The sequence below is a fragment of the Euleptes europaea genome, chromosome 1 (genome assembly GCF_029931775.1).
Source record: "Euleptes europaea isolate rEulEur1 chromosome 1, rEulEur1.hap1, whole genome shotgun sequence".
Lineage (NCBI taxonomy): Eukaryota > Metazoa > Chordata > Lepidosauria > Squamata > Sphaerodactylidae > Euleptes > Euleptes europaea.
Genome location: NC_079312.1, coordinates 28,153,677 through 28,223,794, shown reverse-complemented (window position 1 = coordinate 28,223,794; position 70,118 = coordinate 28,153,677). Strand labels below are relative to the sequence as shown.

General features: G+C 47.0%; 4 protein-coding genes and 1 non-coding gene across 5 annotated transcripts; all 5 read right to left on the bottom strand.

The window, feature by feature from the left end:
- Positions 1–8,204: 8,204 nt before the first annotated feature.
- On the bottom strand, positions 8,205–15,189 carry LOC130474601 (zinc finger protein 436-like). Its single transcript, XM_056846296.1, has 3 exons — positions 15,069–15,189; positions 14,691–14,850; positions 8,205–9,445 (listed from the first exon to the last, which is right to left on the bottom strand). The coding sequence occupies exons 1-3, from the start codon at positions 15,187–15,189 to the stop codon at positions 8,371–8,373; spliced, it is 1,356 nt and encodes a 451-aa protein (XP_056702274.1). The 3' UTR covers positions 8,205–8,370.
- A 4,126-nt stretch (positions 15,190–19,315) lies between these two features.
- Positions 19,316–21,571, bottom strand: LOC130474584 (zinc finger protein 239-like). Its single transcript, XM_056846273.1, has 5 exons — positions 21,490–21,571; positions 20,940–21,153; positions 20,465–20,855; positions 20,041–20,380; positions 19,316–19,359 (listed from the first exon to the last, which is right to left on the bottom strand). Exons 1-5 carry the CDS (start codon positions 21,569–21,571, stop codon positions 19,316–19,318), a joined length of 1,071 nt encoding a protein of 356 aa, XP_056702251.1.
- A 6,090-nt stretch (positions 21,572–27,661) lies between these two features.
- Positions 27,662–28,613, bottom strand: LOC130474576 (zinc finger protein 239-like). Its single transcript, XM_056846259.1, has one exon. The coding sequence runs from the start codon at positions 28,611–28,613 to the stop codon at positions 27,687–27,689; it is 927 nt and encodes a 308-aa protein (XP_056702237.1). The 3' UTR covers positions 27,662–27,686.
- Positions 28,614–47,633: 19,020 nt separating this feature from the next.
- On the bottom strand, positions 47,634–54,984 carry LOC130474560 (zinc finger protein OZF-like). Its single transcript, XM_056846234.1, has 4 exons — positions 54,961–54,984; positions 52,626–52,740; positions 50,874–50,978; positions 47,634–49,063 (listed from the first exon to the last, which is right to left on the bottom strand). The coding sequence occupies exons 1-4, from the start codon at positions 54,982–54,984 to the stop codon at positions 47,634–47,636; spliced, it is 1,674 nt and encodes a 557-aa protein (XP_056702212.1).
- Positions 54,985–67,599: 12,615 nt separating this feature from the next.
- On the bottom strand, positions 67,600–67,674 carry TRNAG-GCC (transfer RNA glycine (anticodon GCC)). The gene has a single exon. It is a non-coding gene; the product is annotated as a tRNA-Gly (tRNA).
- Between the last annotated feature and the right edge of the window lie 2,444 nt (positions 67,675–70,118).

The window sequence follows — 70,118 nt, the reverse complement described above, 5'->3', positions numbered from 1 at the left end:
GCAGGGAGTGTGTAGTGATGCCGGATGGTACGTGCAGGCCACTGGCCAGGTATGCTTCTCTGATACAGCTGCGAATGGTCGAAAGTATCGCTTGGCATGACATGTGTATGCCTTTGTTGGGAGCTGATATTGAGCTAAATGGAACTCGGTTTTTTTTTTTTTAATTGTAACTGTTCTTGAAATATATATGTACAATGCCCGACATAGATCTAAGGTATGCCAGTTACGTACTTGGGATTGGTTGGATTGGGGCAGAAGGAAGGGAGATGATTCTCCTGAGCATGGTGGTAATGTGAGTTCACTTTGGAAGTGAAGGAGGGGTCGGATCGAAGGACCACCTTGTCTATGTGGAATATGCATAGATCCTTGTGTATGGAAAGTGCTCCCAACTCCGGCATGCGGCTGGCCAAGGTAACCACCGTTAGGAACAACGTCTTCAGTCTGAGGAGACGTCATTCTGAGGAAACGTAAGGAAACTTCCCTCATTGGCTCGAATGGTTTCTAGGTGAGAGCTAAAGGAATCACGTTAAGCCGCCGAGTTGGAAAATGATGCACCAACATGGGGAGTGGATTGCGCCACTCCCTGATAAGGTTTTAACCTCCAGATGAGAAGACAGCGGAATCTCGTCAAGCTTTGGAAAATATTGAGGCAATAGCTGAGATTGCTTCCGGAGAGTGGATGCTCTGAGATTTTGATGTACTTTGCCCTGGAAGAATACCAACAGTTGTGGCAAGGAAGATGATCTGGGGTTGGCGGACTTTCGTCCATACCACCTGGAGAAGGTCTCCCAAGTATACTCATATATCCTTTTAGTGGAAGGTTGTCTGGTTTGTAAAATGGTTGAGACTACATCTTGTGACAGGCCCGGATCTAGAAGCCTAGCCTTCTCAACCTTCACGCGTTCCACTGGGGCTATCCTCGGACATTAGACTCTGAGGCCAGGGGAACAATAGAGCGTCCACTTGCTCCGTGTTCGGGTGGAAGAACTGGGAGAAGAATCTGTGAACTTGTCGATTCTGTGCAGAGGTGAACAGGACCACATTGGGATACCAAATCGGTTGGTTATTAAGAGGAAGATATGAGGGTCTAATGACCACTCCCCTTCCTGGATGGACTGGCGGCTGAGCCAATCCGCTTCTAGGTTGTGTATGCCTCTGACGTGTTCCGCTCTCAAGGAAAGTAGATGTTTCTCCACCCAGATCATGATGATGGAGGCTTCCTGATGCAAGCGTGAGGACATGGATCCGCCCTGTTTGTTGATATGGGCCTTGGAGGCCGGATTGTCAGTCCGTATGAGGACACGATTGTTCTTCAGGATGTGATGGAACTCCAGCAGAGCTACCTCACTCTGAGAGATTGATGTGGAGTTGGTTTCTGAGAGGCCCGAACGCCCTGAGCAGAAGACTGGATGGGAGGTCTCATGTAGGTAAGTCTGGCCCGCTGTCAGATTGGTCTGGTCTATCCACTGTCTTAGGCTGGATCTGGCTGTTGGCAGCAGGCAGATGTGCAAAATGAGCAGCTTGAAGGGTCGTAGAGCTACCTGAAGGGGCCTGGTGTGGAACCAGGACCAGGACACTAAGCCGATGCAGGATGTTATTAATCCTAGAAGTCTTGTGAGAGCCATGAGTTGATGTTGTGTAGCTTTGGCTGTGGACTTGGGCAGTAAGGCTATCTTGAGTGCCTTGGCCTCGAGTAGAACGACCTTGGAGTCTATGAAGGCCCCCAGGTGAAGGATGCGCTGGGCTGGAATCAGGTAACTTTTGGCTCTGTTGATTAGGTAACCAAGACCTTGTAAGGTCTGAACAATTCGGTTGGTGTGTCTGGTGGCTAGCTGCTTGGAAGTTGCACATACGAGGAGGTCATTGAGGTATGGATGCAGCTGGATCCCTTCCTTCCTCAATAGGGCGACAGCAGTCACTAGGACCTTTGAGGCAGATGTAAGACCAAAGGGCAAGGCTATGAATTGCATGTAGGGGTTCAGGTAATTGAACCTGAGAAGGCGCCGAAGGGCAGTGCATGTAGGCTTCAGTTTTAGATCTATGGAAGTCATGTAGGTGCCAGGTCGCAGGGCTTCGACAATGGTTCTCAGTGTCTCCATAAGGAAACGTCTTGTCCGGATGAAGCGAATGACAAATTTGAGATCTAAAATCGCCCTCCAGACCCCGTTCTTTTCCTATTTGAAGGAATGCAGAACGGCCTCCATAGTTCTGCTGTGTTTGTCTTTGGTTCGATATTGTGGGAACTCCACACTTCGATCTGGTAATTTCCCTTAAAACTCTATTGCATATCCCTGTAGGATTAATTGCAGAAACCCAGGCATTTGCCTGGGCTCTGCCCCACTGTGGGAGGGGCATTTGCAGTCTTCCCCCCACTGCTGTGACGTTGGCGTCACTGTTTGTACCTTCTTGGGAATTTGTCCGATTTGTCCCCTCTGAAGGTTGGGACGGGGGGGGGGGCGGTTGAATCTATCGAACCTTCGAAAGGAGCCTCTCTGGGAGAGCCGGGAGGAACGCCTTTGATCCTGTCTAAACCTAGACAGCATATGGGAGGAATAAAAAGGACTGTTGGTATTGATTTGGCCTATAGTCCTTCCTATGGTTATTTAACGTGTATCTGTTCTTGTCCTTGGTGTCGAACAGCATCTTATCTAATCTCTCTCCAAGAGTTTTTCCTCCCTTAAAAGATGAGCCAGCAAAATTGGCTTTAGATCTATAGTGAACGTGTGAGTTCATAGCCATAAGGCCCTTCTAAGAGCTGTGTTAGAAGCCACAGCTCTGGGGTCAAGACTAGGGCATCTAGGGATGCGTCTGCCATGAAGGAAGACACCTGTAGAACTCTAGGCCTTCAGCTGCCCTTTTATAGGCTGTCAGCAGACGCTTAATAAGCTTTTTTGGTTTAAGCATTACTGACCTGGGTGGCCCAGGCCAGCCCGACCCCGTCAGAACCCACAAGCCAAGCAGGGCCAGCCCTGGCCAGGATCCGGATGGGAGACCACCAAGGAACACCAGGGTCGCCGCGCAGAGGAAGGCACCGGCAAACCACCCCTGCCAGTGTCTCGCCATCAAAAGCCCCAAAGGGGTCACCATAAGTCGGCTGCGACCTGAAGGCACTTCACACACACACATTAGTGGCTTTGGTTATGGATGCTATGGTTGCTTTAGCGTGAATTGCCAAGGCTGAGACCTCGAGCGCCTTTCTACACAGGAAGCCCATTTTTCTGTCCACATATCTTTAATAAATCCTCCCCCATCTTCAGTAAAAAAATTCAGAAAACTGCAGGGCTGTAACTGGGGCATCTACAACAGGTAATACTAGCATACCCATGGCCCCAGGATCCATCTAATACAGTTTCTTGGCATCGCCAGAGAACTGTTAGTTGTGGAACTATTAGCTGTGGAGTGGTTTTTCCCACTCGGACCTTATTAGGTTCTGAAAGGGCAATGGAACCTTAATAATGTGTGAGACACCTTGAGGGAAATAATCCTTGGATCCTCTGCGCCTGGCTTTTGGTTTGGGGCTCGTCAGAAGCCTCTGGCTTGCTTAATAGATCCAGGGCAAATAAGGCTTAGGCTAGCAGGGATTGAAAAACCATCAGGGCTAAGAAGCCTAGGCTGTTGCTCTTGAAATACAGTGAGCTCTTTGTCAGAGACAAGAACTCCTTTTCTACCTCCTCGGTCGCGGATCCCCGGCCGAGAGAAGAACAGTCGTCACCAATGGTCAATTCATGCCTATTGGGGACTGATTTTAAGGGCAGCCTTAGTTTACCATTGTTTGTTAGTGATAGAATGGCTGCAGCATGGCTCCTCTTGCTTGGGATCTGAGCCTGCATAGGCCTGAGAAGAGACTAGGCCCTGGACTCTCCCTTGAGAATGAACTGTGGCGCCCCCTGGGTTTGGGATAGATAAATTCAAGGCCTACAGCCTTTCAAAATGTTTTTCCCACTATGAAAATCACCTTTTTCTCAGATAAACCCTTTTCTCAGTTAATTCCCCTGGGGCCCCACTCCCATCCGGCAGGGACCTTGGAAGGTCGAGGCGGCACTCAGCTTAGTATATCTTCTTGAATGTTTCCCGCTCTTTTTCGCGGTCGCTCGTCGCCGCTTTTGCTGCCGTGCGGGAGGCGAAGAAGCTTCCTTGGCGTCCCTCTCTGAAAGTCTGCCGGAGCGGCTAACAGTGGGAGCCAGCTTGTTATGGCCGCTAGGCGCTGCATCGTGATCTGAGTCGGAGAGAAGTTCTACTTCCTCCGCTACTGCAGTCGCGGCATCCATTTTGGGCGTGTCTTTTTTCCCTTTCACAAGCCCGATGCAAACCGGCTATGCCGCTGCGGAACGGACTGGGAAGGCAAGACACACAAAGGGAGCCAATACAGAACAGTTAGGAATGGAGGAGGGGAACAATGGAGTAAAACAAGAGGATAGAAGAACTCCCCTAGCCAATCTCCTAAGATCTAAGTTCCAGCTATGGCTGGAGCGTCCTCTCTCCAGCAAGGCAGGAGAATAACTGGAAGTGTGGGCGTTCCTCGCCCCGAGACAGGAAGTAGTTTAAAATTAAGTCCTGCCTCTCCAAGCAACGGGACGAGAAACACCCAAAGCTCAAGATGACCTTCCTTCAGAGCGGGAAATAATGTTAGGCTAACTGGCCTGTAATTCCTCCCGTTCTGATGAGATTGGCTGTATTATGCCACCTTCCCTACCAAGTGATGACTAGTCAGAGACAAATCTAAAGATGGTTTAAGAATTTAATTTAAGAAAGATGTAGACAAGCTGGAACATGTCCCGAGGAGGGCAACAAAGATGGTGCGGGGTCTGGAGACCAAGACAAGACCTATGAGGAAAGGTAGAAGGAGCTGGGTATGCTTAGCCTGGAGAGGAGAAGACTGAGAGGGGCCATGATAACCATCTTCAAGTACTTGAGGGGCTGTCATATTGAGGATGGTACCGAGTTGTTTTCTGTTGCCCAAGGTTGGACCAGAACCAACGGGTTGAAATTAAATCAAAAGAGTTTCCGTCTAGACATTAGGAAGAATTTTCTAACAGTTAGAGCGGTTCCTCAATGGAACAGGCTTCCTCGGGAGGTGGTAAGCTCTCTCACTGGAGGTTTTAAGAAGAGGTTAGATGGCCGTCTGTCAGCAATGCTGATTCTATGACCTTAAGCAGATGATGAGAGGGAGGGCATCTTGGCCATCTGCTGGGCATGGAGTAGGGATCACTGTGGGTGTGGGGGAGGTAGTTGTGCATTTCCTGCGTTAGACTAGTTAAGCTACTTAATAAAATTAATTTCCCTTCACCATTTGTGTGTCCACATTGGCTCCATATCCCTTAGAAGAATAATTGCCTCTTAGCAATACAGGCAGCTGAGGCAATAGATTTGGAGGGTCACAAGCAAAGATATTTCAAGGTATGAAAACAAGAGGTAGAAAGGCAAGGCTGCAGAGAGCTTGAAAAGGAAAAGACTTCCGTGATGGATATTTGCAAAATGTCACTCTGCTTACACTCTTTCATTTTCTGGCTGGATTCAGTTCCCTCAAATCTTTGTTCATTAGATTTTTATCCTGCCCTTCTTCCAAGGAATTCATGGGAACATATATGGTTCTCCCCTCCTCCATTTTATCCTCACAACAATCCTGAGAGGTAGGTTAGGCTGAAAGAGAGTGAGTGGCCCAAGGTCATCAAGTGATTTTTTACACTGAACAGGGATTTGGATCTAGCCTAGGCCTAGTTTAACACTCTAATTACTATATCACACTGATGATAAGCTCCAAAGTCCCCTTATCATCATTTTAATCATCCTTTGTACCCTTTTCCAGGTTGTCAATATCATCCATTATTACAATCAAAATTGGCATTATCCGTTTGAAATATCAGATTCCCCCCCTCCTTGCACTTTTAAGAAAACCCTGTGTACTGTAGAACATTTTGTATAAAGACATCCAAAGAATGAAACAAGATTAAACCCACAATGTCTATTTCCCCCGAAAGCATTGTATTTATTTTAATTGCAGCCCAAAGCACAGGTACCCAACAAGCACAGGGCTCTGTGCATACTTTGCATACTTTGGAAAACAGCACCTTTGGGGAAATCTTCAAAACAAAGGGAGAGGGGGAAACAAAACACTCTGTTTCCTTATGCGGACAGTGACATTTACCAGATGTCCTCTGCAGGAAAGAAAATGCAACAGGCATGTCCGCTAGATCAAGAGCATTTTGGTGCAAACCAGAGATGGGTAAGTGTTGCAATATTTTCCCATGCGTATCACTTCGGGGGGAGGGGGTTGCTTGGGCATTGTGCTCCTTTTCTGCAGTTCCTCGGGGACATCTTTCAAGATAGTCTCTCAGCTCGGATAGTCTGATGCTGAGCCCAGTTCTGGATCCGCAGCCCCTCTCCTTTTCTCCTAGCGAACACTCCCCCTCCCACCGTCCCCTTCCCACCTCAGATCTATTACATCTTTGGGGGTAGGAGTCAATAACAACCCTTTGAATATTTTTATTCTACTTTAGAGCATTCAAAGCAGTTCACACACATTTTCTTTTTGTTATACTTAGAACAACCCTGTAAAATAGATTTAATATTCATATCCCCAGACTGCAAAGTCGGTGGCTGAATCTGAGAGGCTATGGTAGTTTACAGCAGACATGAGATCTAAATCAGAAACGTGCTTATTCCTGCAGGGAGAAATCCTAAACAGGTCTCCTCAGAAGAAAGTGCCATATTATTCATTGGGACTTACTCCCAGGAAAGTGTCCCTACGATTGCAACCTTAGTCTCCTACTCATTATCCTACATTAATGTCTAATGCTTAAATTTAGAAGATTGCAGAGGTTAGGGTTGCTAACTGGCCAGGAGAGAAATTTTCTGTCCTTTTGATAGAGGCTTCATGTGCGGAAATGGGCAGCTGAAGCTTTTCATAGGAGGGATGTAAATAATATCACTTGTTATTGCAGAAAACACTGATATTAAAGGGACAGCTGGAGGGACCAGTTTAAAAGTTGGCAACGCTTGTACAGGTAAACAACAAAATGTACATGAAACCATCATGGAGCCCACTCATGCATCACGAAAATGACTAGAAAATCATCCCACACCCAAGATCCCCATCTCCCCAAATGAAAATAATAGCAATGAGTATGAGCATTTATATAATACTTTGAGTGTTCAAAGCACTTCACATACATTGTTCTGTTGCAAACCTTACAACAACCCTGTAAGGTAGGTAAGTGTTATTATTTCCCCCCCCAATATTGCAGATAAAGGGTGGAGGCTGAGAGGGTGTGTGGCTTGCCTAAGGCTACCTAATGAGTCCAAAGCAGAGGTGACATTTGAACCAGGGACTTGAAACCACACCACCTCGCTGCACACAATTTTCAGAAGTTCCCACTGAAAAGGAAAACAAAAACAAAAGGGATACATTTGAAATTTCCAACCTCTGATGTTATTACTGCAAGACCATCATGCATGCTAGGGATCAGACAGACCAAAGATCTTAAAAGGCCTTTAATGGGAACCTTTTTTGTTTCTTAGGGTACCATGAGACACTATTAACAGATTGAGTGCTGGTGCTGAGGAATTTAAGAATACCCTCAGGTCAGAGACACCATGCCTTATGACCAGAGACAGAACCTACCCCTGCACACTCATGGACAGGCTCCACAGCAGTCAAAGCCCTGGCACCTACCATCAAAAAAACAGGCAAATCAGTATATCAGTTACTGCCCATTTTGTAGTACAGCAAATCCTGACATGAGCATATTTATCAAGATTCAGGTTTTTTTAAAAAACCGTGCAGGTTCGCACCAGCTGTAAAGAATAGCAGTACAGACACAGAGCAGTTTTAATAGGGGATGTGTATAAGTTTGTTCCTCCCCCTCCCACGACAGAGAAGAGGATGTTAGCATCACAGCAGAGGTTGTTCTAAGTTATGTTAAGTCAAGGTCTCATTGTCTTTTCTCCTCCACTGCTACTTTCTAGGGGTTGGGAACAACCAATCAGAAACCACACAGCTTCGTCAAAGGCCATCAAGGGAATCTCAACATCTATAGCTTATAGGAAAATTCAGGAGGAGACATCTCTGAAGACAATGTATTAATACTGGTAACAACGCCCCCCCCAAAAAACCAAATAATCCAAGGGGAGATTCTAGGATCCAGTTACAAAATGGAAAGTAGGGAATCCAGAGAATAGAAATTAACCAGAGCTAAATGATATTTTAAAACTGTACGGCAACATCTCCAGTCTCAGTCAAGGTGTGAGATGGTGGGACTCTTTGGAGGAGGAGGGAATGGCTTACTATTTGAGGAAACTGGTTTCAGTTCTAATAGCAGTTGGAATTTTGGAGATGAGCTTCCAGTCCCGACACAAAATTATTCTTTGGAGTTACCCCATGTGGGTTTTCTGATGCCTAGTCAAATGTGAATTCCGATTGAACCTCTTCCCACATTCAACGCATGCATAGGGCTTCTCTCCTGTGTGGATTCTCTGGTGCTTCTTAAGACAGGAACTCTGGCTGAAGCATTTCCCACACTCAGAGCATTTGTAGGGCTTCTCTCCTGTATGGATTCTCTGATGCTGGATCAAGTCAGAGATCCCGCGGTAGTTCTTCCCACACTCTGAACACAAGTAAGGTTTTTCTCCAGTGTGGATTCTCTTATGTACAACAAGGTGGGAGCTCTGAGTAAAGCATTCCCCACATTCTCGGCAAATATAAGGTTTCTCTGCTGTGTGGATTCTCAAGTGTCTGATAAGATGAGAGCTGACAAGAAAGCCTTTCAAACAGACAGGACAGCCAAAGGGCTTCTCCCCTGTGTGGATTCTTTGATGAGCAACAAGGTTGGAGCTCACACTGAAGCTTTTCCCACAGTCAGGGCACTTGTAAGGTTTCTCTCCAGTGTGTATTCTTTGATGTGCGATAAGGGTTGAGCTCTGGGAAAAGCTCTTCCCACACTCAGGACAGGTATAAGGTTTCTCTCCTGCATGGATTCTTTGGTGTTTAACAAGGGCTGAGCTGTCACTGAAGCGTTTCAAACACTCCCGGCATACGTAAGGTTTCTCCCCAGTGTGGGTTCTTCGGTGTCTGATAAGAGGCGAGCACCGTTTGAAAATCTTTCCACAATCAGGGCACTTGTAGATCCTTCCGACCTTTGGGGCTTTATTCTGAACTGCGGTTTTGCTGGATTCCACAGCGGTTCCCGCACGTGACACCGCCCTGCACCGTCTCTTCTTTGGGATGTAATCTTGCTGGCTGTTTGGAGCCAGTTCACTGTCAGAGGGCTCCATGTCCCCCCCAATCTGGAAAACATTTATTTCATATTCTTCTGGCGGGGACTCTTCGGCTTGTTCAGGACCTTCCTCTGGGTGAATCGTCACCACTTGCACCAAATTCTCCACTTCTTCCTCCTGGGAGATCTGCTCCTCTTTTATCAGGTTCTCTTCCTCTGTCATCATCTCTAACCTGTGGGAACAGAGAGGCATTCATAATGTGAGCCATTCTGTGCAACAGAAAAAAGTAGTGGGAAAATTGGGTGTGCAACTGGAAACAAGGCTGGCATAGGGAAGACTGGAGAATTGGGCTAAAACTAATAAAATGCACTTCAACAAAGCTAAATGTAAAGTTCTGCATTTAGATAGGAAAAATCAAATGCATAATTATAGGCTGGGGGAGACTTGTCTGAGCAGTAGTGTGTGCAAAAAAGGATCTTGGGGTCTTAGTAGACCAAACACTGAACATGAATCAGCAGAGTGATGCGGTAGCTAAAAAGGCAAATGCGATCTTGGGCTGCATCAACAGAAGTATAGTGTCCCCATCGTGCAAAGTGATGGTATTGCTTTACTCTGCTCTGGTTAGACCTCACCTAGTTTTGGGCACCGCAATTTAAGAAGGATGTAGACAAGCTGGAACTTGTCCAGAGGAGGGCAACAAAGATGGTGAGGGGTCTGGAGACCAAATCCTATGAGGAAAGGTTGAAGGAGGTGGGTATGTTTAGCCTGAAGAGGAGAAGACTGAGAGGGGATATGATAACCATCTTCAAGTACTTGAAGGGCTGTCATATAGAGGATGGTGCTGAGTTGTTTTCTGTTTCCCCAGAAGGTCGGACCAAAACCAAAGGGTTGAAATTCTGAGTTTCCATCTAGACATTAGGAAGAAGTTTCTAACAGTTAGAGCGGTTCCTCAGTGGAACAGGCTTCCTCAGGAGGTGGCAAGCTCTCCTTCCCTGGAGGTTTTTAAGAAGAGGTTAGATGGCCATCTGTCAGCAATGCTGATTCTATGACCTTAAGCAGATGATGAGAGGGAGGGCATCTTGGCCATCTCCTGGGCATGGAGTAGGGGTCACTGGTGTGTGTGTGTGTGGGGGGGGGGAGTAGAGGTGAATTTCCTGCATTGTGCAGGGGGTGGACTAGATGACCCTGGTGATCCCTTCCAACTCTATGATTCTATGATGACAGCAAAAAAGATGAGAGGGAATTGGAGATAAACAGGGAAACATTCCACTTGCATCTGCTTTGGTTGCCTCCCCATGGAGCTCTCATTGCTGCTGCAAAGGCAGAGGCATTTACAGTGTCAAAAGAGCATCCATGTGGTACGCAAATATGCTTTGACTGCAATCTTTCCCAAAATATTGTATCAAAGCAGGTTTGGGAAAGACTGCACCAAAATTCTGGAATGTGGATGCTAAACAAAGCAAAGGAAAGCCATGCACCAGTTTGAATGCCAAACCACAGCAAAACCTCAGCATGGAAGCAACCTTGGTCTCACTGGGGAAGAGGGATTGTGACAAAGACCTAATAGAAAAAGGGGGTTTGTTTTGAGGAACAATTTGCAAGAAGTAGGAAATAGTCAAGTTAATCAAGGAGATGTCTTCTGTCAGCAAGGTCTGTAGCTCCAGGTATTCTATATGGTTTACCTTCTCCCAGGCAAGGCTACGGTATCCAAAATAGAATTTGACCCCTTTTGAATACGTAGCATTTCATGTACATTAAAAGGTAAAGGTCCGCTGTGCAAGCACCGGGTCATTCCTGACCCATGGGGTGACGTCACATCCCAACATTTCCTAGGCAGACTTTGTTTACGGGGTGGTTTGCCAGTGCCTTCTCCCAGTGGTCTTCCCTTTCCCCCAGCAAGCCGGGCACTCATTTGACCGACCTCGGAAGGATGGAAGGCTGAGTCGACCTTGAGCCGGCTACCTGAAACCAACTTCCGTCGGGATCGAACTCAGGTCGTGAGCAGAGCTTTTGACTGCAGTACTGCAGCTTTACCACTCTGCGCCACGGGGCTCATGTACATTACAAATGCAGTAATCTATACTACAGCCCTGTAAAGCAGGTAAATAGGATTGTTTGCAGATTGCAGGTGGAAGAGACGGATAAAAGTTTGCTCAAGAGCAGACAGCCAAGGAAAGCTGTAAACAAGGGTCTTCTCAGATCAGTTCACACTCTTAGCCAGTACTGTGAACTATCTTTGGCAGATGCAAACAAACAGATGGGTTACAGAAACAAAAAAAAAAGTGCTAAGTATGCCTTTTAGTATTCAGCGAATGGGGTTTCTTAGCCCTTCTCAGAAAACCAATACTAGACGGCTGCTGCCTCTCCTTAAATTAATTCAACAGAGCTGGGATCAGCAGACAGCAACTGCAGGGGAAAGCATATAATCCCACCCCCCCGCCCTTTAGCTCTGGCCTGTACAAAGTCTGAAGTTTTCTACTACATATCCTTGTAACTGGAGAAAGCAGGGATTTAACTTGAGGCTCTCTGTATACAGTTCATGTGCTCTACCATGGAGCCTTCTCTTCTCTTGCCACCTTCTGATTCTTAAAGGGGCAGTGCCCCAATCCTGACTTCGGGGAACACAAACCCAGCTTCTTCCAAACAAATCCAAGAAACCACATAGATATGCTCTATGACTTGCATGTCCATCTGTTGTTTTTTAAAAATTCATTTTGTAGGTGCTCACAGCAGCATACATGGCTAATCCCCCCAATTTTATCCTCACAACAACCACCCTGTGAGGTAGGTTGGGCAGAGCAAGGGTGATTAGCCGAAGGTCACCCAGTCAGCTTTGTGGAAGACCAGTTTGCCGCTCTAAGTACTGTACCATGCGGACAACAACCTAGCATGAGTACACTTCACCACACTACAGTAATGATAATACTGCACTTTAGAGTGTTCAAAGCATAGCATCTCAGTAATCATACAGAGGAAGGTGCCGAGTTGTTTTCTGTTGCCCCAGAAGGTCGGACCAGAACCAATGGCTTGAAATTAAATTAAAGTTTCCGTCTAGATGTTAGGAAGAATTTTCTAACAGTTAGAGCGGTTCCTCAGTGGAACAGGTTTTCTTGGGAGGTGGTAAGCGCTCCTTCCCTGGAGGTTTTTAAGAAGAGGCAGATGGCCATCTGTCAGCAATGCTGATTCTATGACCTTAGGCAAATGATGGGAGGGAGGGCATCTTGGCCATCTGTTGGGCATGGAGTAGGGGGTCACTGGGAGTGTGTGGGGGAGGTAGTTGTGAATTTACTGCATTGTGCAGACATTGCTCTTGCTCCTCTACTTAAACACAAACACACACATATTGCAAAGTGTAGAGGCAGTAAATTTCCTAAAGCCACCTAGTAAACTCATATGTGAGGCAGCGTTTGAATGAGGAGCATCCTAGTTTACAGCTAGCTAGCTACCTAGATTTCACTTTGACCTGGATGGCCCAGGCTAGCCTGATCTCGTCAGATCTCAGAAGCTAAGCAGGGTCGGCCCTGGTTAGTATTTGGATGGGAGACCACCAAGGAAGTCCAGGGTTGCTGTGCAGAGGAAGGCACTGGCAAACCACCTCTGTTAGTCTCTTGCCATGAAAACCCCAAAAGGGGTCGCCATAAGTCGGCTGCGACTTGACGGCACTTTACACACACACACCCCGCTAGATTTCGCATGCAGCGACTCAGGTTATCAGTAGACAGAGGTTGCTAATACAAATCAGAATGGCTCATTTGTATTATTATTATGAAATGGTGGAATGCTTTCCCAATGGATAAATGTCATACTTTCCTAAACAAAAAAGCTGACCGGTGGAACCTTAAAGACTAACAAAATTTATTCCTGAATAAGCAGTTGTGAGTTAGAGCTCACTTCATCAGATGAATTTATGCCATGCTTATGCCAGAGCAAATATTAGTTTTTAAGGTGTCACTGGACAATTTTCCTACTACAGACTAACACAGCTACCCATCTGGAATATCTTTCGAAAGAATCCCCTTTAATAGATAAAATACCAAATTTCTCACAACATCCAAGAATATCTTCCAAGATACCAGCCTTCCTGCCCACAGACAGGAATCCTGCCAAATGCAAACACTTTTAAGGTAAAGTTGAACATTCCCACTCTGCTTAATTCTCAAATTAAAACCACCTTTTTAAAATCGAAAAAAACAGTGTACACTAAGCCCCAGAAGATCAGACCAGAACCAATGGGTTGAAATTAAGTTTCCATCTAGACATTAGGAAGAATTTTCTAACTGTTAGAGCGGTTCCTCGGTGGAACAGGCTTCCTCGGGAGGTGGTGAGCTCTCCTTCCCTGGAGGTTTTTAAGAAGCAGCAGATGGCCATTTGTCAGCAATGCTGATTCGATGACCTTAGGCAGATGATGAGAGGGAGGGCACCTTGGCCATCTGGGCATGAAATAGGGGTCACTGGGTGTTTGTGGGGGTGGGGAGGAGGTAGTTGTGAATTTCCTGCATTGTGCAAGAGGTTGGACTAGATGACCCTGGCAGTCCCTTCCAACTCTATGATTCTAACTTTGATTTGTACGTTGTTTCAGAGAACATAGAGTTTGGAAAATCAGTCCTACGATTTTTGGGAGATGTAGTTGGATGACTCGATGAAAGAAATAGCTATGGTTATAGGATATTAAAATGCAATTTCTAGGAGGTAGGGATCATCCACATTTTTTTTTACCTATTGGACCCCCGTCCCCTAATTGTGGTTTCACTGCTTCCTTTTCTTGCATGTCAGCCAAATTAAAGCCATCCCCAGGTTTTTGCTTAGGGTTACCAGGTCCTTCTCTGCAACCGGAGGGAGGTTTTGGGGGTGGGGCCTACGGAGGGCAGGGTTTGGGGAGGGCCTTCAATGCCGTAGAGTCCAATGGCCCAAGTGGCCATTTTCTCCTGGCGAACTGATCTCTATCGGCTGGAGACCAGTTGTAACAGCAGGAGATCTCCAGCTACTGCCTGCAATTTGAATTTTTAAAAATTATGAATTTTTAAAAATTATCTGTATGAATAGGAAGGACTGAAGAAGAATTGTTAAATCGCCAAGAATTTGAAACGGCCGTATCCTCCATGACTATTGGCATCCATTGGACTACATGAGAGTAGTCTGCGGAAGAAGAATTTGTACCCTGCTTTGGGGACATTTAAAAATATGAATGTCTATGAATGACTTTTTGTAGGTCTTTTTGCGCACATAATGTCTCATATTTCACAAAATATTCTTGTTAGTCTTTAAGGTGCTACTGGACTCTGGCCCTTTTTGAATAATGTCTCATATTGTATGTAATTGCACGTAGCTATTTATAAATCTATTTTGCACTTTAAGTAGTGTTTCGCTCCTGTACTAATTTCCAAATCTGTTGATAAGTGTACAGGGGTGTCTATTTTTTCCTCCACGGCCTGGAGGTTGGCAACCCTATTTCCGCCCCCCCGCCCCCAAGGTATTACCTGGAGCGTCCGGATGGTCCCGAGCCAATCGCAGCGGCGCTCCGAGCCGATCCCGGGCTGCGGCAGTTTCCACTCGGGTCGCGCTCCGAGCGCCAGCTAGGATCCAGCCTACAGTTGCTCGGATCGGCGCCAGCAGCTGCTCCGGGCCCAGATCGGCGGCCTGGAGGGGAGACGACGACGGCGTCGCGGGACCGCAGCTTCTTCGAGGATGCCTTCCCAATGCAAAAGCCACCAAGCATAAATATCTATATATCTATTTAAATTAAAGCAGACAAACGACGAGCCTCGTGCACGGGGCCCCCTCCCTCCCTCCTCCTTTTGTTCTGTGCCTTTTCTCCGCCCCGGATCTGCTCTTCCGGCCCAGCCACGCACACCCACCCGTCCGGGTAGGCCCAACCCCTTCCTGTCCCGCCGCCGTTTGCAAGCCGGGCTGCAGCGGCTTGCAAAGCCTCCGCTGGCCGTCGGGGGAGGCGGAGCCCCCAAGAGCAGCACGGCGCATCCGCAGCCCTGGGGCGGGATCGCCTCTGGGGAGGGGCTCGCTCGCCTTCCTCCTGCGGCTTCAAACTCAACGATATGCCTCCATGCAGAGTTTTGAGAATTCCCTTCCTTTCCTTTCATCCCTTAGAAGCTCCTTGATCCCTTGATCTCGAGCAGCCTATATCTAGTGCTGGAGGGATATAAGGACTGAAACCAATCTTGCCACTGACAATGTAGCCTCGGGGTCCCTGTCGCTTAGTAAAAAAAAGGCATTGTGTCAGTCGCAGAGGCGTTGGGTTTGTATATTGTGTGTGTGTAAAGTGCCATCAAGTCGCAGCCGACTTATAGCAACCCCTTATGGGGTTTTCAAGGCAAGAGACTAACAGAGGTGGTTTGCCAGGGCCTTCCTCTGCACGGCAACCCTGGACTTCCTTGGTGGTCTCCCATCCAAATACTAAACAGGGCTGACCCTGCTTAGCTTCTGAGATCTGACGAGATCAGGCTAGCCTGGGCCATCCAGGTCAGGGTTTGTATATTAAAAGGGGGGAAATCTAGTGCGATCGAAGTTCCTCGTAAAAGCAGCATTCCCAAAAGGGCAGGGGCTAATGAGTCAATAGAGCCGGAAGAGCAAGGGCAGATCCTATCTGAGTGTGGTATATTCAGAATTCTGCCCTGCATTACCATAGAAGGGTTAGCATTCAATCTAGCCAAGTAAAAAGCTCTACAGAGACAAGGAGTTGTCAGATAATATGTATAGGCGTTTTGGGAATTCGGATGGGGGGAAGTGTGCATCTCGAGAGCGGCAGATCCAAGGCAAAGCTCCCGTGCACAAATGGCCAAAAATAAGCCCCCCCCCCCCCATGCAAAGCTTTGAGAATTCGGATGGGGGAAATGTGCATCTAGAGAGCAGCAAATCCAAGGCAAACCTCCCCCCCCCCCCAATGCATAAATGACAGTCTTCCGTGGAGGACAGTTTTTACATGTAAATTCATTGTAGCCCAGTTTCCAAATTACAGTGGACACAGGCACGTTACATGTGTGTACTAGTACAATGTGTACTAGTAAAAATAGATACTAGTCATGATGCATACCTATTCTCTCCACAGTGGGTAGCCGTGTTAGTCTGTCTGCAGTAGTAGAAAAGAGCAAGAGTCCAGTAGCACCTTAAAGACTAACAAAAATATTTTCTGGCAGGGTATGAGCGGCTCACAAAAGCTCATACCCTGCCAGAAAATATTTTTGTTAGTCTTTAAGGTGCTACTGGACTCTTACTCTTTTCTACTATTCTCTCCAGGATCAGAGGAACATGCCTATTACATTAGGTGCTTTGGAACACAGGCAGGATGCTGCTGCTGCAGTCGTCTTGTTTGGGGGCTTCCTAGAGGCACCTAGGTCTATAAAATTATGCATGGTATGGAGAGAGTGGACAGAGAGAATCTTTTCTCCCTCTTTCATAATACTAGAACATAGGGTTATCTGCTAAAGCGCGAGAGATTCAAAACAGATAAAAGGAAGTATTTCATCACACAACGCATAGTTAAATTGTGGAACTCCCTGCCCCAGGATGTGGTGATGGCTGCCAACTTGGAAGGCTTTAAGAGGGGAGTGGACATGTTCATGGAGGAGAGGGCTATACATGGTTGCTAGTTAAAATGGGTACTAGTCATGATGCATACCTATTCTCTCCAGGATCAGAGAGCATGCCTGTTATACTAGGTGCTGTGGGACACAGGCAGGACAATGCTGCTGCAGTCGTCTTGTTTGTGGGCTTCCTAGAGGCACCTGGTTGGCCACTGTGTGAACAGACTGCTGGACTTGATGGACCTTGGTCTGATCCAGCATGGCCTTTCTTACGCTCTTATGTACGCTTGATTGTTCTTTGGGTGTGCATCAAGTAATTCAACACGTGTGTTAGCACCCTCTGGTACAGCTGGCTGTGTGATACAAACCCCACATTTAAACATGGAGTGGTTCCTGGTTACATTAGTAAAATGAATGCGTTTTGGCTCTTTCTTATGTGAGCGAATTTTAACTTGGTATAAGTGGTGCCGCCCTGACCTGGATGGCCCAGGCTAGCCTGATCTCGTCAGATCTCAGAAGCTAAGCAGGGTCAGCCCTGGTTAGTATTTGGATGGGAGACCACCAAGGAATACCAGGGTTGCTGTGCAGAGGAAGGCACTGGCAAACCACCTCTGATAGTCTCTTGCAATGAAAACCTCAAAAAGGGGTCGCCATAAGTCGGCTGTGACTTGACGGCACTTCACACACACATAAGTGGTGCCATCTTTATTTTCTGCTATGTTCTTCTCTGCCTAACAAATGAACCTTTGTACCCTGACAGGTTTTCCTGCTGGATTTGCTATTCTAAAAAGACTAATTGTCTACGAAAACAAGGGGTCCAGTCTCGAGTGCTGATAAGATGGTACAGAGCAGAATTTTGAGTTACCCTCCCTGTAGCTACAAGAAGCTAGATACAATTTCTAAGCTGCATGAATGTGTCAATACTTGCCTAAGTCTAACTGGATGGAATAATTTTCTTTTACAGTTATTCCCTAGTAACGCTGTGATGTCATAAAAACTATAAAGGTTTTATGCATAATGAGCTCAGCAGAACTTCCTTACCTTAGACTAGGTGAACTTCTCAGCTTGAGCTTTTAATAAAGGATTGCTTTAATGGCTCTGTTTTGTTTGGAATATGGGAAACCCTCGCAGGAACCTGCATAAATTCTCTATCACTTATAAACAGGTACAGGCAGGATGCACACGTAATGTGGTGGAAATCAGGGGAATCAATGGTACTTTAGTTTATTTGAACTATTCCTATCCTGTTCCTGAAGCATTCCCCGCCCCCTCGAAGCCTTTGGCTGGAGATGCTGGGATGGTCTACATGCAGGATCTGTGCTCCAGGGCTGAGCCACAGGCTGTTCCTCTCCCCCAACCCCACCCCCACCAATTTACCAAACTACTTGTCTCCCATAGTGCTCTTTTGCTTTTAAGTTCTCTGTATGAAGACAATAGACGTGCTAATTTTGGGAAATGATTTGGGTGCCTCTCTCAATTCTTGGTTGCTCATCTGGTCTACCTACAATGTGTGAAGTTCTGGTTTCTTCAGTGAACACCAAAATGCCTGCACGTTGTCAGCATTTATTAAGTGTTGGGTGTGGCAGGAAAAACAACAGGACATAAACTTGAAGAGGCCTGTCTGGATCCAGCAACATCCTTCAAATCAAAACCAATTCCCAGGTTCAAATCCCCGGCACCTCCAGTTAAAGGGACTAGGCAACTAGGTGATGTGAACAGACCTCTACCTGAGACCCTGGAGAGCTGCTGCCGGTCTGAGTAGGCAATACTGACTTTGATGGACTAAGGGTCTGATTCAGTATAAGGCAGCTTCATGTGTTCAAATTGTTCTACCAGGTCTCCAGCCATAACCACTCATACATGATGCAGTTTTTTCTAAAGAGGAACAGGTCCCTAGGTAGGTTGTCATTTGTTTTATTGACCACAGCATATGTGAACAGTGCAGAAGTAAAGCCTGGCCTCCCAAGTAGTTCCTCTTGAACAGGGGTCGCCAACATGGTCCCCATGGGCACCATGATGCCCACCAAGATCTTTCCAGATGCCTGCCAAGTTTTTTTAGAAAGTGGGAGGGCCAGGTGGAACGTTTGCACAGCAAGGCTTCTGATTGCCCATTGGAGATCTGATTGGCTGTGCAGATTTTTTTGAAAAATGTTGCTTTGGCAGCAGCTGCCACCACAGCACTGTGTGGCTAAAGGTAAGCTGCCGCAGCCATGTGGTGGCTGGCTCCGACTCCTGCAGCAGCTGTTTTGGAACAGCCAGGTCTATGTTTCTACATTCTATGTTTCTACCTGGATAGACATGAGAAGGGCTTGCCTTCTGTCCTTGCAAAGGTCTTGCTGATCCCCATGGGTTTTCCCCAGATGTGCTGAATTAACCTACATCATCCTGATTCTAGAGTGCCGCAAGCACAAAGCAAGGAACGAAGAGTATCCTAAGTAAAAATTGCGACAGAGATACTTGCATGTATGGAATAAGTTTAATTTATGGAAAGAACAATCCAGACGGCTCAAGAAATTCATCAGATTGTACTAGAAGATACTGGCTGAAGGTTATGAAGTATCCTGTGATTAGATCACATTGAAAACAAATTCTTGAAGGATGCCCTTGTCCCCTGCAATGAGATGATGATCATCAAAGGCTCTGCGTGTGTCAGACTCTAGGACTCCGTTGCCTCTCAAGAATCATCAACTTTGCTCCAGACGTTTGCAGAGTTAAAAGAGAATTTATTTGAAAGGGAGAGTGCAGTAATCTAAGAAACACAACGTTACAATGGCGCAAAATCATTTGGAGGGCATTCTTATAGAGTACACAAGCTAGAAATGTTTACAAGTAAAAGCTTTGAAATGCAAAACATTAGAGGTTCCTCAACGCCAAGAGAGAGAATTCACACCTTGAGATCAGAGCAGGATTACAATCGGGAAGTCACTTTGAAATGGGGATTTATCGAGCCTCTGGCTATTGCCCCTTCCCTCCTTTCTCTTTCTCACGGGAAGGAGAGGTGAAAAGAAAGTCACCTCGCTATCCAGGGTTCGATTGCATGCCCTCGCTGACACTGTGCCCCTACCTACCAGGTGGCTACGAGACAGAGACTCTTGCTTGGTTGTGTCCAATGGTTTCTTCCCCATGCAGATTTCACAGCACTGTAGCAATTATGGTGACAGTTTAGTCCCAAATGAATTATTTGTTTTGTTAATAGCACTGCTGGGCTCCGAGTGAAGGTTTTCACATCCCGTTTTGATATATGCTTGAGATTTCTCTTCTGTGCTACTCAAAAGGGCAGATAGTTTCTCACCTGCATGAACCTGCTGATTGCAAAGGGGGTCTGATTTAATGCTAAGGCTTTGTCCAGAGTCGTTGCATTTATAGAGATTTTCACCTGTGTGGATTCTCTGATGTGTGGTAAAGTTTGATCTCTGGGAGAATCCTTTCCCACAGGTGGAGCATTTGTAGGCTTTCTCCCCTGTATGGATTTTTTGGTGCCTGTTCAGATTTGACGTGTAACAGAAACTTTTACCACACTCACTGCACGAGTAAGGTTTTTCCCCTGTATGGATTCTTTGGTGTGCAATCAGCTGCGAACTTCTGCTGAAGTTTTTCTTGCACTCGTTGCATGAAAAGGGCTTTTCCCCCACGTGACTTCTTTGATGAGCCAGGAGCTCTGAGCTTTTACTGAAACTTTTTGTGCATTGACTGCATGGGTACGGCTTCTCCTCCATGTGGGTTCTCTGGTGAGCAATGAGCTCTGAGCTCCTCCTAAAGCTTTTCCCACATTCCACACATGCGTAAGGCTTCTCAGTCACATGGACTCGTTTATGACTGCTAAGGTGTGAGCTCTGACTGAAGCTTTCCCCACAGTCGGGGCATGTATAGGGTTTCTCTCCTGTGTGAATTCTCTGATGTCTGAGCAGAACAGAGGCCCAGCCAAAGCTCTTCTCACACACCAGGCAGACATATGGCTTTTCTGACGTGTGTACCCGCTGATGGCTTTGTAGGCCTGACTTAATACTGAAACTTTCTCCACATTCTGGGCATTTGAATGGTTTTTCTCCAGTGTGGGTTCTCTGATGAGTAACCATGTGTGATTTCTGGGTAAAGCCTCTCCCGCAACTGGGACATTCGTAGGATCGCTCGCCAGTGTGGATTCTCTGATGTCTGCTGAGGTCTGAGATGCTAGAGAAGCTTTTTGTGCACTCATCACAGACGTAGGGTTTTTCTCCAGTGTGAATTCTCCGATGTCTGCTGAGTTCAGAAGTTGAATAGAAGCTCCTGCCACAATTGGTGCACAAACACGGTTTGTCTCCTGTGTGAATTCTCTGATGTGAAATTAGCTGAGAACTGCTACAAAAGCCTTTGCCACACTCTGCACACCCATAGGGTTTCTCACCTGTGTGGATTCTCTGGTGTACTGCAAGGTGTGAGCTCTTATTGAAACTTTCCCCACACTCGGCACACGGATAGGGCCTTCCTACTGCACATCTTACCTGGCGACTGATGAGGCAGGAGCTTTGAGTTAAACGTTTCCCATAGTCAAGATGCACATGCTCTTGTTTTCTTTTGCATACTGTTTGCTGCATTAATGATGCATTCAGTTCAACGATCCTTTCTTGACCAGAAGAGGGTTTACATAATGTATCATCTGAGGAATTCTCCTGGTGTGGCACTGCACCACTTTGATTCCCCTGGCTGTTTCCCAGCTGGGGAACTTGGGACTTCCCCAGTAGCATCCCATGGGGCTCTGTACAATCTGGACTTTCCTGCTGAGAGCTCTCCTCGTCCTCACTTAGCAGCTCATCACCTTTGCTGCTCCCTACAGCAAAGGCCATATTGCTAATATTAAATTGGCCAAAAGCCTGCACCAAAGCACATAGGTGCTGTCGCTTAATATACATTCACACCCTCTGACATAACAATCCTGCTGGATCATACCATAAGGTATACAGTCCTGCATAATATAGGCAAAAGGCATGCAGAACAGCCAGATATCTCTGGGATGTTCACAAGCACAGAGCAAGGGAGCACAGGGAGAGAGTCTTTTGGGTCTGGCTGTACAATACATATGACCCGACCCCAAATCACAGTCACATGTACCATTGGGGGACGACTCACCTGCTCAAGTGCCTCCTGCTTGCAGAGGACTGTGAACACTGCAAGTGGGGAGGAGGTAATTCAGGAGTCCCTCCTGTGCCATTTTCCCAATCAGAAATGGCTGGGGAGGGGCTGTTTGCCACTTTCTTGGGCTATGTGTGTCATTAGTCACATGATCTCAGGACATGAGAAGCCCGAGAAAGGGGCAAATGGACTCCCCCTCAGCCATTTCCACTTGGGAAAACAGCACAGAAGGGAAGCCAAAAGCCCCTCGTCCCCTCTCGCAGCGTCCAAGAGCTTCTGCAAGCAACGGGCACTTCAACGGGTGAGTCCCCAGACAGTACATGTGACTGCAAGCCTGGTTGGGGTACCCCAACTCAGCTCACGTCACATATATAATTTAGCTAGACTCTTTGGGAACATCCTGCCATCTAGCTGAGCTTCTGCCTCCTTCCTGTCTGCAGGTATAAAAGCCTGGGCATGGCCATAGGTGTGAGTCCTTGGTCAAGGCCTTAGCCCAAGACTCACAGCCTGGGACTTATGACAGCTAGTCCAGCCAATGAGGAACCTATCCAAGATGGGTTGTCTGTTTTGCTTGTTTAAATGATTAATTGAATATGTTTGATTAATTGAATATGTTTGAGAAATTTCTGTAAGCTGCTTTGGGGGCGGCATTGAAATGTTTAAATAAATCAATGAAAATTATAATTGACTGCACGATTCAGGCACCAAGACATTGTTTGGAACCCTGGTTTGTAAGCAAGAGAAGGAATCTCCATTTGCTATTGTGTCCAACATAGATATCATGATAAACATTATCCCTTCAACAATAACCCTGTGAAGTACACATAAAGCTGCCTTATACTGAATCAGACCCTTGATCCATCGAAGTCAGTGTAGTGTTGTCTACTCAGACCGGCAGAGGCTCTCCAGGGTCTCAGGCAGAGGCCTTTCCCTTCACCTACTTGCTTAGTCCTTTTAACTGGAGATGCTGGGGATTGAACCTGGGACCTTCTGCATGCCGAGCAGATGCTCTACCACTGAGCCACAGCCCCTCCCCTAAAAATTTGTTTACAGTGAGATGAGTTGAATACATGAACACAGGAAGCTGCCTTATACTGAAGCAGACCCTTGGTCCATCAAAGTCAGTATTGTCTACTCAGACTGGCAGTGGCTCTCCGGTAGAGGTCTTTCACATCACCTACTTGCCTAGTCCATTTAACTGGAGTTGCTGGGGATTGAACTGGGGACCTTTTGCATGCCAAGTAGATTCTCTGCCTCTGAGCCACAGCCCCTCCCCAAGTAGGTTGAGAAAGAGAGAGTGTGACTGGCCCAAGGTCACCCAGCAAGCTTCTCCGGCAGAGTGGGGATTCGAACCAGCTTCTCCCTGATCCTAGTTTGATGTTCTAACAACTGCACTACAATGGTTCTTGAATCTGAATCCTATGTATTAAGAGTTTGAAAATGTTATAAAAAAAATCGCTTTAAAAGGGTTTTGGGATACCACGGCTTATAAATGGTTGGAAGACGTCTTCACAGCTAAAGGGGCCAAACAAAGTGCGAACACTACTGTCTTTAAATAGTTGGATGGATTCACATTCTAGCTGTATCTGAAGAAGTGAGCTGTGGCTCACGAAAGCTTATATCCTGCCAGAAAATATTTTTGTTAGTCTTTAAGGCGCTACTGGACTCTGGCCCTTTTCTATTACTGCAGACAAACACGGCTACCCACTGTGAATTATCAATTGTTCCGGTCTATTTTTAGGGAATTGCCTCCTTCGTCCTGGCATACCTCTGGAAAGCATGTGTGTACGTATGGAAAGGCTGCTTTCGACACGAGGAGGGGGCTAACCAGAGACAGTTCTCGCTAGGGTCCGCTCCCCAGGAGATTTCTCCCCCCGCCCGACATGCAGTTTTGGAAAGAATCCTTACTTGGTGCTGGGTTGAGAAAGCGCACCAGCCTTTGAGCGACCCAGGAAGATCATCAGTCCTGGTTAGTTGGGAAAAGCAAAACCCACTAGGGAGCCAGAAATAAGCTGTGCCCTCTGCTGGAAGAAAGACTTGGAGGCTGCCAGGAAAGGATAACCCAGGGATTTTTATTTTACAGTTTATTCTGTCCCCACCCCTCCCGCTTTTGGAACCTCTAGGTGGGAGGTCCAGGTTCGAACCCCCACGGAGCCACGGCAGCTTGGTGGGTGACCTTGGGCCAGCCACACTCTTTCTCAGACTGACCTATTTCAAGGGGCTGCTGTTGGGGGGATAGTGCAGGAAGGGAGAAGGCCCCTCTGGAGAGCAAAGCAAAGGATGTACAAATAAACAGGAGAATGCTGTTGGGAAAATGGCACCTGCAAGAGGCCGATGGCAGGAAAACAGCTGGGGTGGACGGGTCTTTTGTACATCCATGAGATGCACAAATGTACTTGGAGTAGTTCCAAAGAGATTGAGTAAAGCGGTTTTGGAAAAAAAGCATACAGAGGACGGCTAAAACCTAGAAAGAGGACAATTAGAGCATGATGTCACGTGGATGCTCCCCCCACCCCAAGCGCTCCAGTTTGGAAGTGAAGGCAGAGAAAAACCTCTGGGTGGAAGTTTGGAACCAGCCTTTAAAAAAACCCTCTTTGCATAATTGAAAACTGGTTCATCAGAGAAAAAATTAATATTCCGGTCTGTTTGCCCAGTATGCTGGCTTTCTATTTGCAAAGGTTTTTTTTTTTTTTAAATGTAGAGCATTCAAAATTGTGATCTCCCCCCCCCTCCCCCAACTCATACCCTTGCAGTCTGGAATGGTGCATTTCAATCTCCCTCCTTAGCATTGTACTACTGCGTTCTACTGTATGTGTAGACTAGGCTGCTGCATGTACAGAAAACCACCTGCTCAGCAGCAGAACACCCGTTTGATATGCAGACGGCTCTAGGCTCATTCCCCAACATTCTTTTTAAAAGGCACAGGTAGTAGGTAATGGGAAAGACCCCCACCTGTGATCCCCAGAAAGCCGCTGGCAGTCAGAGCAGGCAAAACTGACTTTGCTGGAATCATAGAGTTGGAAGGGACCACCAGGGTCATCTAGTCCAACCTCCTGCACAATGCAGGAAATTCACAACTAGCTCCCCACCACACCCCCAGTGACCCCTACTCCATGCCCAGAAGATGGCCAAGATGCCCTCCCTCTCATCATCTGCCTGTCATAGCATCAGCATTGCTGACAGATGGCCATCTAACCTCTAAGCATCTGCTTAAGGTCATAGAATCAGCATTGCTGACAGACGGCCATCTAACCTCATCTTAAAAACCTCCAGGGAAGGAGAGCTTACCACCTCCCGAGGAAGCCTGTTCCACTGAGGAACCGCTCTAACGGTTAGAAAATTCTTGTAGATGGAAGCTCTTTTGATTTAATTTCAACCCTTTGGTTCTGGTCCGACCTTCTGGGGAAACAGAAAACAACCAACTCAGCACCTTCCTCTATATGACAGCCCTTCAAGTACTTGAAGATGGTTCTCATATCCCGTCTCAGTCTTCTCCTCTTCAGGCTAAACATACCCAATAGCATGGACCAACAGATTGACTAAGGCAGCTTCATGTGTCATATCAAGTAGTACTATGTTGCACTGGTAGAATGGACAGTGCCACTTCAACACTGCAGGTGAAATATCCCTCCTTCCATCTAATTTCTTTGCAAAATAGGACAGGTAATCTTTGCTCTGCCCTTGATCTATCCCCCCCCAATTTTCCAAACCACGATTCCCCATTTTTCACACAAATAGCTCAAATATTAACTCCTGCTTCAATTTAGAGTAGCTCTGCTGAATGTTCATTGTTGTTGCCATATTAACTGGGATAAGGAATGTGTCTGTGCTTTGGTTTAGTACTGCTAGTATTTGCTTAGGATAAGCCCTCCCCTACTATTGTACCAAATCCCTCAATAAACTTTATATTCCTTTTAAAACCAGGTCTCTGTCATCCTATTCCTATTGAAGACTTGCTACTCACAGCCACCTCTTTAGGTAAAAGATCCCAGTTTACACAAACATGCAAGCTAATTTCCCATGTTAATCTGAATGTCTGTTCACATGTTCGTGTGGGTGTGATAACACGTACATACACATTTGTCTAAGAAATTTGTCTTAAGAGACAATGAATAAGGAAGGCCTGCGTTCTAATCATAATTTGGCCATGAGGCTCAATGGGTCCTGATCAACCTTATGGAGTTGCAAGGGTAGACTGGAGGAAGGGTGAGACATGTATGCACCCAGAACTCCATGGAGGAAGGATAGGAATAACATGTGACAGATTGCTCTTAAGCACATGGATGCATTCTGTCTTGCTATGATGCCCCAGACAGAGCTGTGTTGGCAGATGAAATACTTCCTGCAACAGTGCAAAGAAATCCACTTAATTCTCTAAACATGTAATTTGCCTTTTAAGAATAGCTCCCATACAGAGGAGTACAGAACATTCTACCGCTCCGCTTCTGGCATCCTATAAAACAAACACTGCCCAAGGAATCCAGTTCAGTACAAAGATATTTTTATTCGGAGGATATGTTTTGCCAGAACACAGCGGAACACCAGGAGGAAATCAGGTGAAGGGGAAAGAGAAAAGGACAAGATGTTATGTTTGGATCATGTTTCCATCCCCCCCATGCTGCTCCCCCGTACCATCCATCGGTTACCTAAGACTACCATTCTGTTATCTACCCTTCTGGAACCATCTATTAGAATTCTTACCTTCTCCTGCTACAATGGATTTATCAGGTTGTGCAGCAAAAACACACCAGCCCATTCCATGGGGCATCTCCATGTGTCTTTGCAGCTGGAGTGATTTTTTTCCCTTTCACGTCAGATAATTATATTTGTAATGTAAACAAGGTAAGTTTGACAAAGGGTGTGCAAAACAAAGTTAGGGGTGGAAAGGTAGAGGGACTGGGCTTGAAGGAAAGGTGTGGCATGCCATCATGCGCAGGCAGCCGCAGACCTCTCAACCGCTCACTTGCAAACTGAGCAGCAAGGAAGTGCCCATCCCAAAACCCAGCATGTGGGGATGCAAAGAAATGCAACACACCAAAGGAGAATGCGACCAGGACTGTCGTTGACATCGTATAACCTAGTGGCAATTGCATATGTAGACACGGAACAGAATTTCTCAATAGCTCAGGTACATTCATTGCTATTTTTCTAGTGCATAGTTAGGAAGGTGGAAAACACCAAGACAGTTCAAGCCATGTTTAGCATCTGCACCAGATTTTCTGGTGGTCGGTATAATGGGAGCTAGCATGGAAGAGTTTGGTCCCATCAAAGATGACAGCACAGAGATCTGCCTGGGTTCTCGTACTGCAGCATGGCTTACAGGTGCTGATCTTTTTGCCTTCCATAGCTGACAGTGGAACACCATGGGGGGGGCCAAGATCAGCAGAACTGGATGGAGGTGTTTTCTACAGCTTGGAGTTTTTTAAAGTACTACTATTCATACTGACATTTTCCTTACCATTCCATTTTACTACCATGTTTTCCTTGTCACAGTTTAACCTCAGGTTACTTACGGGGCTTTCCTTTTGAGTAAATGTGGGTTCATATGGGCAGAATGACCAGGGTACAGGCCTGGGAGGCTACTTTGCCCCTGAAGGAAGTGGCTAGGCTAAAACTTCTTTCCCTGAAACGCTAGCTTTACCACATGCAAGTTCATTTTTCTTGTTAACAATGGGAGTGCCCACAGTCACATGACCCGTCACCTGCCGTCTAAAAGTGGCACAGTCCTGCAAAGACCACTTTGTGTTCTTGTTCCTGCACATTTCAACTGGCTCTTAAGCAAATCAGATCCCCCAGAGGAAGCTTTTGTCTACCGTTGAGCATGTTTTATCATGGCTTTTCCTCTGTATGGATTTTCTGGTGCCTAAGGAGGCCAGTGGAATTGCAGAAGCTCTTCCCACACTTGGAACACTTATATTTTCCCTCGCCCATGTGAGTTTTCTCATGGGCAGTAATGTTTGATCGTTGACTGAATCTCTTCCCGCAGTCTAGGCACTCGTATGGCTTCTCTCCAGTGTGCGTCCGCTCGTGGATGATAAAGCTCTCTCTCCGATTGAAGCTCTTCCCACAGTCTGAGCATTTGTATGGCTTCTCTCCCGTGTGGATCCTTGCATGCTCTTTGAGGAGGGACCGGTAATTGAAGCTTTTCCCGCAGGTGGAGCACGCAAATGGTTTCTCTCCTGTATGGGTTCTCTCATGCTCAATAAGGTGCGATCTCCGACTGAAGTTCTTCCCGCACTCGGAGCAGGTGTGCGGTTTCTCTCCTGTGTGGATTCTGTGGTGTCTGGTAAGGTGCGATCTCCGACTGAAATTCTGCCCACACTCCAAGCAATTATACGGTTTCTCTCCTGTGTGGATCCTCTCATGGACCAAGTGGGCTGAGGCATGGTTGAAGATTTTCCCACAATAGGAGCATTTGTATGGCTTTTTCCCAGTCTGGACATTCAAGTTTTTAAGAGGGTCAGCACTCTGACTGGAGCTTTTATCACTGTCCATTCCTGTCCTTTTTCTCCAACCAGGCTGAAATCCCCCTTGCAAAGTGCTTTCATTTGAACTTTTCTCCCCTTCACAGAGAAAGTTTTTCCCCACTGCCTGTTCTGGGTGGTTTCCCTGATGCTGCTGATTTCCAGACATCTCTTCCATTTCAGAAATCTCATCGCCTTTTGCTGCTTCCTGACTTCCAGGCGCTCCTTCCATCTTGGGAAACAGGAAGAGTTTCCCTTTGCCTTTTTCCAGAGACACCCGGTTGAGATCCATTTGCCCTGGTCTTTCCAGCTGAAGATTTGCCTGTTCATTCTCATTCACTTGGACATCACCTGCTGGAAGAATTGATTCATTGATTTAAATATTTATATCTGCCTTTTGTCCCCAGCGGGACTCAAATATAACGAGACAAGCAAATAACCAGCAACAAATTGAAAATTCAGTACAATGAAAGGGTTGTCCTGGAGTCCAACTGGACCAGTTCACTCAAAGTCATAGGCTGTGAGCCACAGGATAAGAGCCCTTTGGCTCTTGCCCTTCGGCTCACTCCACAAGGCTCATGCCTCAAGCCACACACCAAAACCTGAAGCAAGGAAGAAAACATAAGCTCAGCCTTGATCTTTGATAGCTGGCAGCCATGTTTATTTATTTTACTTAAAATATTTATATATCATGCCTTACCTCTTTAGATTCAAGGTCATGGACAAGCAAACACAAAATTGCAAGGATACAAAAACATAGCAGGTAATTGACAAGATAAAAACAATTCACAGGTTAAATATGCAGCCAGATCTGCCAAAACAGTTTACCCTCCACTCAAATCCCCCTTGTAATAAACAGGGGGGGATCATATACCGTAATTAGTTATCCCCATGAACACAGGCTCTAAACTGGGAGTTAGTAGTAAGAAAGTCACACACAATGGATCAAATTCTTCCTGCATATTTCAAACGATAAATTGAATTCTTTTTCATTGGAATTCTGACTAAGTATTATAACTTACAGTAGTTTGAATAGCCCAGACTAGCCTGAGCTCATCAGAGCTTGGAAGCTAAGCAGCGTTGGCCGTGGTTAGTACCTGAATGGGAGACCACGAAGGAAGACTGGGATCGCTATGCAGAGGCAGCCAATGGCAAAGCATCTCTTGCCTTGAAAACCCCATGAGGAGTTGCCCTAAGTCAATTGTGACTTGCCAGCACGGTGTAGGGAGCCAGTGTGGTGTAGTGGTTAAGAGCAGTGGTTTGGAGCAGTGGACTCTAATCTGGACAACCGGGTTTGATTCCCCACTCATCCACATGAGCGGCGGAGGCTAATCTGGTGAACCGGGTTGGTTTCCCCACTCCCCCACATGAAGCCAGCTGGATGACCTTGGGCTTGTCACAGCTCTCTTAGAGCTCTCTCAGCCCACCTACCTCATGGTGTCTGAGCAGCCAGAAAACCTTCAAGGAAATACCTAGACAACGGGATTTTGCTTGTTTCCACAAAAAGCTGGAGAAAGACTTTGCTGAGCAATTTGAAGAGGAAGAAGAGTTGGTTTTTTTATGCTGACTTTCTTTCCCACTTAAGGAAGAATCAAACCAGTTTACAATCACCTCCCCTTCCCCTCCCCGTAAGACACACCCTATGAGGTAGGTGGGGCTGAGAGAGCTATAAGAGAACTGAGGCTAGCCCAAGGTTACCCAGCTGGCTTCATGTTTAGGAGTGGGGAACAAATCCAGTTCACCAGATTAGCATCTGCCACTCATGTGGAGTGGGGAATCAAACCCGGTTCTCCAGATCAGCGCCAAACCACCGCTCTTAACCACTATGACATGCTGCCGTCTTTATTTCATTACACTTTTCAGAAATGATGTTGGGTATTTGTGGGGAAGAAGTCAAAGAAAGGGCTTTGTTAACTGAGCTGGCTGATCATCTCTCACTATATTCTTCTCCCTACAGTGCCCAGCATCATTCCAATTTTGCAGTCCAATCGCACAGGGTTATCAAAAATCCTGTCCCAAAATTAAAAGCCACCCCTGAATGCAATATCCACTATCAGTCCATTGCAAACTACTGGCACAATGTATGCTGAAGACACTTCTGGGCCCAATTCAACGTGCCAGTTATTACCATTAAAGCTCTTTACAGCCTCATACTTAACCAACATCATCTCCCAGGCATTCTTCAGTCAGCATTCTTGTTGTGGCACCCTTTCTTAGGATGGTTTGCCTGGCAACAATCAGGTTGCAGACTTCCCCCTGTCGGAATGGCTTACCAGAGCGGGTGCAGAGGGGGCCCTTCTTTTCTGCATCCAGGAAGGCTTGTCAAGCGGTTTTATTTCAAAGGCCGTTTGGTGGAGACTCCAGCTGTGTTTGTGTCTCCTTTTCATCGCTGACTGACTGTCATATTGGTTTCATGGATTTGTAACATCTTGTTGCTTTGTTAGCCACCTTGAATCTTAAGGAGATAAGGTGGGATAGAAATGTTTTAAAGGAATAAATAGATGTCGGGCCTGGCAGGTACCATAAGCTACTGTGCCGCTCCGAGAGTCCCAAAGTACATGGAGGGATGGCTACCCACCGTCTCCCCAACAGCTTTCCCACAGGGCTCAACAAAGTTTATTCTTACTCTCTGAGCACTCTGTGACACAAATCAAGGGCGGAGTCCATCCCTTACCCAGCAAACTGGCTATCCTTTTACCCTCTTGCATGGCCACCATGTACAGCTGCATTTTCAAGGGGTTTGCATTGGAGAAATTCACTGCCACCTTTTCCAATGGGCCTGGCACCTGCGTCAAAGAACAGAGACACAGTTTGGAAATGCATAACAGTTAGTGAACAGGAAAATTAATAATGTTCATGAAATGTTACTGAATACCTCAAATGAGTTTAGAAATAAAAAATAGTAAGTGAAAAGATAAAATTAACAATTCATGCATGGTGGCTATCTCATACAAAAAACAAACAATTATGGTCACATAAATCATGAAGCTGATCTAATTATATAACCATATTAGAAATAGTAAGGGTGAATCACTAACTTATCTTTCTTCTCCGCTCCTTAATTCTATATTTTTAATGATTAAATACTGATAAAGAAAGAAGGTAGAATAGAATAGCTACATTTTGAGAAAGATTAGATATATTTGAGGTATGATAGATTATGCAAGATTTTGAAAGGTTAAGACCAAGATGTAATAGTCTATGTTGTGTTTGTACGGTGTGTATGTTTATGTTGTGTAATGTTTGGAGAATTAAATTTTTTCCCCAAAAAAAGAAGAGGCAGAGACACAGTTTAGGACACAGCCAGAAGGTTAAGGAGGAAAATGCCCCAGCAGAGCCTAGTCAAATTTTGCAACCATCAACACTTAACCAAGAGTAGCCCTCTGGTCCAGCTCAAAGCCCCACTACAGGCAGGCAGGCAGGAAATGGGACTAGATTCCCAGACCAACCTAGTTAGCCTTCTAAGATGGGGGAGAACGATACCAACAGTGGTGAATCTACAAATGGATCTCAAGTCTACAGCCCCAGTGGGCTTGCCAGGATGGCCACTGCAAAGCCATTGCTCACTCACCTGCTGGTCCCATCTCTCGTTCTCTTGCAGTTTCAAGGCAAAAATCTCCACCAGGGTCACTGCCTGGGAACAGGTCTCGGGGTCTCGTTTCCTGACCCAGAGCTGAATTTCCTGTGGCAGTATGGCCAGGAACTGCTCTAAGACCAGGAACTCCAAGATCTGCTCTTTGGTGTGTTTCTCCGGCTGAAGCCATCGATAGCAAAGCTCTCGGAGCCGGCTGCAAACTTCTCGGGGGCCCTCAGCCTCCAGATAGCAGAACTGCCTGAACTGCCGGCGCCGTAGCTCCAGACTAATGGCATCCCCATCCAAGAGCTCATGCTTTGCTTGGCTGGAGGAGCCCAGGCTGCCATAGGCTTCTGTAGCTTCTCCACTGAGATCTGTCAGAGTTCGAGTTGCCCTGTCTTCTTCAGGCCAGTGGACGGCATCGGCTGTTCTCTGGAAGGAGGTCTGAAAAGTTTTAGTATTATCCCACCGGGTAGGCACCAGAGGTTTCCTCCGGGATTTGGCTGCCTTCTGGAAATCCTGCTGCTGGGTCCTTTCCTCCAGTGCCTGATTAGGCTCTGGAAGGACCACCTTGTCCGGTACCGGCTGAGTTTTTGGCAGCACCTCCTTGGTGGTTGTCTGCTTAGACTCGAATGAAGCCACCTCATCTGGTGCCCGTTCTGTTTCCTGTGAACCTGTTTCTGTTGGAGAATCTTTAGCTGCCCTGACAAGGATGATGGGGTGACCTGCCTCCAGTTTCTTTTTTGCTTTGGATCCTGTTGGGTCCCGCTCCTCCATTTTTAAAATTCGTCTCTGCGTTCTCGAAACTGCAAATGAAATTCAGTTTTTACTAAGTGCAAAGGCTGTGCCAAAATAGCTGCCAACCAAGATCTCGGTGGAAGTGCATTCCCTTATACAGTCTCAATACAGCCACTGTCGCACTGCTTAGGAAAGGTGCAATATGTTGTGCTCTGATGTGAAGTTCTGGGTTTAGTTTCAGCCACCACAAAAAAAGTTTCCAACAGAAGGGGGGAAGTCATCAGAGAAGGGTAACAAAAACAAGTCGAGCTTCAAGTTGCCATCCACAAAAGCTGAGCCTGCCAGAAGTGTAATATGATGAACTATGAAAAGCCCACCATTTTACAGAATGCTTGGACTAGACGGCATCCAGGGAAATAGGCACTGTGGTGGGATGACTCCCAGAGACCAGGATTCACACTCGCTGTGAAGCTTACTGGGTGACCAGGAGCAATTTATCATCTCTTGGCCTGGCCTACCATGCAAGGCTGTTGTGGACAATTATATGACCTTGAGTTCTGTGGAGCAAGCAGGGAGATAAATGCAATCAGTAAAGACAGGGGAAATTAATCATATGAAAAAATGCTGGCAAGTCAGACGTTTAACCTACAGGGAGGGCATTTCAGGAGGACCTGTCAGTAAACTTTCCAATCATTGAATGTTGTCAGAAAGAAAAGGGATGAAATCCCCTATGTGTTGTTCATTGCCTATCTTATACTCTTTAGAGTGCTGTTCTCTAATTTTGTAACCCATTTTATATTTATTATACTGTTCTTATTGCAATGGTTTTTTTTTTAAGTGTGTAACTCGCCTTGAGTCTCAGTGAGAAAGGTGGGGTATAAATGAAGTGAATAAACGAGGAAGGTAGGCTTAGGTAAAACACTTTTTTAAAAAACTACCGTGGATCTTTGTCTTGCAGAGCTAACCCGGTCCCAGGCCGTGGTCTGAAGGTGCCCCCGAACTGAAACTGTGCAGGTTTGGGGCTAGGTGATGTCTGGGCGGGAGAGGAATCTGAGAACTCTAGATATGTTGTCTGTAGGAGAAAGGTGGGCTATGAATAAGTAAGTCTATGGGCTATGAGTCTAAGTAAGTGGACCCCCATCCACTCTAATTTGGACTCTAATCTGGAGATCCAGGTTTGTTTCCCCACGCCTCCACATGAGTGGTGGATGCTAATCTGGTGAACTGGGTTGGTTTCCCCACTCCTCCACATGAAGCCAGCTGGGTGACCTTGAGCTGGTCATCGCTCTCTTAGAGCTCTCTCAGCCCCACCTGCTTCACAGGGTGTTTGTTGTGGGGAGGGGAAGGGAAGGTGATTGTAAATCGGTTTGATTCTTCTTTACGTGGTAGAGAAAGTTGGCATATAAAAAACCAACTCTTCTTTTTCTAAGTCCATGGGCTATGAATAAGTATGGCTGTAAAAAACAGCCATAACTTATTATGAAGTTTTTGTCCCCTGCCCAGGCATCTCAGAAATGCCTTCTACTGAATCAGACCCTTGGTCCATCAAAGTCAGTATTGTCTACTCAGACTGGCAGCGGCTCCCCAGGGTCTCACACAGAGGTCTTTCACATCACCTACTTGTCTAGTTCCTTGAACTGGAAATGCCGGGATTGAACCTGGGACCTTCTGCATGCCAAGAAGATGCTCTACCACTGAGCCACAGCCCCTCCCCAAACCCTTTTTATAGCTGTCTATGCCTGTGACCACCACTACAGGCTCTGGAAGCAAATTCCACATTTTGATCATTCATTGAGTAAAGAAGCATTTCCTTTTATCCTACTGCCCATCAGCTTCACTGGATGCCCTTGAGTTCCCTACCCTGTGCATAATTTTATAACACTCTATAATCTCCCTCTTCAGTGGTCTCTCTTCTAAACTGAAAAGTCCTAGACTTTTCAGCCTTTCCTTAATGCCAGCATAACTTAAAGGCATTGTCATATAACTTAAAGCAGGGGTGGGGAACGTCAGGCCCGGGGGCTGTTTAAGGCCTGCGAAATCATTTGGTCATGGTTCCTGGCAGATCTCTAGCTCAGAAGGATCTAAGACTGGCGATCAGCCCCCGCCCACGGACAGGAATAGCTTCCATTCAAGGCGGATGTGAGTTTGTTTTGCCGAGAAAAAGAACTTTTTCTCCCCTTGCAGAAGAGTTGTTAGCTATGGAGCTGCTAGGACCGCCCAAGAAACTGTGTTAACCCTTTCCCACCAGGGCCATGGAGAAACATATCCCCTCTGTATTACAAGAGGGCTGGGGGCAGAAGTGGCGACAATGGAGGGGTTAAAGGAGGCGGGGCAGAATTTGCAGGGGGGGGGAGTTCTTAGCCAGTGTATCCTCATTTCATCCCTGCAGGCGGAGGTAGCAGCAGCCGGCTGTAGAATCCAGCCCCGATCATGTGGCGCAGGAGCAACTCCGGCGTGCAGCTGGACGGCTACGCCCGACTGGTGCAACAGACCATCCCGTGCCACCAGGTGGGCGAGCGCGCCACCGGTTGGATGCCTGCCCGCTTGCCCGTGCAGGGGGGGGGGTGTCATCTGGGGCAGCTGCCTGCTTGGGGCTTGGTCAGCTAATTTTTAAGCTGATAATTTTGTATGGCCCGCAAATGATGTTATAAATATCCAAATGGCCCTTGGCGGAAAAAAGGCTCCCCACCCCCCGACTTAAAGGGACACCTGCATGCACCTCTTTCACTGCAGGAAGAACACTGCAAAAACGGCCTGCAGGGCAGAGAATGTTCTTTGCATGCATGCATGCAGGATGTTGCAGGCTCCATCCAACATTTCCAGTTGGAAGATCTCAGACAGCAGAGCATGAACTGGAAATCGAAGTAAAGCGTCGGTAGTGAGAGCAGGTAATTCTGAACCAGGGGGTCCTATTTTCGGACTCAGTATGAAGGCAACTTCATAGGATAAGAGTGCCGAAGAAGGACCAAACAGAGAGCCGGGGATGGCTCCCCTCCGCCTCCTGCTTCCTCACCTCGTGCTGCCCGCGATCTGGAGGGGATCCCGATGGCAGGAAGGCGCACGGATGACCTGCACAGGTGAGCCGTCCCGCTGCAGCCTCCTGAAACAAGGCTGCAAGCCGGGCGCTTCCGGGTGGCAATTTCCACGCCGGAAGAGAGGGGTGGGGACCGGGAGGAGGGCAGGGCAGGAAGGCGGCCGGGCGGTTTCCGTCGCCGCTTTCCGTGCCCCTCTAGGAGCAGCCGCTCTGTTGATTTAACCCATGGACCGCCTGGGGCGGAGCAGGGAAGGGCGCGCGGTGGGGCGGAGCCCAGGGGAGCAGGCGAGGAGAGGGCATCCTGCGGTGGCGGGGCAGGCCTCCAAGATGAAGGCCACGATCCCCGTGCAGCATCTAGCTAGTTGTGCTATATAATTATATATATAATCATTTTATATTATGATTAATTTTATATAGAAAAGGATTAAAAAGCTGCATCTACAGCAGTGGTTCCCAACCTTTTTTGGACCAGGGACCACTAGGAGTTTTTTGTTCGGTGCAGGGACCCCAAGGTTCAAAATAAAAATGCCGAGGATTTGAAAATAAACTTTAATCATAACTGTTAGTTAAACATTACACTTAGAATAATTTTTGAATATATATTTTTATAATAGAGAACTTATAATTGAAAATATTAATTTATTATGGGTTTATAACTTTGTTTCACGGACCTTAATTTAGTTCTCGTGGACCCCTGGGGGTCCATGGACCCCTGGTTGTGAACCAGTGATCTACAGGGACCTTGCCAAATCCTCAATGATTTATTTTCTGAAATCATTTTCTGAAAACCTCCAGACTAACAAAGACTACAGTCCACAATAGCCATGCGGATTAGCTTTGGATCATTAACAGATCACTTCAGGATACAATGGTTCCATATTAACATACCACACCCTCATTAGCACATTACCTTTGATACTTACAGGACAATGATTAGCACGTTACCTTGGATACTTTTTGCAGGACAATGACTCAGCTCAAACCCAACCCCTTTCTGACTTTATATTACTCTTCCTACACACTTGACACTGAGAGACCCTGTCCTTCAGGGTTACTCCTCTGAAGATGCCTGCCATAGCTGCTGGCGAAACGTCGGGAAAAAATACCAAGACCACGGTCACACAGCCCGGATAACCTACAAGAACCTATTTATTTTCTATTAGAAATAAAAGCTGCAGTCCCAATCGCTATAAGCTAGGCTTCTCACATTGTTCTTGTGGCTTTTCACATACAGGTTGCGTCTCCACTGAAAGGTGTAAGGGAAGAATGTTCCTTGTCCCCCCCCTGCCCCCTCCCATTGTTTAATTTTTGTAACATCTGGCCTGATGAAGTGTTCTGGGTAATGCAGATGCTTGTACACTCCTTGGCATCGTTTAGTGGATCTTAATGAAAGGTAGTAGGAGGGAAGGCAGCATGGTACAGCCCGATCTCGTCAGATCTCGGAAGCTCAGCAGGGTCAGCCCTGGTTAGTATTTGGATGGGAGACCACCGAGGAATACCAGGGTTGCTATGCAGAGAAAGGCACTGGCAAACCATTTCTGTTGGTCTCTTGCTATGAAAACCCCATAAGGGGTCACCATAAGTTGGCTGCGACTTGACAGCACTTTACACACACACACACAGAGTGAAAGGTAGTACATAGATTGTGTTTGTTTTTGGATTTGGACAAGTACAGCTGTAAACAACTTATTTTTCCCTTTGAGGAAAGGTTGGCTGGAACTATAGCAAGTCCAAGCCTTACCCTCCCTCCACATAATCAGAAGACTGGCTTCTGATGCTGGTATAGAGCAAATACCCCACATTTGGGATTTGTTTCAATGACTAGTTATAATGATGCCCTTTTATCCTGGGATCACTGAATTATGCTGATTTGCGGCATGTTCAAGGCAAACGGAAGAGAATATTTCTTTGCAGCCACATGATAACCTGTGGAACTCATTGCCACAAGAGGCAGTGATGGCCATTGATGAAACATGGCTTTTTAAAAAAGACAGCAGTGATGTGGCTATTAAAAAGAGTTACAGTCCATTGTGGTTTCTGGGCTTGCCTTCGCTGTTGCTATTTACATTTTGATCCGAGCCTTTGTTTAAAATTTGTAGTTGGGTGTTTGCTTTGGAGGTTATAGGGAAAAACAGGATATAAATATTTAAGAATGCATAAATATCTAGACAATCTTTTCAGCTAAGTGGAACCTTCATGGACAGAGGGCTCATGTCTCTCCCTGCTGGCCGCACAAGGCCAGGCAACAGGAAATTATCTAGTACATTTTTATCCTGCCCCTTCTTCAAGGAGCTCAGGGCCACAGACACCATTCTTTTCCTCCATTTTATCCTCACAACAACCCTGTGAGGTAGGTTATGGTTGAGGCCCCAGGTTCCCCAGCAAGCCTCATGGCAGAGTGGAGATTCAAACCTGGGTCTTCCAGATACTAAGCTGACGCTTTAACCGCTATGTGACACTGATCCTTTCCACTTTACCCCAAGGGGCTGACTTGACCATTTAACTTACAAGGAAAGTTCCTGATGGCTTGCTGTCCTAGAGGGTGGCCAGCACCCAGGCACAGGCAGAGCCAAGCCCCAGGCAGCTCTGCCAATACTTTGGCAGTCACTTGGCTTGGACCTTTTTGTGGCAATGAGTGGTGTGTCAGCTGACCCATTGTCGCCTCCTGCACACCCACATGAGCACATGAAGCTGCCTTATCAGACCCTTGGTCCATCAAAGTCAGTATTGTCTACTCAGACCGGCAACAGCTCTCAGGCAGAGGTCTTTCATGTCACCTACTTGCCTAGTCCCTTTAACTGGAGATGCTGGGGATTGAACTGGGACCTTCTGCATGCCAAGCAGATGCTTCACCCCTGAGCCACGGCCCCTCCTGCATGCCTTTCTGGATGAGAATTCTCACCACCTAGCAGAGTTTCCAAAGCAAAATGGGTATAAAGCAGGGGCAAGGCCAGTGGCAAAGGCATGCTCAGGTGCTGCCCCCTCCACCCGATCCCCAAGGCCTAAGCCATGCAGGGAATGATAGTGCCAGTGCACACTGTTGGTGCCACTGAGCTGAACAGCCACTGTAGAGCTGGCTTGGAGTACCACAGGGACAGCTCTGTTTGCCTTGCTCCTGGCCTGTTTTAACTTCCCTGTATGCCAAAGCAGGGGAGGGAAGGCAGCATGATATAGCCCGATCTCATCAGATCTCAGAAGATAAGCAGGGTCAACCCTGGTTAGTATTTGGATGGGAGACCACCGAGGAATACCAGGGCTGCTCTGCAGAGGGAGGCACTGGCAAGCCACCTCTGTTAGTCCCTAGCCTTGAAAACACTATTAGGGGTCGCAATAAGTCGGCTGCGACTTGATGGCACTCCACACACACTCATGCCAAAGCAGAACGTCTGTGTTCTTAATGACCACCTCCCCTTCTTTCCTGCTCTCCAGACACATATGTTGATCCATGCACTCCCATGTGCCACATAAATGTCCCCTTGCCACCCCAAGCAGTAGTTTTCGATTGAAAAATGCAACCAATAGAAGTTTATGCAAAACAGGCATGTTTGCATAAAGCTTATTGCTTAAGCCACTGAGGGCAGAACTGGAGTTCTGAAGGCAATGCACCACCCCATCCATTTGCAGGATTTGAATTCAGTCTCCGTTAATTTTGAACACTTTTCAGAGCAGAATTTGCAATTCTGACACTGTTGCTCACCCAAATATCAGTGATGTCACAGAAGAGTAAAGGTAAAAAAGGTAAAGATCCCCTGTGCAAGCACTGGGTCATTCCTGACCCATGGGGTGATGCCACATCCCAACGTTTCCTAGGCAGACTTTGTTTATGGGGTGGTTTGCCAGTGCCTTCCCCAGTCATCTACACTTTACCCCCAGCAAGCTGGGTACTCATTTTACCGACCTTGGAAGGATGGAAGGCTGAATCAACCTTGAGCCGGCTACCTGAAACCAACTTCCGTTGGGATCGAACTCAGGTCGTGAGCAGAGCTTGGACTGCAGTACTGCAGTTTACCACTCTGCGCCACGGGGCTCCTCATAGAAGAGTAGCATCACATTTTATGTAGCAACTGTGCTTGCCACCCCTACCCTTTGTAAAGAGATTCCCAGCGCATGTCCTCTTATATCTGGACAACTTGGTGGGTTTGCTACAAGAAATACAGGTGTAGCCATGGCAAATACAATTGCTGCATAAAATCTACAGTGATTCAAAGACTCCAGAACGCACAAGTCATTTGCAATAATACCATGTGCATCACAGTTAAGCTAATGAAGAAAAATGTGTGACTAACAAAATCATCCTTTTATTGTCATATGACAGGCACCAAACAAGCCTAGCATGAAATCCACAACATCCCCCATGAAGCTATCTTATACTGGGTCAGATCCTTGGTCTATCAAGGTCAGGACTTCCTATGTAGATTGGCAGGGTCTCAAGTAGAGGTCTTTCACATCACCTTCTACCTGATGCTTAGAATCATAGACTCATAGAGTTGGAAGGGGCCATACAGGCCATCTAGTACAACCCCCTGCTCAATGCAGGATTAGCTTTTAGCTGGAAATGCCGGGGATTGACCCTGGGACCTTCTGAGTGCCAAGCAAATGATCTACCACAAAGCCACAGCCCCAAAATGTCTTTATTCTCTCCAGTTTTGGAGAACAGCATCAACTTCTAGAAGTCATTTTTAACCAAGGAGCTGATCTCTTCCCCCCGCCCCAAAGGAATAGTTTAAGATCAGCTGCTGTTATCTCAAATCCTAGAAAGGACAACTGGGAGTGTTCAAAACAGTTCAAAAGTGCCCTGGTCCTTTCTCCTGGAAGGCAAAGCACAAGTGCTTCTTCATTGGGTAGAAGAATTACTGGGTTCTACTGGAGGGTTAAGGGCTTCCCCTGAGCCAAAATGCTTCTGTGGGTTTGAACACTGTCTGCAGTTTCCCTGCACATCACTCCCTCAGCGAAAAGAGGTTTCTCTCATGAGTGAGGTTGTGTTGTAGTTAGCAAGACATAACGAACAGACAGGAATGCTTTCCTTGAATTCACAACATCCACACTTCCTGGCAATAAGGATTCTCTGATGTGAACTGAGCAAGCTGGCTCAGTTCCTGCCAGTTTGGAGGCTCTGAAGGGCAACCAAGCAAAAGCGTTATGTATTCTCCCCTCCCTCAGGCCTGAGCAGTTAATGGCAGCAGGTGACCACTGCAAGGGACGAGGGGAATCCCTACCCACAATTCATAGAATCATAGATCATAGAATCGTAGAGTTGGAAGGGTCCATAAACAGGCCATCTAGTCCAACCCCCTGCTCAATGCAGGATTAGCCTAGAGCATCCCTGACAAGTGCTTGTCCAGCCTCTGCTTAAAGACTGCCAGTGAGGGTGAGCTCACCACCTCCCTAGGTAGCTGATTCCACGGAAGGTGGGTATGAGGGTCTGTGTGTCTTTGCCTTGAGTGAGGCCTTTGCATTTGTCTGGTTCCCCCCCCCCTCTCCCTGGACTCGTAAAAGCAGTCCAGGCCTCTGGCCTTTCCTTGGTTCAGGCGTGGCGTCTGACAAGGCCCAGGTTGGAATGTCTCTCCCTCCTTCCCACGTCCCTCCCAAACTCTTACTGACTCCCTTCCTCCGGCTCTGACCTTGGAGGCAATAGATAGTACTAACAAGCTCCCTGGCTCTTTGATGTTTGTACCATGCACAGTTATGTTTCCCATAATATACGTTTGACATCTGTTACCCTGTAGGGGTTATAATTCTGTCGTTGTGAAATCATAGTCACTTGCAACTTTACCAGTGTATGGCTTACACCTTCTGAAGCTCTCAATAAAGATCCTTGTTTCTGCATGACTGTCTGAGCAAGTGGCTTTATGGGATTTGCACAGAGAGGTGGGGAACCCTCACATTAAGTTGCAAGTCTCTGCCGCGTTGACCTGCTCCTGTACCGTTCCTGGACAGCTATGGCAGGCAACGGGGATGACAATGGCAAGCCGGATGACGGCGACCAGAAGGACAACGCTGTACCCAAAAGACCTGACCTACCCCCTTTGGAAGGGAAGTCAACTGGGAAGACGACCAGTGCAACCGACTCTGGATCAGGTTTGGGAACAAAGGCCAAGCAAACTCGCTTGGAGAGCTGGCTGGAAACTCCCAGCCATTGGTCGCTCCCGAAGAGCGACGCGCAGTCAAGACGGACTGTGGTTCATGGGTTGGAGTTCGAGGACGATCCCGCCCGAAAGGAAGCCCTGCTACTTCATCAGATGGATGAGGAGCGGCTGCGCTGGCAGACAGAGCGCCAGGATTTACTGGACCGGATGGATACCATGCAAGCAGTGATGCTGGAGATGGCCCGAGCCATGGATGAACTGAAAGTTCAAACTCCACCCGTGGACCCGCCGGACGGAGGACGACAGCCACCCGTGGCCCCCGCACCTCCCATCCGTCCCACTCCACCGGCTCGCAGAGATTTGAAAATCACGTACAACGGGTCGAGTGACCAGCTAACGTTTTTTATGGTGCAAGTGGACATTTTTATGCGCGAACAGGCCCGGACTTTTACCTCGGAAGACTCCCGGGTCCAATACGTGGCTTCTCTCTTACAAGGTGAGGCGGCCGCCTGAACGGTACAGCAGTATGAGCTCCGCTCCCCGGTCCTGCGAAGCCTCGATGACTTCATGGTCGCCCTTCGACACCGCTTCGAGGACCCGCATTTGGGTGAGCGAGCAAAGACTGCCTTGCAACAACTGTGCCAAGGGACTAAATCTGTCACGCAGTATGCAAGCGAGTTCCAGTCGCTCTCGAGCCGCATTTTGGACTGGAGTGAAGCTACCCGGGTGCAGTGTTTCCGCGAAGGTTTGAACCCGGATTTGCAACACTGGGCCTTCATGCAGGGCAACCCTCCTGATGTTGAGGGCTGGGTTCACCACGCCGCTGACATCGAAAACCGAAAGCAATTGCTGCTCCTGTCCCGACAGCGCACCAGGCGGGAGACCAAGCCCCGTGGAGACAGACCCGGCGGTCCGAAGGACTCTCGTCCCCCCTCGGGGGGAGGGCATGACCGAACGCCGCAAATGCTTTGAGAGTGGGGTCTGTCTCGTTTGCGGAGGAAAAGGACACTTTGCTTCTCAATGCCCTTCACGACCCGGACGTCCGGGACCGCCTCGTCCGGCAACGACCGAGCCTGAGAAACCCCCTCCCGAGGGGCAACCTCGCCGCCGGAGTGGCGCACCGAGCCGACGAAGCGCACCCTCAGCCTTGCAAGCACGCTCCGAGGTCGCAGCTCCGGATTCTACCGGCCCATCGGGGTCACGGATTACAAATGAAGCCTTTGACTCATCGGAGTCACGGATTACAAATACTGCAACTGCTTCCTCCAGTGAGGAGGAGGACTGGGACCTGCCGGCAAAAAACGCCGTCGGTCTGCTGTAAGGGGGGCTCCTCAGCAGACCGCTCCGAACGTTGTGCAAGGAGCTCCACTAATGGTAAGCGCTCAAGAAGACAATGTGTATGTAAAGGTCAAACTCTCACTACCAAAAGGGGGGCCCACGTTAGAATTCACGGCCCTAGTGTATTCGGGTTGTGCCCGCACCATGATGAGCGAAGAGGCTGCCCAACTGTTGCGCGTTAAGCGGAAGCGGTTACCCGAACCCATCCACTTTTCCCAGATGGATGGCAGTGACTTTAAGAAGGGACCCGTAACCCACCGCACCGCAGCAGTCATCATGGCTATAGGGGAGCATTGGGAGCGCCTTTATTTTACCATTGCCCCCATCGTCGCACCTATTGTGTTAGGGATGAATTGGTTACTGGGGCACAATCCCACCATAGACTGGGTTGAGCGGACGCTCACCTTTCCCCGCAACCCGTGTGAACTTCATGATAGAGACCGAGTACTGCACACCCCCGCAGCCGCCCTCGTAGGGGCCCCTTCCGTCGGGACTCCGCTGCCCCAGCTCCCCAACGAGTATTCCCAGTTTGCCGATGTGTTTGACGTGCGAGAATGCGACGAGTTACCCCCCCACCGGGAGACGGACTGTGCCATTGAGATAGTGGGAGATGGCAAATTGTCCAAAGGAAAGGTTTACCCCATGAGTCCAAATGAAAAAGCAGTGTTGCGGGAGTATTTGGACACCAATTTGGCACGGGGTTTCATTCACCCGTCTAAAGCTCCATACTCGGCCCCCGCCTTCGTCAAGAAAAAAACGGGGGACTTGAGACTGTGTATTGATTTTCGTAGACTGAATGCAGTCACTCAGTCTAATGCATACCCCCTCCCTCTCATTCCAGACCTTCTCGCACAGTTGAAAGAGGGCCGAATCTTCACCAAATTGGATTTGGTGGAGGCCTACCACCGAGTTCGCATACGAGAAGGGGACGAGCCAAAGACTGCCTTCTCCAGTTGTTTTGGAATGTTTGAATATTTAGTGATGCCGTTCGGACTTTCGGGGGCTCCGAGTGTGTTTATGCAATTAATTAATGAAGTGCTTCATGATTTATTGTTCCGTGGGGTGGTGGTCTTCCTGGACGACATTCTCATTTATACGAAAACCAAGGAGGAGCATGTACAATTGGTACGCGAAGTGCTGCAACGGCTGTGCGAGCACAAGCTGTTTGCTAAGGTCTCTAAATGTGATTTTCATCAACCATCCATTACCTTCTTGGGGTACGTGATCTCCCATCAAGGCTTAGAAATAGATCCCGAAAAGGTTCGAGCAGTAATGGAATGGGACCCCCCCACCACGCGCAGACATTTACAGCAATTTTTGGGTTTTGCTAACTTTTACCAAAACTTCATCCCCAATTTTGCCCAAGTAGCGCTCCCCCTCACTTCGCTTCTGCGCACGAAAGGGAAAGGGGCGGGAGCCGCCTTGCCCTCGGCTCGGTTGCAGTGGAGTTCGGACTGCCAGCAGGCTTTCGATACGCTCAAGCTGCTTTTCTCGTCCGAACCCATTCTTGCGCACCCTGATTGTGAAAAGCCTTTCGTGGTTCAGGTCAATGCTTCCGACGTTGCTATGGGAGGGGCCCTCTTGCAACGGGACGAGAACGGTCTGCTGAGACCTTGTGCCTATTTTTCTAAAAAATTCTCCCAATCCGAAATCAACTGGGCCATTTGGGAGAAGGAAGCCGCCGCGGTTAAACATGGCCTTACCATTTGGAGGCATTTCCTGGAAGGGGCAGAGATCCCTTTTGAGGTTTGCAGCGATCACAAGAACCTAGAGGCCCTGAAAGGGGCCCGAAATCTCAACGCAAAACAAATTCGTTGGGCACAGTTTTTTGCCAAGTTCCGCTTTGTCCTGAAACATGTGCCAGGGAAGGACAATGCGTTAGCGGATGCTCTTTCTAGGCTTCCCCAGTACCGCAATGACTTTGACCGTCCGGTGGATTCCTTGTTTACCCCTGAACAGAGGGGGGAGGTTTCGGGACTTGCAGTGACCACCCGATCCCAATCCCACCGTCAGGAGGTTCCCCCCCTTAAGGGAATCCCGGAGGCTTTTCAACAGCGGCTCCGGGACGCTTCTCAGAGGGAGGCGGATTTGCAGGTTCTCCCCACAAATCTCGACCGAGAGGGCTCCTTGTGGCTGCAGGGGGGTAAGCCTTACGTCCCCGAGGCGCTCCGAAAAGAGGTGTTGGGACTGGTTCACGGGGCCAAGCTTGCGGGGCACTTTGGGTTTGTCAAGACTTTGCATCTCTTGCGACGCCAATTTTGGTGGCCAGGCATGAGGGCCGATGTGGAATTGTATGTGCGCAGCTGCCCCATCTGCGCCACGGCCAAAAAACGGATGGGAAAACCCCCCAAAAAACGGATGGGAAACCCCCCCCCCGGACTATTAAAGCCTCTAGAGACCCCAACCATGCCCTGGGAAGAGATCGCCATGGATTTTATCACTGATTTACCCCCAAGTCGGGGAAAAACGGTACTGTGGGTGATAACAGACTTATTTTCTAAACAGGTTCACTTTGTTCCTTGTGCGGGACTACCATCGGCCCAGAAGTTGGCTAAACTGTTTATTAGTCACGTGGTGAAGCATCATTCGGTCCCGAGAAAGGTCCTCTCCGACAGAGGGGCCCAGTTCGTTGCCAAATTCTGGAGAGCCTTCCTGAAAGTCATGGGGGTGGAAGAGCAAGGACTTTCTTCAGCCTATCACCCCCAGACTGATGGCCAGACCGAACGTGTCAATGCTGTAGTAGAATGTTATCTCAGGTGTTATGTCAATTATCACCAGGATGATTGGGTAGACCTGTTGCCTTTTGCTGAATATGCCTATAATAATGCCCCCCATTCCTCCACAGGTTTCAGTCCGTTTCGAGTGGTTTATGGAAAGGACTTTGGGTCCTTTGGTTCCCCCAACATCACTCCTGAACTCGAGGGGGTTCAGGAGGTCCAAGATTGGGTACAAGTAGTGCAGACCACTTGGCCCTGGCTGCAGGAAAACCTGGAAAGGGCCAAGCGCAAATACAAAGACCAGGCCGATAAGCATCGGTACCCAGGGTGGGAACTCAAGGTGGGAGAGCAGGTTTACCTCTCCACCAAGAACCTACGGTCACTTCGGCCTTGCAAAAAGCTTAGTGACAGGTATGTAGGTCCCTTCCCCATCACCCGGGTGATCAATGACGTCACGGTGGAGTTGGAACTTCCCAAGTCTCTTCGGGGGGTGCATCCGGTGTTCCATATCAGTCTACTTAAACCGTACGTCGCTGCCCCTCAGTTCCACCCCCTCCCTAAGTCTGAAGTTCCTACTGTTGTGGGAGGGGAATTGCATCTTGAGGTTTCTAAAGTGTTGGACTCTAAGCTGAAAAAGGGGAAACTATTCTATTTGATCCGCTGGAAGCACCTGGGCGCCGCCCAGGATGAGTGGGTAGCTGTTCCCCATGTGGCGGCTCCCCGCCTGGTTCGAGAGTTTCACTCTGCCTATCCTGACAGGCCTCCTCCACCCGGACTTGGGGGAGGGGGGCCTTAAGGGGGGCAGAATGTGAGGGTCTGTGTGTCTTTGCCTTGAGTGAGGCCTTTGCATTTGTCTGGTTTCCCCCCCCTCTCCCTGGACTCGTAAAAGCAGTCCAGGCCTCTGGCCTTTCCTTGGTTCAGGCGTGGCGTCTGACAAGGCCCAGGTTGGAATGTCTCTCCCTCCTTCCCACGTCCCTCCCAAACTCTTACTGACTCCCTTCCTCCGGCTCTGACCTTGGAGGCAATAGATAGTACTAACAAGCTCCCTGGCTCTTTGATGTTTGTACCATGCACAGTTATGCTTCCCATAATATACGTTTGACATCTGTTACCCTGTAGGGGTTATAATTCTGTCTTTGTGAAATCATAGTCACTTGCAACTTTACCAGTGTATGGCTTACACCTTCTGAAGCTCTCAATAAAGATCCTTGTTTCTGCATGACTGTCTGAGCAAGTGGCTTTATGGGATTTGCACAGAGAGGTGGGGAACCCTCACCACTGAAGCAAGGCAAAAAAAGTCACCTCCCATAGAATCATAGAGAATCATAAGAGTTGGAAGGGACCACCAGGGTCATCTAGTCCAACCCCCTGCACAATGCAGGAAATTCACATCTCTTATGATTCCTCCCCCCCACACCCTCAGTGACCCCTACTCCATGCCCAGAAGATGGCCAAGATGCCCTCCCTCTCATGAACTGCCTAAGGTAATAGAATCAGCACTGCTGACAGATGGCCATCTAACCTCTTCTTAAAAACCTCCGGGGAAGGAGAGCCCACCACCTCCCGAGGAAGCAGGTTCCACTGTGGAACCGCTCTAATGGTTGGAAAATTCTTCCTAATGCCTAGACAGAAACTCTTTTGATTTAATTTCAACCTGTTGATTCTGGTCCGGCCTTCTGGGGCAACAGAAAACAACTCGGCACCCTCCTCTATATGACCACCCTTCAAGTACTTGAAGATGGTTCTCATCTCACCTCCCATTAGGTTAATGAAAAGCAGCCAGACTCTCAGATAGGCAACAGTCTCTCCATAGAAATGTGAAGAATTACTGGATCTGAAGGACCCTAATGGGGCTACCAAGGGGGCTACCTCCGTGGTGGAGCTTCCGATGAGTGATGACGTTGGAGCTCTGGCTGAAAGATTTCCCGCAGTCAGGACACACGTAGGGCTTTTCACCAGTGTGAATTCTCCGGTGCTTAGTGAGAGAGGAGTTGACATTGAAGCTCTTTCCACAGTCGGAGCAGACATAGGGCTTCTCCCCGGTGTGGACTCTCAGGTGCGTCGTCAAGTGGGCCCGCTGGCTGTAGCTTCTTCCACAGTCCAGGCATGTATAGGGCTTCTCACCCGTGTGGATCCTCTGGTGCCTGGCCAGGTTGGAGATGACCGTGAAGCTTTTCCCACAGTCCCCACAGATGTAGGGGGTCTCCCCCGTGTGGGTACGCTGGTGGGTGATGAGATAGGAGCTGGTGGTAAAACTCTTCCCACAGTCCGCACACTTGAAGCGTTTCTCCCGGCGGTAGGGGCTCGGCTGCTGCCTGGCCGGGTGGGGCCGCGCGGCAAGGCTCTTTCCACAGTCTGCGCAGTCAAACGGCTTCTCCTCCACGTGGATGCGCTGGTGGGTGATCAGCTTGGAGCTGATGGTGAAGCTTTTCCCGCACTCAGGGCAGACGTAGGGCTTCTCACCTGTGTGGAGCCTCTGGTGTGTGATGAGGTTGGAGCTGCCGCCGAAGCGCTTCCCGCAATAACGGCACTCGTAGGGCTTCTCGCCCGTGTGGATTCGCCGATGTTTGATCAGGTCAGAGCTGACATTGAAGCTTTTCCCGCACTCCGGGCACTGGTAAGGCCTCTCCCCAGTGTGGAGGCGCTGGTGGGTGATCAGGTGGGACCTTTGGCTGCAGCAGCGCCCACAGTCGGGGCACTGGTAAGGCTTCTCTCCGGTGTGGCTCCTCTGGTGGCGGAGAAGGTTGGACACGACGTTGAAGCTTTTCCCACACTCGTTGCATGCGTATGGCTTTTCCCCTGTGTGGATACGCTGATGGGTGATGAGGGCCGAGCTGTGGCCAAATCCTTTCCCACAATCGGGACATTTGTGGGGTTTCCCCACAATGTGGGTCCTCTGGTGGCGGACAAGGATTGAGAAGGCACCGAAGCCTCTCCCACAGTCAGCACACTGGTGGAGCTTCTTGCCCTGGTGAAGTCTCTGCCGGCTAATGAGGTTGGAGGGTCTGGCCATAAGGATTTTCCTGTGCTCCTTGATATAGGGACTGGGTCCCTGGTGGATTGTAGAGTCTTGAGCACGCCCCAGGATTTCTATGTAGGAAGGGGGGCTAGTCCATCTTTCTCCAAAATAGCTTTTCCCCTTTTTCTCGTGGTATTCCCTGTCCTTAATGTCTGAGGACATACTCCTTCTGCAAACTCCTGACAAAGGCACCCGCGACTCCACAGCATCTGGATTCTCCTCTTCGTTCTCACTCCCTGAAAAGAAATCCACACATGGGTGAGTTTTTCAGATTTTCTCTGGGTCCTGAGATGCCCTTCTCCACAACAAAAGGGCTGAAATACACTCTGAAAACCCTCATCCTGTATGAATTTTACAACAGACATCTGCGTTGGCATGAACTTGTTGGCATTGTGCCCCGCTGGGCTACAAGGTGTGACAAAAGAAAAAATGGGAAATAACATAACCAAAAATAAATTGAATTAAGAACCGAAGAAGTTTAAGATAATATAAATGTAAGCTCAATATCTACAGCAGGGATGTCAAACTCAATTGCTATGAGGGCTGGATATGACCTAAATGTCACTTGGTCGGGCCGGCCCATGCCTCGCCAGCCCAGATCGAGAGTGGGGGTGGGGGAGGCTGCTTGGCTTGCAAGTCGCATAAGAGCTCTCAAAACGGGCTGCATCCAGCCCTCGGGCCTTATGATTAACATCCCTGATCTATAGGTTAAAACATAAATATGAACATGTAGGAATATAGAAAAGAACATGTCGCCCCAAACAGTAGCCTCACAAGTGCACACAAATAAAAAGAACCATTATTGACCCTGACCAGATGCTTTTCAGCCCATTGGCCTTCCTCAGTGGTCAAATAATATTAATCATACAAAAAAGCCCCAGGCATTAAAATAGTACACTAATAACCTCAAAACTAGACCAAGATGAAATGTAACACTAATAATTCTCTGTGACCAAAGGCAGAAATTTAAGTCAAAGGCCTCTTACGTAGTGTCTTGCTGCCTTGGCCAGGTACTTGTAGCGTTGATGGTAAATCAGTTAGGTACCTTTCTCTCCTGGTCAAAAGATGAATTGATGTCTGGAGCCAATAGTAGTGCTACAGGCCTTAGGCTTTTACACTGACGTGCATCTTTTTTGGGGGTGTATGTTTTGCACCAGTGAGGGGCTCTGGGTTCTTGTAACAGAACTGAACATAACGTCCCTATTATGCCTCTGTCCTCCCATCAGTGACCCGTGCAATCTTGCATGGGGAAGTTGCACCAGCGCAGCTGCAGCATCCTAAATTGATGCACAGATGCAGCATTCCTGGGTATTTTGCTCCAGTGATGCTGTACCCCAACCCACTATGTTGTACTTCATATGTGATCCTGCCTAGGCTTCACCTTGCAGAACACACGACAACACAGAGATTCAGGAAAACAACATTTGGTTTTCTGGCATGGAAGGAAGTCGGGAGATGCCACACTATTATTTTGGGGCATGGAGGTTTGCATTCCAGTACTTGTGTTCTCTATAATTGCTTTTAAAACGTTTACAATATGGATTTGCTGGTTTGATACGGTGCTCCCAGTGGTCTCTCACCTGGGCACAAAGCAGATCCACACCTGCTTGGCTCTGGCAATACTACAACATCAGGTGTTGCCAGACCATGCTCTGGGCACAACCTGTCCTTAGGGTTTTGAATTCTGAAAAAAGCATTTGGTGTCAACAGTAGCATTTCACGAGCCAGTGTGGTAGAGCAGTTAGGGTGTCAAACGAGGAGCGAGGAGATCCGAGTTCAAGTCTCCGCTCCATGAAGCTTGCTGGGTGACCTCAAACCGGTAACTTGCCTTCCATCTAACCTTCCTCACAGAGTTGTTGTGAAGATAAAATAGGGAAGGTAGAACCTGTCGCATCATTTTTAAATGAACAGGACCCCTTCTTGGCTTTAAAGATGGGAAATCTATGGGGTGGTGGTGGAGCACCCCTTCTGCCCTCCTCGAACGTTTAAAAAGGAAGGAATAGGGATGACAGCAGGAGTCCAACACTCGCCAGGTGAGCTCCTGACCTGGGTAAGAGGAGACTGAGCAAGGGGAGCTCACAAAGACTTCCTGGGAGTCCCAGCAGTTGTCCTCATCTGGGTCGTTGCTGGTTCTTGGGCTCTCTGCTTCCTCTGTGCAGTGGGGATAGAGACCCCAGGGTGCTTCTTCCCCTTCTGGTTGGGGCCTCTCTGTCGACCTTGGGGATCCTGTGCAATTTTTTTTTTTAACAAACAAGAATTGTGTGTCAGACAAAAGATTAAGATGGAAGTCTGGAGGGTCCTATTGTGTTGCTAGGGGGGAAATTCTTGAAGCAGCACATGAAGGGCCAGAGCAAAAGCATGTGACAAGCATTTTTTCCACTAATTGAAATCAGAGGTAACCATGTATAGTGGTCCTTCCAACCATATAACGATTCCAAGCTTTGTTCCCATGGAAAACCAAAATCTTTGGGTCTCAAGTGGGAGAAAGACTGGAAAGATGAAACTTACAGGAACTGATGGAAGGGCACCTCCAGGAGGGATGCCTGTGGCTTAATTTGACTCAATGCAGGAAATTTCATCCTGGACGTGGAAAGGTGGGGCTGTGGCTCAAGGGCAGAGCACCTGCTTTGCATGCAGAAGGTCCTGGGTTCAATCCCTGACATCTCCAGTTAAAAAGGATTGGGTAGGAGGTGATAGGAAAAACACTGAGACCCTGGAGATCTGCTGCCAGAGTAGACAATATTGTCCTTGAAAGACCACTTGTATGAGTCAGTAGAAGGCAGCTTCATATGCTCAAAAACTGACAGAGAGGTAGGTCTTTCTCAGTTTTGTAGGTGACACAGTGCATGGCTGGTTATAGTTGTAGAGCAGTTGTCTTGGTTAGTTCTGATAAATACATGAGATGCTGGCATAACAACTACCTAGCTGTATAACCCCCCACCCCAACATGAGACATTATCCCCAGATCTCTGCTTGAACTTATCTTTCCCCATACTTTGTGATTCATCCCCTTTCTTGACTGTCTTGACTTTATGCTTTAAGCCTCTGGGTAAGATTCATTAATTTTTAACATAATTATTTTATGTTAAATAAAATAATTTATTTTAAGTGCCCAGATGAATAATGTATAGTGCATAATAATGCTTATTAATAGAGAATAATGCATTTATTAAACTTTTTTCTAACCTATTCTCTCCAAAGGCACTGAGGCAGCTTATAGATAATTATTGGGGAAAAAGGTGTGAAATGATCACACATTAGAGCAGCAACAGCAAAACAGACAAATCGTGTACACTAAAAATAGCAGCAACAATAGTATCTTTCTTAAGAGCCTTAAAACAAGAGCAGCAATAAAATAAAATTTGAAATAACACAAGACATTAAAACTGACTGGCACACAAAGAAAAAAAAAAGAGTAGCATTGTAAGATCTAACTTTTTGCCCATTTGGTCTCTGCTATGAACAAATGAGCTGGCATGACCATTTGCCGGCATAAGTACCCCTTTAACCTGGGATAAGGGGCACTTACCCCATCCTGGGGGCAAACACACCAGTGTCGGGGAACTGCAGAGCTGCGCCGGCCCCCGCTGCCAGTGCAGCCACACTGGCAGGGAATTCCAAGAAGGGAAAGCCCACAGCGGCGTGTGGGGCATTCCCAGGCCATTCCAAGGGGTTTAGACTGGAGTAACTCTGCACCCCAGAAGAAGCATTGGCCAAGAAATTCTATGTATCGTTGCCGTATCCCACTGCAGTTGTCCAGGGGCTATGCAGGGCCTCAGATGTACAAGGAATCTTTACCTGGGGATGTTGCACAGTCATCTTCATCATTGCATATGGGGGACGCTTGCCCAGGATCAGGCAAACCAGACGTTTTCTCCCTTTCTTCATCGTCCTGCTCAGATGCTTCCAGCTCCTGAAACAGCAATGGTCCTGACTCAGTGTGTCTGCAGATTTGGTAAAATTATCCCCCCCCCCCGGCTGACTGCAGGGTGTAAACATCTGTTCCCCAGGACACATGTACTCCCTGCTAAAAAGAATCGATGTAGGATATCAAGAACCACCTGACCCCTCTTGTACGATTTCCTCTTGGGCGGCATAATTTATGAAACTATTCTTCACCATTTTATTCCAGTGTTGCTCGTCAAGGGGGTAGCTGGGGATGGTAGTGGGAGCCTGTAATCCCAGCTGCTGGGAAAGCTGGAGGATGGCAGATCACTGGAGCTCAGGAGTTCTGGGATGCAGAGGGCCAGGCCGATCGGGTGTCCATATTCAGCACGTCATTGATATGGTGAACCGCAGGAAGCCACAGGGCCCACCAGGTTGCTCAAGGAGGGCTGAACTGTCCCAGGTCCGAGATGAATGCTAGTCAAGGAGTGGAACAAAAAGCAACACAAGGCTCTGAAGCCTCTACCACAATCCCTGGAAGTCTTATTCAGCCACTTCTCTGGTCCCTGAGATGTCAGTGGCAGTCACATCTTTTTCCTTTCCTTTTCAAACTCCCATGACCCAAAAGTCTTGAGCAGTAAATGGAGAGCCTTTATTTCTTTAAAGAAAATATGGTGGATACTTGGCCACCACCAATGTTGTTCTTGGATCTCTATCCACCAGCAAAAGGGGGACTATTTTATCTTTTGTTACGGTGGCAGGTAATTTAATTAAAATGGGGGTAATCCATTGATCGCGATACAAGTTGTATTGGGGACATTACAACATCGTATGAAATAGTGTATCACCTTTCTTCAGATCACATGGACAAAGTCCATCTGAATAAGGTAAGTTATTGTATCTTCCATTTAGCACCGCTGAAGGAGCAGTGTTCAAGCGAGTGAGCATAAAAGCTCTATGATAACAAGGGATTGTTAGATTGCTAAAATAAGCTGGGCTTCGCAAAGATGGAAGGATACCCCATAATTGGGTAAAGTATACTCTCCGAGCATGCATTATAGAGCTGGAATAATCTGGTTTTTAATATAATTATTGATGGTTAATATAGATTCTCTTTTTGCCATACTTAGTAAGGTAATCTTAAATAGGCCTAGGTATGATAATTTCTTATCAACTTCTTGCATCCACCTTTTAAAGAATACATTCATGGCTATAACAACTAGAAATTTGTTCCTTTATTTTAAGATGCAAGTTTAGACTTTTAGAAAGTTGAATTCTCCATCATGCCATATCCCTAACTGTGCCATAAGTGCTGTCAAGTCACAAGCAACTTATGGCAACCCCAGCAAGGGGCCTTCAAGCAAAGCAAGAAGCAGGGGTGGTTTGCCATCACCTTTCTTTGCAGGGCCTTCCTTGGTGGTCCCCCATCCAAGTACTGTCCCTGCTTAGCTTCAAAGATCGTAGGAAATTGGTCTACGTCACTCCGCCTTCCTTCCTCAGGCCTGCCTAAGCCCCCAAGACATTTTACCAAGCTATCTTTCAAGGGTGTCACTGAAGCCCTCAGAAGGCAAAAAGCAGCCAGGCCCATTCCTCTACATCAGGGGTATCCAATCTTTTGGCTTCCCTGGGCCACATTGGAAGAAGAAGAAGAATTGTCTTGGGCCCTACATAAAATACAATAACACTAACTATAGCTGATTCATGATGTTTTAAGTAAGTTTACGATTTTGTGTTGGGCTGTCCTGGGCCGCATGTGACCCGGGGGCCGCAGTATGGACAAGCCTGCTCTACATGGAACATATTTGATTTAATTTTTACTGTTGTTTCCATTGTCTTTAAATTCCTGTGCGTGCACTCAGAGCCAATTTTTGAAGATAAAGCAGGATAAATAAATAAATAAAATTTAAAAATTGGGGTTTGGTGATATTCAGGACCCAGTGACCACAGCTGTAAACAAACATCTGTTTTCAGTATATATTGACTCATCATATTTGCATTGTTCCCTTCCGCTGCAAAGGGTTGGGGATTGAACCTAGCTGGTCACAGATGCAATGGCTGCCCAGGCACTATAGCTTAATTGTAAAGTTACCCCATCTCAACCCAGAGATCCTGCCAATATCTTGAGGAGTTCCAAGGAGGCTGTGCCTCCTACCTAGTTCTTCCTAACAGTCCCCCTTTTCTACCACTGGTGTCAAATAAGCCCCCCAGGCACACACACCCAGTAATATTTGAAAGATCTCCTACTTACCTGAGACAGCTCTGCTGTAGCCATTCCCTTGCTCAGGGCAGGATGCAGGGGCTTGGTGTACTGATACTACGCAGCCTATTACAGAAGGAAAAGCAACAGGGAAACGGGTTTCAAATGGACTCAAGGGCACCATGTTACTTTCCATACAAGCAGAAATGATGGGCAGTTTTCCTTTCTGGGAACACTTCAAAATGTATTTATACTCTGCTTTTTTTCTGCAAACGGGACCCAAAACGATTTACATCATTCTCTCCTCCTTCATTTTATCCTCACAACAGCAACCATGTGAGGTAGGCTAACCTGAGGCAGCAGCTAGGCTGCTGTCACCCAGTGATCTTCCATGGCAGTGTGGGGATTTGAATCTGGTTCTCCCAGATCTTAGTCTGACATCTAACCACTACACTATGCTGCCTTAAAACACATCACGATCTTACAAATAATCAAATTATTGACTGGGTGGTATAGTGGTTAGAGTACTGGACCTGGACTGGGGAGACCTGGGTTCAAATCTTTGTCTATGTCATTAAACTCAATTAGTGATCTTGGGCACAGGTTTGATATAATGGAAACAAGTGAGAACACTAGTCCATATAAGCTCCTTTGGGGTAGGGTGGGATATAATTGTGGGGAAGGGAATGAATACGTCCTTCTTTGGCTTGTGATTTAGTAGAAGAGCATCTGCTTTGCATGCAGAAAGTCCCCCTGACTTCTTCAGTGAAATGGGAGACTTCTTTGTGGGAGCCCCCGGAGGGCTGCTGCCAATCAGACTAGACAATAGATGGACCAATTATATGATTCAGCATAAGGCAGCATCATACATATATAGGATGGTAACCTAAGTCTCCAAATACCAGAAAATATCAGACTGTAAGGGACTGTCCCTAAGATAGTTTGCAGGGCAAGCAGATTTACAGGCAAAAGGTAATTGGCTTTTCCTGCCTCTAAGAAGATACTACAATGCATTGAAAAAAAATACACACCTATCTTTTTTACAGAATGCTTTGCTGGACAGAGAAGGCTGCCATATTTCCCACTTCTACACTAGTCCCCAAACAAAGGTATTATTCTACCTATTTTATAACTCGTCTTTTGAGACCAACAGAGCAGCCACCATCTGCTAAACAAAGGGAAACTATTCAGACAAGACAAAACCACACCTCATTTTGCCATTTGCCCTATATTTTCATGAAGGATTAAGTGTAAAAGTCTGTGCTGAGATTGTCATCTGTGATGATGGCCCATGTAGGTTTTTCCACTCTGCGTACGCTGACCCACGTTTGCCATCTCCAGATACAAAGGCAGCCTGTTATTGCATACATAGCAGGGTTTTTATACCATAACATGAAGTTTCCCTAGTTAGAAATGCGTACAGTTAACGTCCTCTAAGTGGTGAAGCCTTACAGTGAATTCCTAAGGACAGTTACTCCAGTCTAAGCCTGTCGAAGGCAAGAGTCACTAGAAAAGACAGTCATGCTAGGAAAAGTCGAGGGCAGCAGGAAAAGAGGAAGACCCAGCAAGAGATGGGTTGACGTCTATAAAGGAAGCCACGGCCCTCAATTTGCAAGACCTGAGCAAGGCTGTCATTGGCTGTTACTGCACTAGGTCTTCCCAGGGATGTATTAAGAGTTTGGAAATGCTATAAAAAATTCTGTTCGCACTTTCTTTGTATTCCCACCGATGTATTAAGAGTTTGAAACTGTTATAAAAAATACTGTTCACACTTTGTTTGGCCCCCTTAGCTGTGAAGACGTCTTCCAACCATTTTTTAGCCATGGCATCCAAAAACCCTTTTAAAGCGATTTTTTTATAACATTTCCAAACTCTTGATACATTGCTGGGAATACCTAGTGCGGTAACAGCCAAAGATAGGACATTTTGGAGGACTTTGATTCATAGGGTCGCCAAGGGTCGGAAGGGACTTGACGGCACTTAACACAACACACACCCACAAGCCCATTGAAATGAATGGGCTTAGACTGGAGTAACTCTCCTTAGGAAGATAATTCACAGTGGGTAGCCATGTTAGTCTGTCTGCAATAGTAGAAAAGGGCAAGAGTCCAGTAGCAGGGTATGAGCTTTCGTGAGCCATAGCTCACTTCTTCAGATACAGATAGAAGGTGAATCCATCTGTCTTTAAGTAGAGGAGAGTGAATTCAGACAGGCATTAGTATGTAAATGTTGTGTGTGTTAAGTGCCATCAAGTCGCTTCCGACTCATGGCGACCCTATGAATGAAAGTCCTCCAAAATGTCCTGTCTTTGACAGCCTTGCTCAGATCTTGCAAATTGAAGGCTGTGGCTTCCTTTATTGAGTCAATCCATCTCTTGTTGGGTCTTCCTCTTTTCCTGCTGCCCTCAACTTTTCCTATCATGACGGTCTTTTCCAGTGACTCTTGTCGTCTCATGACGTGACCAAAATACGATAGCCTCAGTTTAGTCATTTTAGCTTCTAGGGTCAGTTCAGGCTTGATTTGATCTATAACCCACTGATTTTTTTTGGGCAGGCAACACGGAATCTGTAACACTCTCCTGCAACACCACATTTCAAAGGAATCTATTTTCTTCCTATCCGCTTTCTTCATTGTCCAGCTTTCACACCCATACATAGTAATAGGGAATACGATGGCATGAATTAATCTAGTCTTGGTGGCCGGTGACACATCCTTACACTTCAAAAAAATTTCTAGCTCCTTCATGGCTGCCCTTCCCAGTCTCAATCTCCTTCTGATTTCTTGGCGGCAGCCTCCCTTTTGGTTGATGGTGGAGCCACGGAATAGAAAGTCTTGAACAATTTCAATTTCCTCATTGTCAACCTTAAATGTAAATGTTAACAGTATGTCAATGTGAACAGCAGGCGTGATGGGATGAGGTGTGGTCTGCAGAAGAGTCTGTGATGTCCAGGGGAGAGATGGGTGTGGAGCAATCAGCATTGGTAATGAGCCATGAATGCAAGATCTTTATTCAGCCCAGGTAAATGCATTGACTTTAGTTTGAATATCAAGCTCCTCCCCTGCCAGAAAATATTGTTGTTAGTCTTTAAGGTGCTACTGGACTCTTGCTCTTTTCTCCTTAGCAGTGCACTGTCAACCAGCTGATCCAGCACCCTCAAACAACGGAGAAATAGGAAGAGGGATAAAAAAAAACAAAGCCCTCGAGGCCAAAGACGCTTCCCTGCCCAGCCCCGCAATTACCTGGGGACCCTGGCGGCCAGATCACAAAGGGGCTCCTCTTGCCAAGAACTCCAAGTCAGGATTTCCGACCTGTCGGCTCCCCCAAGCTGATCCCTCCCTCCTTCCGCCCCCCCCCCCCGGCCGCTCTATCCCAGCCTTTCATCGGCCTCTACTCCTCCGGCCCCTTCCGGTGCCAGCAGAAAAGCGAACCCCGCTACAACCAGTGCCCGATTGACGTATAAGCTAAACAAGCTATATCTTAGGGGCCCCCGCTCTCTTGGGGGCCCCCCCGAAAACTTTTTGTTCCTGCCAAATGCCAATGCGTTTGCATTATTAAGTTTGTTCTAAATAAAAAAAAAAACATTTTAAGTTAGAGCTTAATAATTATTTCACTATTAATATGCTTCTTCTTAATTCACAGTGGGCAGCCGTGTTAGTCTGCCTGCAGTGGTAGAAAAGGGCAAGAGTCCAGTAGCACCTTCAAGACTTAACAAAAAAAAGAGAAACTGCTGAATTACAATTCACAGTGGGTCGCCGTGTTAGTCTGTTTGCAGTAGTCAAAAAGGGCCAGAGTCCAGTAGCACCTTAAAGACTAACAAAAATATTTTCTGGCAGGGTATGAGCTTTCGTGAGCCACAGCTCACTTCTTCAGATACATGAATTACAAAATATTGTCGAAGGCTTTCACGGTCAGAGTTCATTGGTTCTTGAAGGTTATCCGGGCTGTGTGACTGTGGTCTTGGTATTTTCTTTCCTGACGTATTGCCAGCAGCTGTGGCAGGCATCTTCAGAGGAGTAACACTGAAGGACAGTGTCCTGTCCTTCAGTGTTACTCCTCTGAAGATGCCTGCCACAGCTGCTGGCGAAACGTCAGGAAAGAAAATACCAAGACCACGGTCACACAGTGCTGAACTACAGTTGATATTCAAACTAAAGTCAATGCATTTACCTGGGCTGAATAAAGACCTTGCATTCATGGCTCATTACCAATGCTGATTTCTCCACACCCATCTCTCTCCTGGACATCACAGACTTCTGCATACCACACCTCATCCCATCACGCCTGCTATTCACATTTACACACTGTTAACATTTACATACTAATGCTTGTCTGAATTCACTCTCCTCTACGTAAAGACAGATGGATTCACATTCTAGCTGTATCTGAAGAAGTGAGCTGTGGCTCACAAAAGCTCATACCCTACCAGAAAATATTTTTGTAGGTCTTTAAGGGGCTACTGGACTCTTGCCCTTTTCTACTTCTTAATTGTATTTCAGTTCAACAATTACATTGATAAAATACATATTTTGTTATGTGCAAATGGCTTTAGATACCTATGAGGTCCATATATTACCATATAGCATATTTTCAACACAAAAAACAGCGACAATTTGTTGTTGACAAAGGACAGCTGGACATATAAAGGGCCCCATTAATTTCAATAGCTTAGGGCCTCATCAAACCTAAATCCGGCCCTGGCTACAACACACGCCGCCCCAAAGAGAAACCTGGAGAGGAGGAGGGGGAAACAAGAAACCCTCCCAAACCCCGGCATGGTAGTGCCTCACCCCGGCACATTTTTTTTGGGGGGGGGGGCGTCTTTCATGTTCATGCACGCGGTTCCACACACCTTTGTTTTGTAGCGTAGGAATGTTCGTACAGCACCAATGTACTCACATGAACATATGAAGCTGCCTTATACTGAATCAGACCCTTGGTCCATCAAAGTCAGTATTGTCTACTCAGACCAGCAGCAGCTCTCCAATAAGCTACTCCCCCCTCCAATAAGAAGATCCTGGTGGCGCTGTAATGACTAACAGGTTTATGGCAGTGTAAGTTGTCATGAGCTTCCTTTGCCAGATGCGTGGCTGTAACATGCTTCATATATACCTGACATGGGATAGTGAAAACTGGTTCATTAGTAGATGTTTTCTTATTTAGCTGCAATAAGACTTCTATTATTATTATTATTATTATTATTATTATTATTATTATTATTATTATTATTATTGACAAACTGGGCTACCCTGCTGGAATTTGTATTTTTAAAAATATCTGATAGTAGTGGCTGGTAAAATATGGGGACATATTGTAGTGGTGGGAAATACAACGTTTCAGTCCCCAATTAATACAATGCCCACTTCCTCAGTTTAATTTTGAGCCAGGGCATATGAACATAAGAACATAAGAAAAGCCCTGCTGGATAAGACCAAGGCTCATCAAGTCCAGCAGTCTGTCCACACAGTGGCCAACCAGGTGCCTCTAGGAAGCCCACAAACAAGGCAACAGGAGCAGCCCCATCCTGCCTGGGTTCCCCAGCACCTAAGATAATAGGCATGCTCCTCTGATCCTGGAGAGAATATTTCCTAAGTGAAAAACACTTTTATAGGGAAAAAGTACAGCCTCCCCCCTCCTTATTGGCACATGTTCCAGTGGGAAAGATGCAACTGGCTATGTGGTACCCCATTCCAGGTAACACATTGATGTGTGTGTGTGTGTAAAGTGCCGTCAAGTCGCAGCTGACTTATGGCGACCCCTTTTGGAGGGGGGGGGTTTCATGGCAAGAGACTAACAGAGGTGGTTTGCCAGTGCCTTCCTCTGCACAGCAACCCTGGACTTTCTTGGTGGTCTCCCATCCAAATACTAACCAGGGCTGACCTGCTTAGCTTCTGAGATCTGACAAGATCAGGCTAGCCTGGGCCATCCAGTTACCCAACACATTGATACACGTACACAAATGAACCATCGCACTTGGCAATCAACCTGCAAGTTGCATATTAATTCCTCCCTTGGAAGTACTTTCCATGGAAAAAAATGTGTCTTCAAAATGTATGTGTCTTCAAAATGTGTTTTTGTACCTACTAAATAAACTAACCTCTAAATAAACAATACAGGATTTGGGAACAAAAGGCAAGAGAGTGCAGTTTAAATGTCGGACAGAACACCAGGATCTCCCTTTTTAGAAATTAATGCATGCAGCCCTCTTACAGGATCAGGGCTATGTTGGGACCATTGCATTTTCCTCATAAAATTGCCAGGAATTTCTCGTTCCTTTGTGTTCCAACACTTCCCCTAAGATGTGTAATACCTTTCAGAGCCTTCATTCCTAGAAGTGCCTTTTAAAAAAAGAGGAATGTCAATGTTCAAACCTACCTTTAGGCTATGCCCTCTGTCCTAGAAGTCCCACCCCCGTAATCCAAGTGGTGGCCTGTCGCACTGTAATTACTTAGCATGGAAAGGCATTCTGCAAGTGCTCGAAGGCACTCTTTTTACTTTCATTTCTCCAGAACTGAATACAGATTTTGGCCATCCTGTTTCTAAAAAAGATACTGTACAGCTGGAAAAGGTACAGACCAGGGCAACTAAAAAGATCAAGGGATTGGGGTGATGAAGGAGTTATTCAACTGACAAGCTGTCTATTTGCTCTTACATCCCATACTTCAGGTTATCATTTCACCTTCGCTGGGTGTTTTGGTACCTGTATGGAGTTATAGGTTGCAATCCCACTTGAGATGCATCTTTTGTTAGATGTAGAAAAGGTGCAGAGAAGGGCACCCAACGTGTTGACTCGCTATGAATTTAGGCAGCTCATGAGAGGGAAGGCAGGAAGGGATGAGTCAAGTGCTCTGCTCTTGTGGCCCTCTCTTATATGCCCAGGGTAATGCCACTTTAGGGCCGGGAAGAAAACTTCCTCCAGGCCAGATTGGTCCAGGAATTCTGGAGGTTTTTTGCCTTCCTCTGGGCATACAGCAGGGGTCACTGGGGGAGTGGGGGGAGGTAGCTGAGATTTTCTTGCATTGTGCAGGGGGTTGTACCAGATGACCTTGGAGGTCCCTTCCAGCTCTGTTTCTATATTTCCCTTTGACAAAGACTTTGAGACTTCTCAGTTAAGGGGCGGGGGGAACTAAAGAGCAAGTAGATAAAGATGTGTAAGATTATGCATGGAGTAGAGAAAGCGGAGAGAAGAATTTTTTCTCCTTCTCCCAAAGTATTAGAACATGCAGGTGCCCAATTAGGTAGTTGGGCAACGGGTTTAGGCTGGGGCTTGTAGTGGAGTACTTTTTTAGGGTCACTAACCACTTGGAGAAAATAATGCCCTGTCCCTTTAAACAGGGGCTTAATGGCATGTTATTTAGCAGATAACAATTACCTCCATGCCAAGGTCCAGCATTCCCACACACTAAAGCTCTATTGAAGGGGCAAGACATTTCTTCTCCAGATGGTTGGCAATTCTGTTCTTCACTCAAGGAGTGATGAACTTGTGGAATTTGGTTAGGGTTGCCAACAACCACTGCTGGATCTCCATTGGGGAATAAAATAGGATAGAAAACAAACAAATAAACCACCTGGAAAAATATCTTTCCTCTTTAACAGAGGATTGCTGGGTGCGGGTGGCCTTGGTCAGTCACTCTGTCTCGCTTACCTCGCATTATTGTCGTTGTGAGGGTAAGAATTGCGGAAAGTGAGAACAACGTTGTGGGCTGCTTTGGGTCCCAACAGGGGAGAAAAAAAACGGACTACTGATATCTAAATACATAAATAAATAAAAGATTTGAGAATGCTGCAGAAGAACTGGAAGCACGAGACTCCTGTACTTTCTGTTCTCTTACCAGCTTTGTACCACTTGGAAAGGTCATCAGCCATCCATGAGGGACTCAGCAGAATGTGATCAGGAGGGAAGCTGTCCCTTATTGCCAGCTGGAAAAAAAAAACTCCTCTTGCTGTTTCCATAGGAATTAAGACCCTAACTACTATTTCCACTGACAGAATCCCAAATTGTCCTACCTGTGAAACTCCTCAGTGAGTCACACAAGCCTTGTGACTCATCTGTGTTGCCAATGGTAAGTGTCAGTGGGCAATACTATGCAGAGGTTACCATGATTTCCTTTTGAGGGCGGGGGATAGGAACACAGCAAATGCTGTTGTTGGAAACATGATAGAAATGTAAGAAACATTAATCATAGGTTTTTTGCCGTTTTTACTTGATGGTATATAGATCTACCAACCTGAATGGCTCATTCACTGCAGTTTTGAGCTTGATTCCACACAAGACCAACATTTTCTCCCATCAAGCCTAAGTTTGCACTTGTGTACAGTGATCAAGTTACCTGGGCTGGTTTTCTGGGCTCTCTATGAATTGAATGTATGTGATGGATTGCATCAATAACTGTAATCAACAACCTGATGGCAGCTCTCAGAAACCAAATGTCCTTTTTTCCTGGTTGGTTGTTCTACCCTGCTTTTCTCTACCTTTAAGACAGTGGTTCCCAACCTTTGTTTGACCAGGGACCACTAGGACTTTTTTGTTCGGTGCAGAGACCCCAAGGTTCAAAATAAAAATTCTGAGAATTTGAAAATAAACGTTAATCATAACTGTTAGTTAAACATTAAACTTAGAATATTTGAATATATATATTTTATAATAGAGAACTTTTAATTGAAAATATTAATTTATTATGGGTTTATAACTTTGTTTCGCGGACCTTAATTTAGTTCTCGCGGACCCCTGGGGGTCCACGGACCCCTGGTTGGGAACCAGTGCTTTAAGGAGTCTCAAAGGGGCTTACAATCACAATCCCTTCCTCTCCCCACAACAGGCACCTTGTAAGGTAGGTGGGGCTGAGAGAGTTCTGAGAGAACTGTGACTAGCCCAAGGTCACCCAGCAGGCTGCATGTGGAGGAGTGGGGAAACTAACCCAGTTCACCAGATTAGAGTCTGCTGATTTTAGCCGCTATACCACACTGGCTCTTTGAAACTCAGATAGTTGATACTCACTATCAATGACAATACATTCAAGGTGAGCAGAGATCCACCTTTTCACACAGCTGTATTCAATGCATACATTAGAAAGTTTCTCTAACTTTCTGTGTGTTGTGTCGCTTCCTACATTCTGAAAGACAATCGTGTCAGTCACACTGTCTTAGTAAAAACAAACAGGAAGCACATTATCAAACTGTCAGTTTATTACAATGGAGGAAATAAACAAGAATCTGCATCAAGACCACTGAATGCTATTTCACACATTTATAATGAGGAAAAACTGCAAATGAATTACTTGGCGTCAGGAATGCAAAATTCTGAACAGACTCAAAAAGAATCTCTCCAGACTGAGCAGGCCACAGTATGGTAGATGAACCTTAGGGCAAGTGAGAACAACACTGACATACTCCTAGCTTTGAATATATTGGGTGGGGAGGAGGTTTAAATTGGCTGTGTCAATGGAGAAAAAGATGGTGGGAAACTCATTGAAAATGTCTGCTCTGCATGCTGTAAAAGAAAAAGACATTGCCTTGCTGAATCAGGACAATTTTCTGTCTAGGCTGGCATCTTGTTTCACTCTGTGGCCAAAACATTGTCCCTCAGCAAGTGACACTCAGAGTTACTACCTCTGAACATGGAGTTTCCATTTAGTCATCATAGCTAGTAGTTGTTGAGAGCCAGGGTCTTGTAGTGGTTAAGAGTGGTGGACTCTAATCTGGAGAACCGGGTTTGATTCCCCACTCCTCCACAAGACTGGCGTATGCTAATCTGGTGAACCAGGTTGGTTTCCCCACTCCTCCACTTGAAGCCAGCTGGGTGACCTTGGGCTAGCCACAACTCTCTTAGAGCTCTCTCAGCTCCACCTGCCTCACAGGGTGTCTTCTGTGGGGAGGGGAAGGGAAGGTGATTGGAAGCCGGTTTGATTCTTCCATAAATGGTAGAGAAAGCTGGCATATAAAAACCAACTCTTCTTCTTCTGGATGGAAGTCTCCTCCATGGATAAGTCAAATCCTCTTTTGAAGCTAACTATACTAGTGGCTATCACAGCACCCTGTGGCAGTGAATACCACATTACTCTCTCATTGACTAAGCCTTAGCTCTGAATCTATTGCCCATCAACTTAATTGGGGAGCCATGAGTTTATGCGCCTCTATCATTCCCTGACCTGGATGGCCCAGGCTAGCCTGATCTCGTCAGATCTCAGAAGCTAAGAAGGGTCGGCCCTGGTTAGTATTTGGATGGGAGACCACCCAGGAATACCAGGGTTGCTGTGCAGAGGAAGGCACTGGTGAACCACCTCTGTTAGTCTCTTGCCATGAACCCCCCCCCAAAAGGGGTTGCCATAAATCAGCTGTGACTTGACAGCACTTTACACATAATGCCCCTGCCCCCAATTGTCCTTTCTGGATAAAGAAAAAAACCCCAACCTTTCCTCACAGGAAAGATGCCCCAACTCCTTGATCATTTTTGTGGCTTTTCTCTTCTCCTTTTCCAGATCTGAAGTGAGATGTGTCTGAGCTTGGATTTGGGACCCACATCTTCACCCAGAGACCAAAACACCACTTGGTCATCTTGGATATCACTCCAAACTTTGACAGTTTTTTTTTTTTGGGGGGGGGCTCCTTTCTGCACCTTTCCTAGCACTGCAATATGGTTCATGCCCACATGAAGCTGCCTTATACTGAATCAGACCATCAGTCCATCAAGGCCAGCGTTGTCTACTCTGACTAGCAGTGGCTCTCCAGGGTCTCAGGCTAAGGTCTTTCACATTACCTGATCCTTACTAGAGGTGCCAGGGATTGAACCTGGGACCTTCTGAATGCCAAGCAGATGCTCTACGACTGAGCCATAGCCCCTCCCCAAGATTTTTGAGATATGACGACCAGACCTGAGAGCCAGTGTGGTGTAGTGATTAAGAGTGTTGGACTTCAATCTGGGAGACTCAGGTGTGAATTCCCACTTGTGCCATGGAAGCTCACTGAGTGACTTTGGGCCAGTCACATTTTCTCAGTCTAGCCTACCTCACAGGGTTGTTGAGAGTATAAAATGGAGGGGAGGAGAATGACATAAGCTGCTTTGGGTCCCCACTGAGGATAATGGTGGAATATAAATGAATTAAATAAACAGCTGTACACAATATCCCAAATGCAGCTGCAACATAGAGCCCTAATAGTAATTGTGAACCGTCAAATCACAACCAACTCATGGAGACACCAGCACCATGCGGTTTTCCAAGGTGATTTACCCCTGCCTTTCTCTGCATAGTAACTCCAGTCTTCCTTTGGGGTCTTCCATCCACCTTGGCTACCAGATTAATTTCCAGACTCTTGACAAGACTGAGCTAGGCTGGACTATCCAGCAGCTGTAGAGCTATATAAAGTTATTCTGATACTGTCTGTCAATCTGGTACTGCTCATACAGCTATAGACTTGAGCAGAAAATAAAGGAATAAAGTAATGCCTTACTTAGTACTATTCTTCTGGTATTTAATTATTGCCCCTATACATTTTGCCAGACAGAGTAACAGAATCATTTATATCCAATAAGAGCCACGTCACCTGCGCCCTCGTACCACCAGATGCCTTGCTGGACATTTCCATATTTTTAAATAAAGGAGTAATTAAACTGCCCCTCAGAGCATTAAATATAGGACATGCCATGATCATATGTTCAATAGTTTTAACTTTGTCACGTGATCATCTACCTGTTCTATTTGAGTATGGAACTTTTTTATATCGGCCCTCCGATACTGCTGAAGGAAGGGCATTAATTCTTGCCTAAATCAAAGCATTCTGAGCTTTGGTATTGTCAGGTGATAGAAATACTTCAGCAGATGCACTGGAAAGGCAATACTCCCAAAAGATGCCGAGCATATCCTAAGGGCCCTAACAAATGTGCTATTAGAATCCAATTTCTTTACGCACGTTTTGATTAGCCTAGTTATTTCTAGGTTCCCTGTAGCCTTTACCATATGATACCGGCTGTCTCGCTTTCAGTCCTTTTCCTAATAATCCCTAGCACAGAATTTGCCTTTTCCACCACTGTGGCACAGGGAGTTGACATCTTCATTGAAACGGAAGCATATTCGGCAAGCGTTCTAAAAATCTGTAACCTGTTCTGTTTCAAGAACTATTTAAAGTTATGGCTAGGGCATCAAAGACAACGCAAAGTTGGGCTTGCCAAGGCTTGATCTACTGCAGCTGTCCCTTTAACAGCAGTTTGATCTGTAGCAATTAGCAGGTGCTCATGTTTAACTCCATGCCATACAAAGCTTCACCTGCTGATTTCTACCGATCCAATCTTTGTTAAAGGCACAGCAACAGACCTAGATTGGCCCCCTCCCCCAATTCATTCTACTAACTACAAGAGTAGTTTTAAAACATCACTGGACATCTTAATGAAGGATGGGTCTCTTTACCAAGAGCTAACTTTCATATTCAGAGACAGTTCCAGATGGGCGGCAGTGTTAGCAGCAGCACAATGAAACTCTGACACAACATTCAATCAACAGAATAATCAATCTACTGAGAGTAAATATACACTTACACCATATACTTAAGAAGTAGGCAGCCATACTGGTCTACAGCAAAAGTCAAAAACAAAATCCAGCAATGCCTTTTGTTAATACCAATCAAAACAGCACAATATACTGTGCAAGCTGTCAGAACTCAGAAGTCTTTCACTCACCTACTTGTCTGGTCCCTTTAACTGGAGATGCCAGGGATTGAACCTGGGACCCTCTGCATGGCAAGCAGATGCTCTACCACTGAGCCACAGCCTCTCCCCTAGCTGGTATCCAGTTACCACTGATTGTTAGATGCGGGGTTGGGAGTAGTCAGCTGGCAATGGCTGTTGCTGGCTGACTCTTGCTTGCGAACTTCCCTATGGCACTAGACAGACCAGTGTTAAAAACTGGATACTGGGTTTGCTTGATGGTCTGATCCAGTATGCCAACTCTTACGTTCCTACACTTTTCATAGCAGGGCTTCAGCTGCTCAACCAAACTTTAACACCCGTTGGTGTTATAAATGGTGTTATAAATGATTCCAAGCATTTTTACTTGGATTTAGACAGTGTTTTAAATGACATGGGAAACCCACAGGATTCAACAAGGCTCGCCCTGAGGCAAATGCACATTGCAGCCATCCAACGCCATCTTGCCTACTCATAAGTAAGGCCCGAGTTCAGCGAAGCTGACTCCCTATCAAGAGCGCTTACTTCACATTTTGGGCGCTGGGCCTTACTTATGAGTAGCTCCAGTCGAACCAGAACCAACGGGTTAAAATTAAATCAGAAGAGTTTCCATCTAGACATGAGGAAGAATTTTCTAACGGTTAGAGTGGTTCCTCAGTTGGACAGGCTTCCTCGGGAGGTGGTAAGCTCTCCTTCCCTGGAGATTTGTAAGCAGAGGCTAGATGGCCATCTGTCAGCAACGCCGATGCTATGACCTTAGGCAGATCATGAGAAGGAGGGCATCTTGGCCATCTTCTGGGCATACCAGGAATACCAGGGCATACAAGGAATACCAGGGTTGCTGTGCAGAGGAAGGCACCGGCAAACCACCTCTGTTAGTCTCTTTCCATGAAAACCCCAAAAGGGGTCGCCATAAATTGGCTGCGACTTGACGGCACTTTACACACACACACAGATGGCCATCTGTCAGCAACGCTGATGCTATGACCTTAGGCAGATCATGAGAGGGAGGGCATCTTGGCCATCTTCTGGGCATACCAGGAGTACCAGGGCGTGCAAGGAATACCAGGGTTGCTGTGCAGAGGAAGGCACTGGCAAACCACCTCTGTTAGTCTCTTTCCATGAAAACCCCAAAAGGGGTCGCCATAAGTCGGCTGCGACTTGACGGCACTTTACACACACACACACAGATGGCCATCTGTCAGCAACGCTGATGCTATGACCTTAGGCAGATCATGAGAGGGAGGGCATCCTGGCCATCTTCTGGGCATGGAGCAGGGGTCACTGGGGGTGTGGGGTGGGGGAGGTAGAGGTGAATTTCCTGCATTGTGCAGGGGGTTGGACTAGATGACCCTGGTGGTCCCTTCCAACTCTATGATTCTATGAAAGACGCCAATAACTAGAACGCCTCTGAGATTCTTTTGCACGTGGAAACAGTGCTAGCTACTTAAGCCTTGAGAATTGGAAGGGCTGCCAAAGGGATCACATTTGGGGCGGGGGGGGGAACTGGCTCGGTTGAACGGTTCAGCTCCAGATCTAATTCCGGCCCGGCCCTTTTCAACCCCCCCCCAGCGTGCATTTCATGGGTCCCCCCTTTTAATATACAAACCCAACGCCTCTGCGACTGACACAATGCCTTTTTTTTTTTTAACTAAGACTTTCTATTCCTTGGCTCCACCATCAACCAAAAGGGAGACTGCGGCCAAGAAATCAGGAGATTGAGATTGGGAAGGGCAGCCATGAAGGAGCTAGAAAAGATTTTGAAGTGTAAGGATGTGTCACTGGCCACCAAGACTAGATTAATTCATGCCATCATATTCCCTATTACTATGTATAGGTGTGAAAGCTGGACAGTGAAGAAAGCGGATAGGAAGAAAATAGATTCCTTTGAAATGTGGTGTTGGAGGAGAGGGTTACCGATTCCGTGGACTGCCAAAAAAACAAACCAGTGGGTCATAGGCCTGAACTGACCCTAGAAGCGAAAAGGACTAAACTGAGGCTGTCGTATTTTGGTCACGTCATGAGATGACAAGAGTCACTGGAAAAGAAGTGAGCTGTGGCTCACGAAAGCTCATACCCTACCAGAAAATATTCTTGTTAGTCTTTAAGGTGCTACTGGACTCTGGCCCTTTTTGACTACTGCAAACAGACTAACACGGCGACCCACTGTGGAAAAGACAGTCATGCTAGGAAAAGTGGAGGGCAGCAGGGAAAGAGGAAGACCCAACAAGAGGTGGATGGACTCAATAAAGAAAGCCACAGCCTTCCATTTGCAAGATCTGAGCAAGGCTGTCAAAGATAGGACATTTTGGAGGACTTTAATTCATAGGGTCGCCATGAGTGGGAAGCGACTTGACGGCACTTAACACACGCAACATAATTAATTGACTCTGTAAAGGAAGCCACGGCCCTCAATTTGCAAGATCTGAACAAGGCTGTCAAAGACAGGACATTTTGGAGGACTTTCATTCACAGGGTCGCCATGAGTCGGAAGCGACTTGACGGCACTTATCACACACACATAACACACAGGGA

What these genes read in the sequence shown, in the direction of transcription:
- LOC130474601 (XM_056846296.1), bottom strand. Translation starts at nt 15,189, where the DNA reads ATGCGCCGTGCTGCTCTTGGGGGCTCCGCCTCCCCCGACGGCCAGCGG. An exon ending in GGTTGGGCCTACCCGGACGG is followed by an intron (nt 14,851 to 15,068) that starts GTGGGTGTGCGT and finishes TCTCCCCTCCAG; the next exon opens with GCCGCCGATCTGGGCCCGGA. An exon ending in GGACCATCCGGACGCTCCAG is followed by an intron (nt 9,446 to 14,690) that starts GTAATACCTTGG and finishes CTGTTCCCACAG; the next exon opens with GTTAGAGATGATGACAGAGG.
- LOC130474584 (XM_056846273.1), bottom strand. Translation starts at nt 21,571, where the DNA reads ATGGCCTTTGCTGTAGGGAGCAGCAAAGGTGATGAGCTGCTAAGTGAG. An exon ending in TCAGCAGGAAAGTCCAGATT is followed by an intron (nt 21,154 to 21,489) that starts GTACAGAGCCCC and finishes CACACCTTGCAG; the next exon opens with TACACCAGAGAATCCACACA. An exon ending in CAATCAGCAGGTTCATGCAG is followed by an intron (nt 19,360 to 20,040) that starts GTGAGAAACTAT and finishes ATCTCATTGCAG; the next exon opens with GGGACAAGGGCATCCTTCAA.
- LOC130474560 (XM_056846234.1), bottom strand. Translation starts at nt 54,984, where the DNA reads ATGGCTACAGCAGAGCTGTCTCAG. An exon ending in TGACTGTGCAACATCCCCAG is followed by an intron (nt 50,979 to 52,625) that starts GTAAAGATTCCT and finishes CCCACTGCACAG; the next exon opens with AGGAAGCAGAGAGCCCAAGA. An exon ending in CTCAGTCTCCTCTTACCCAG is followed by an intron (nt 49,064 to 50,873) that starts GTCAGGAGCTCA and finishes ATTTCTTTTCAG; the next exon opens with GGAGTGAGAACGAAGAGGAG.
- LOC130474576 (XM_056846259.1), bottom strand. Translation starts at nt 28,613, where the DNA reads ATGGATCTCAACCGGGTGTCTCTGGAAAAAGGCAAAGGGAAACTCTTC.